The 57,948-nt window shown below is 38.5% G+C and overlaps 1 protein-coding gene across 1 annotated transcript; it reads right to left on the reverse strand.

Moving 5' to 3' along the window:
• Window positions 1–5,679: 5,679 nt before the first annotated feature.
• Window positions 5,680–57,617, reverse strand: C5 (complement C5). Its single transcript, XM_074973689.1, has 41 exons — window positions 57,486–57,617; window positions 53,024–53,216; window positions 51,752–51,914; window positions 51,020–51,090; window positions 49,938–50,029; window positions 47,400–47,482; window positions 47,094–47,184; window positions 46,338–46,443; window positions 43,599–43,725; window positions 43,123–43,238; window positions 42,711–42,911; window positions 41,294–41,497; window positions 39,819–40,028; window positions 38,369–38,518; window positions 37,271–37,400; window positions 36,330–36,395; window positions 35,393–35,593; window positions 35,064–35,154; window positions 33,780–33,856; window positions 29,391–29,530; window positions 27,827–28,048; window positions 26,971–27,031; window positions 26,269–26,358; window positions 25,712–25,924; window positions 25,167–25,242; window positions 22,658–22,817; window positions 21,972–22,067; window positions 21,387–21,558; window positions 18,988–19,193; window positions 17,990–18,142; window positions 17,479–17,541; window positions 12,768–12,849; window positions 12,183–12,234; window positions 11,154–11,256; window positions 10,534–10,608; window positions 10,313–10,418; window positions 10,007–10,093; window positions 9,542–9,631; window positions 7,224–7,307; window positions 6,354–6,492; window positions 5,680–6,065 (listed from the first exon to the last, which is right to left on the reverse strand). The coding sequence occupies exons 3-41, from the start codon at window positions 51,822–51,824 to the stop codon at window positions 5,936–5,938; spliced, it is 4,689 nt and encodes a 1,562-aa protein (XP_074829790.1). The 5' UTR covers window positions 51,825–51,914; window positions 53,024–53,216; window positions 57,486–57,617; the 3' UTR covers window positions 5,680–5,935.
• Between the last annotated feature and the right edge of the window lie 331 nt (window positions 57,618–57,948).

The raw sequence follows: 57,948 nt of genomic DNA on the forward strand, positions 1-57,948 counted from the left end.
GTGTTAAAAAAATTCACTGCCAAGTAATTTAGATCTAAAATCTGACCCATCCACCACGGGATATCCTGCCTTGAGGAATAACACCTACATTCTATACAGCTTTTCATCAGTAGATCACAGAGCTTTACAAAGGAGGTCAGTATCATTATCCCCATTTTACAATGGGAGAAACTGAGGTTCAGAGAGGTGAAATAACATGTTCAAGGTGACCCAGCAAGTCAGTGGCAAAGCCAAGAATAGAATCCAGGTCACCTAAGTCCCAGTTCAGTGCTGTATCCACTAGGCCAATGATGCTCAGACCACAGAGGTTCAGGAGCCAAATTAGCAATCATCATTACCCAAAAGAGTCAGAGTAGTGAGAATTCATTGTTTCATTTACTATTTTATATATGTTTTCTTGGTTATTCTAAGTATTATTATTTTATCAACTACAATTAGTTAATAACATAGTAAAAGCATCCTGATTTAATTATTAACCAATCACACAGTGTTTTAATATCATGTGTTGCAAAGAGCCACAGGAGACACATTGAAGAGCCACTTGTGGCTCCTGGGGCCACAGTCTGAAGTATCACTGCACTTAGCCATTAAATAACATGGAGGTCTTGCAGTAAAAAAAAAAAAAAAAAAAAAAAAAAAAAGATTCCCCATGCAGGAAAGGTGAAATTTGAAGGATCTAGCACTGTACCATTGAAACAAACAAAAAACCCACCACCTTTGCAGTCTGGCAGGCAATGATCCCAGGAGTCTCAATATTTGTATGTTTTAAAAATCCTTCTGTTTTGAGGGATATTTTTGTTAATATTCTCAAAATATTAACTGCTATTTTTACAGGACCTGCACAAAATAATGTCCTTCTGCTCCCTCTGCTGTTTCTGCTACTGCAACATGCAAAGAAGTCGTGATTCAAAAGCTGTACACATTCTTTTGGACACTGCCACAGACACTGGTGAATAAACAAACAAAATTGCATCATGTTTCTTCAGTAGAACAGAGGAACTCAGGAGAAATCAATATTTTTCAAAAGTAAAAAGAGAAAAATGTTTTTTTTAAGAAAAGCCAACCACACATAGCTGAGAAAAAAGCAATTGGCTGCGTCTCTCCAAAGAGTGACCCAGGTATACAGGATCTGCAACATTTCTACAATCAAGGATCCACCCTCAGGAGTACACTGATTCATTCTTTTCTCTGTTCAAGTACATCAGTAAAATTTAATTCAGCAGGAGTTCTAAATTTTGTTATTGTTATTTAATCAATGCTGTTATCGTGCTAGGAAATATATAAACACAATTGTTGAAAAAATGTCCAGTAAGGATTAATAATACCTAACACAAAATCTGCTCTGTTTAAATACAAGCTGTAGGTAATGTTTTTCCTAATTTTAAAATACAGATTGTTCCCCCGACTCTCCCCACAAATTGATAATATAATCAGCACCATCAAAGAAATAGGATATGCAAGAAGAAAAGAATAATGTAAGAAGTGGTTGAAAGATCTCTATATAATAAATAATAATGTTTAAGGACAACTTACCAAACGGGTTAAGAACTTAAAATCCTAAGCCTATCACCAGCAAGAGGAAACACTAAGTTCAATTTCTCTCTAAGTGGGATTCCCCTACATCACATGTTTGTTTTTTCATTACAAGCAGCATGCCTACTTTTTTTGCCTTTGTTTTGCACTGCTTTCTTTTAATCCTTGTACTAGGCACAATACCAAACCATGAAGAGACCTTTCTTGTCTCAAGCATTCTTCTTTGAGTGCATATCAACTCTAAAATCTGATACGGGATTATGGTTAATAACCTAAACAGTATTTTAATGCTCAGAATAAAAAAAGCCACATTTTATTGAGAAGACTACTCAGAAATATAATGGGCAACTCTGATTTTTTGAAAGTACTATTTTTCTCTATATTAGTTTGCTGTTATTTTAAATGTAACACCTATAAATATGGTGACAGGTTTCAGAGTGATAGCCGTGTTAGTCTGTATCAGCAAAAACAATCATGCATCCGATGAACAATCATGCATCTGATGAAGTGGGTTCTAGCCCACGAAAGCTTATGCCCAAATAAATTTGTTAGTCTCTAATGTGCCACAAGGACTCCTTGTTGTTTTTACCTATAAACATGAGCACACTGATTTTCTTACTTAGTATTTCAGAGCCTGATTTGGATTTGTGCATATATAGGGATAACTGAATATCTGAAGATATCCATGATCAATACTCATCTGTTTAAAGTAAGCAAGAAAACCAGGTTGCAGACTGCCTACTTTCGTTTTATACACAAAACAGGCTTGACAAAATATTCTAAAGTTAATTGATTTAGCCCCTTGAGAGCTTTTTATACTGTTAGTATTAGAGTGGAAAAGTAAAATGAGAGTTAATAATGTGTGAGGCTGTTTTAATCAAAAATAGCTCTCATCTTGTAGCACACCCACAGCATGAACAAAAACATATTAGAAAAAAGCCGCATGACACATCACACATGCTGCAGGTGCTTCTGTCATGTCCAAATCCTACTGGCTGCTGCTGTTTTAAAAAATGTGTTATGCTTCTTGGACGGGTCTGTGAATTCTTCAGTGACCTGTACAATGCTGAACACGCTGTCAACACTTTCCAGATAAGAAATAATAACTAGCTGTGCAGATTCAAAAAGCGTCTAACAAAACAAGACACACAAATCTGCTTGCTAATAATGACATTTTACAGAGCCCCCGTCATTTGCAAAGATCCTAAAGTGCTTTACAAACTACAGTATAGTCACTACACATCTTCAGTGGCGTGAGGTGGCCACTGCTGAACCTAATCAGCAAGCATTCATCGACAGTGTGTGTCATTGTCTGTGTCATGCCGCAGCTGCACAAAGGGCTGTCACGAAGGCCCCAGCGATACTGGTTGGCTGCACAGAGACCTTTCCCGATTCAGAACATGTTCAACAGGGATCATTGGCGACAGGACAGGTCAAAACCAGGTGGACAAACTGTGGGGTCGGCGACAAGGGACTGGTTGGGGATTATAACAGATATCCATTCCTCTTGCCAGAGTGTTTCCGCCCTAACATCCTGGCGTGGCGGATGAGACCATAATTGGTGACGTGACGGCAAACGTGCAGCTGGTGGTTTAAAAAGGTCATTGTGCAGCGGCAGGCTCGGGTTGGCGCGTACTTTCTCCAGTAACTCGTCTGATATGAGGAGGAGCGATATTGCTCAGAACTGGGAGCCATGGGAGTGGCGTCAGACGCAGGGTGCCGGAGATGATGTGCATGGTGGCATGTAACTACATATCCACCAGTTTGGTGTGTGACAATCGACTCCAAACTGGTGCACAGTACTCCGCCACCGAATACGAGGTGGCAAGAGCTGACATCCGCAAAGTTGGAGCACAAGTACCCCATGACGAACCTGCCAATTTGCTAAGAAGGTTGTTATGTGTCTTAACGTCAGCTGCTGTCTTCTTCAGGTGGGCATGATAACTCAGTGTGAGGTCTAAGTTCAGACTGGTTCTACTTCACGCCTCACCTTCTGACCATTCAGATAAACATTCAGTTCTTGGGTTGCACTGGCGTGGTGAAGATGGAACAAACTGGAGACTGTTTTTATGACGCTTGGCTGGAGGCGCCAAGTCTTACAGAAGTCAGCTAACTTTATCATGTCCCGGTTTAAGGTGGCATCAAGCTCGCGAAACGTCCATGCCTGGGTACCGCAACAGATGTCGTCTGCGTAAGTGAACTTTCACGACTGTTGCTGGCAGGTCATTGACGTAAAGTTTGAACTGGTTTGGAGAAAGCACAGAGCCCTGGGGTAATCCATTGCTCTGTTGTCTCCAAGCACTTGTCTTCTCCCCCATATGGACTCTGAACTGCCTATCGCGGAGGAACAGTTCAACAACACCTGTGACCCAAGGTAACAGGACCCGTGATACCTTCACGAGCAGGCCAGTGTGCCATACCATATCGTACACTGCTGTTAGATCAATGAAAACAGTGCCCGTTTTCAAGTTTCTCTGGAAGCCATTTTCAATAAATGTGGTCAGCGCGAGTACTTGGTCGCATGTGCTACGGCCTCGGTGAAAGCTTGCTTGGTCAGGGCTCAGAATTCTCTCCATGTATGGGTAATATGTGCTGTAGGACCAAGCGCTTGAAGCACACTGACAATAATGATACGGAACGATAGCATGATGCTTGACTTGGCTTGACTTCACAATTGAAATGCAGCCAGTCACCTTTCAGGTGCACAGTTGCAGTTGGATGACTATTGGTACACGCACACCATACAGCACAACAGTGGTGTGGGGAACATTTTGACCAAGGACAGCATGTTAACTATTACTCCTACAAAAGGTGTAAACAGAATACTGAATGTTCATGTCGACCATTTGTGTGAAAGATTTTCAAACAGTAAATGGCATGGAATTCAGTTTATATTCCTCAAAAGGATAAAGAGTTAAGTTATTCCTTCCCAGATTTGTACCTAAAGTTCTAGAGAGCCTGCACTTCATATTTCAAATCTAATGCTTATTCCACTAACAGTAAGTATTTCAGTTGAATATTGTCTTCTTCACTTCCTGTTATAATATGTTTTGCAGTGCACTGTTAAAAAAACAGCTGTATTCCACGCAAGAGATGTCTGCAATTCAGTGTTTGGTGAAATGATTCCTATATATACACACGCAGATATTGTGCAAAAGCATTTTATGAGCCTTCAGGCTAACAGACATGATATAATTTATTAAATTAACAAATCCTGATAAGAATTGTTTACTTGAAAAATAAAGCCCAATATCAAATACTGTTACATACAATTAAAACATGACAGTCTCTCTCAAATTAAAAGGCCATTATGCCACTTAGCTTTCTGATATGTAAACACATTTTTTATTATTTACAAATTTTGATGCTTCTACATAAATTCATGTCCCTCAAGCATTAATTTTCACAACTTTCTGGTACGTGATTTCAAAATTTTCCAGTTACTCCCTATCTGACCGTCTGGAAAACCTTAACTGTTACTAACCATTCAGCAGAGAACGTGCTACTCATTTGCTGAGCTAGGTCCTAGATACTGCGAGTGAGATTCTCTGTTCCAACTAAGAGGTGCAGTACAGAATTTACAGGACGGGGGAGGGGTAATTAAGGTGGTTGCATCCTGATTCTGGGCTGCTCAGAGGGCTTGGGCAGTCCGCAGCATATTTTGAACAGCCTTATGACATGTCTTCCACTGTTCCTGCACCAGGGGAATCTTCCCTGGCAGGATCCCGGGCTTTTAGAGCCCCTTTACACTTCACCTAGCATAGTGAGGCTGATGCAGGGGTGAGGAACTTACCCTAGGTACTTAGATAGTATGGTGTGGGACCTGCTATAAAATCTCAGCAGACAGAGAGGTTAGATAGAAATATGTTTAATTTAAAACGTAAACCCATTTTAAATAATTTTATCCCATAAAAAGAGATTGTGTGAGATGTAGCACTGTATATTTTAGTATCAATTTGTATGACAGAATATAAATGAAGAGAAATACAGTTATAAGAACAGTATCTGATAAACAAAAATACAAGGAAAATAAAATTGAGGAAGGATATGTTTTAATAAGATATTGCATTTCAGTGGGTCCAACTGTTTTGGCACAAGGCAATATTTCTCTATTTCTTTTTTTAAAAACGGTGTTCCATTTAATTTCATCTGGCTTTAAAATGTCCTTGCAGTATTTCCGGAAATTTTTCCCTGTCCCACCCTAGCGTCAATGCAAAAAGTTACAATTCTAAAATAATTATCTTATAAAAACAGATGCTGTTAAATATAAGTAAATGAAACATTCCAAGTCAACCTAGCTATGAATGTTAAAGTTTGGAAAGAATTACTAAGCAGCTAAGAATACATTTTTTTAGTGAGACTGAATATGCAATTTTTACTCAACAGAATTCTCCCAAGGAAGTTAACAGCCATTGAGAAAGAGCTCTTCAGAAAATTCTTCCATTGTATCTACAAACTTTTTACAAGATGCACAAGCTGTATTTGAAGGCCACCACTCAATCCAAGTCACAGAGTCTAACGGATACTGGTATCTACACAGACAAAAGAGAAAGCTCATTAGTACATAAGGAGTGAAAAAAAGATAAAAACAAGAGAAAATTCTAATATTAAATGGATTCCTTTGTGCTTAATTTCCTCTGTTTTAAATGTGGACAGCTGAAGAAATGTATTAGCATAAAAACAATGGGTAACACAAAATGGATTAAGCAAGTCCTTAAAATATTGACCAAAGGTGTACAAGCACTTTGCCACTTTTGATGAGAATGAAGCATGTCATGCTCTGGAGAGAGCTCAGCACATTCTGTTAATAATTTACTTACTTGAAACTGAAACCAACTGTTATCTGAAAGGCCTCTTTTCCCATGATCAAATACTGATTTCCTGGATTCAGTTTAACATCAGTACAAGTCTTCTTTTTAACAAAGGTGATTTCAGTGTTTTTTTGGGCAAAAGCCTCTCCTGGAATTGAAGGGAATGCAGTTATTACATTGGAAAATTTCACAGAAAAAATTATTAAAAAAACAGCTGGCTTCAATTTTTTCAGGGCCACACATGTTAATTAGGCATAACATACTGATTTGGTTTTACTATTTATCACAAGAGGGCAAAGCCACGCCATCCATTAGCCACTAACTATGTAACAGGGAAATTCGGATAAATCAAAACATGGATTTTCAGCCCTTTGGAATCAGTCTAGAAACATTAAACAGGTGGCAATCTGACTTCCAAAAACAGCCTTATTCAAACCAAATGTGTTTACCAAGATAACTGCAGATGCAAATGGTAAAACATGAGAAGACATGCAACTCCCACTGAATTGCTCAGCTAAATCTATGCCAACTTTGCTGCATCCAAATTCTACTTTATAAAAGCAAATATTATTGTTTCCTTTCCTTGAACCATTGTCTGCTTGTTTTGCCTGCCTAGATTGTGAGATTCTCAGCACAGGTGCCAGCATAAACAGCAGCAATAATAACAGTTTTAATAAAAGCGTAAATACAGTGAAACTGGTGAAAGACACTAGCTTACAAATATCAACCCAAGAATCTTCAGATTCATAGAGTACAATTATTCTCTACCTTTATTAGGAGACCACTTAGCACTGATTTTTGTCTGCTGATTGAGTGGTCACTGAAGGGAGTCTTCATTGTAAACAAAATAATTAAATACATTACAGTTAGAACTCTCACCTGTTTTATAGAGATCCAGAAGAGTTGCAGTATACTTAATAAAACTACCTTCTTCACTGGAGGACAAGATGTTTACCTTATAGACTATAAAGAAAAAACAACAGTTGCTACTGTTTCAGGCAGAATTCTTCCTTTTGCTTTGCACGACATCCATACTACAGATGGATATTAGGGCCATCCGTAAAATGTATTGTTTGTCAAACTGAAACTCTTATAAAGCTAATCAAATCTCATGTTTCAGCATATCAACTGATTGTCCATGGATGGATGCACACCTAACGTACAGCATTTCACAATGAAGTGCAAGGTCTTTCCCGGTTGTCCTCTGAAGCATCTGGCACTAGCTACTGCCAGAGATAGGCTAATGGACTTAATATACCAGAAAGGTAGTTTCAATGTTCCTAGATATTTTCCAGAAATCAACACAAATACACATATAATGCACCCTAATTCATTAATTAGGAGGGTTTCATTTATTTTTTGTATTACAATGTACTGCTATTATTTTACAAGGACACTGCATGTTTTGCACTAAAGAATGCCAAGCACTTCAAACACACACACACACACACACACACACACTTTTTTAGTCACAATTAAGGTTTTTTATGCTGCAATTCTTTAGACTATTCACATGTCATAGTATTATTCATCCAATGTCATTGCTCTAAAACTGGACTTGATTGTAAGTCTCCATTGCATCTAAATTAATTCAGACCTTGGCTACTCAAAACTATGTCTGAATTTTTAACCAATCATTAACAAACAAGCATTACAACAGTGTTTTTATTAGGCTAATAGTTGAAGTAATTTAAAATTTCTGTAGACATATAGACCCAAAGGACCTGATGTAATAATTTATGCATATTCAAATCCAACGACAAAGGATTAGTGTTGGGGAAAAAAACTGATTGTTTTTGCCAGTAACAGAGAATACATGATTTAACATTTCACTAACACTTGCACAGAACTGTGCTAGCTTCAAGCATATTTATTTTAACATCAATCTAGCACGGATTTCCATAACTGAAGTGGCCAAGATTTTTAAATCTGAGAACTGCCTTATAGAACCATGCTATAGACTAGCAAGAGGGTAAATGACAGGATGGTGTGGTTAGCATATTATCAAAAAAAATACCAATTTCACACGGGTCAGAAGCCATGCTAGAATGCCTCTAGCCTAAAACATGGTTAAAGTCAAAATCCTTAACATGGTTCTGATCCCAACACTGACAAGTCTTTAAAAAACAAAAATATGTTTAAATAACTCTGTGGGACATGTTCCCTCTTTTTGCATTTTGGGGATAACATTTAAAAAGCAAACAACAAAAAACCAAAGTCTATGTGAGAAGAATGTTAGGGATTACATTATCTGCTTTTAACCAACAAATTACAGGAAACTCAATTATATCTGATGCTTTGTTCACAACTTGCCTTACGTGTGCCTAAGTATTAGAACACATTATACAGCACATCAAATAATCACTGTTCAGAGACCCTTACAAAACCCAGAGAAACACAGTGTATGTGTGTGGGCGAGTACATTGTCCTCTGGGATTGGTGTAAAACTGTGCTTCTATTTTTGATTACCATTTTTAATAGGGGAAAGGTTTCTTGCACCCTTTCCTGCCTAGTTTGGCAGGCAAAATGAGAAATCTGTGTGTTGTATAGTTTCAGTTCTAGTGTGATGCTGCTTTTTCACAGGAATGAAACAAGACTATCACAGCCTGTAACAAACCCTCAGCGCTGCAGACATATCTGAAATGGGGTAATTTACTTTGCAAAAGTTAGCTGAAAATAACCAAGGGCTTTGATTTTTAATTCTGAAAAAAATGTGTTTGATTTTAAAGAATACTCAGTGAAAGATATATATTGAGGTCTGTCTTTACCCCAGTAGACCTACAGGCACAGTCTGTGATAAAGTACTGGAACCAATCCTGAGAGGTATTCAGCAGCCTCAATTCCTATTGACTTGAGCAGGAGTTGAGAGGCCTCAGATCTTCTTAAGAGACAGGCAGCTCTTCAAAGATTGGGACCATTAACTCTATGTAATTTCCACAGACATTGCCTTTGTCTAGGTTGAATTATTTTAATTTGCAGGCACTAATAGGGGTATGTTCACCTCTATGAGTACATGTTGTTGTTAACAAGAGTCACATGCCTCCAATGTTCTTATAGGTATATTGAAAAATGCTGCATCTCTCAAAGCAACATATATAAAAATATAAAAAGGTGCACCCTGTAGCATCACATCATCACTCGTCACACAGTGTTCATTTGTTTTTCAAAGTAATATGTACTGATCATTCATATCTTACCATATGCAATGACTTGCTGGCATGCAGCTTCTCTCCTCCTATCAGCAGTTATTGTCAGATCTAATTTCTTTTGCATTTGACTGCATTCCGCTATGTTTAGTGAAAGAGATATGACGTTAATGCTAGGAAGCAACATCAGCACAAGCCCTCTTTTAAAGTATAATTAATTTCTATTTGCTCATGGCAATCTGTAACACAGAAGCAACAGAGCTAAGCTACTCAATTCCCATTTAGTCCACAAAATTAAAGTCAATAAGAGTTGTGCAGCTAAATTCCATACATCTTTTTTTAAAGTTTAGAATGTAATGAATGTTTAATTTATTGCAAAGGCAAAATTTGCTGTTCTGAAATAGAATATATAGCTCCTTTCACTGCTATGTAGTGCTCTCATCCACAAGGATCCCAAAGCATTAAGCTGTATTCTCCAACTAACTGCAACAGAATGGCATTTTTCGCTAAGTTTACCTTCCATGCATTTGCACTCAGCTCCTTCACACAGCCTCAGAAGTTTGTCATTTCCAAAAGGGTTATAAAATATGGTGCATTGTTTATCTACAGAATTGAACAGGAAAAAATAAATGCATGTAGAAGTTGAATTCCAAGAGAGTACCATCCAGACCTCTTCAGCCAGAAAGATGGTGACTGTGACATAAGCCTTAATATAATGTAGATTAAAAGTTGTGAAAAAGGGAGAAACTGTTAGTTTCTTAACAGGATTCAAAGAATCTTCTGAGAGCAAAAGATGTGAATTTGAAGAACTGGAACACATACCTGGTGCATGATATTCATACACAGTGAATGTGGCAGGGCTCCGCATTCCAACACGGTAAATCTCCCCTATTCGGAACGCAACACACATGAATTTATTAGCTGGCACCTGTTTGAAGGATGCATGAATTAGAAAGACACCAAAAGGAAGCTCTGTGTTACCAAAGAAATAAAATAGTGCTTCCAATTGTGAATAATCATAGGAAATAAAAAAGACGATCTACCGATTCTATCTGTAGAACAATATGTCCATCTTTTATCTCATAATTGGTTATCAACTGATCAACTCCACTTGCAAGCTAGGGGGGAAAAAAGAGAAAGGTTTTTAATCAGCTAATTTAAAAGATTTTACATGGTCTTCCATAAAAGTTTTATGCTTATTGGTTTTAGCATGGTTTTGAGGAGTAAAACATTTTCTACAAATGGATCTTCAGTTACTTTAGTATTGCCATGTGATCCTAGTCATGAACAATTCCATACTTTAAGGGAACTGTTCTATCATCCCCTTGGGATAAAAACAACAACAACAACAACAATTAGACATCTACTAAAACTATGAAATCTCAACATTCTTGAACTTTGGTGAAGTCTGAGTCCAGATCCAAAGTTCATATTTGTCTCCCATTTTTCTAGGGCATTGACTCCCATTGACTTAACTAGATAAGGCCCATAATGGGCAAAACCCAGACTCTAGACTCAGGTACACGATTCCAATTAGTATGAGAAAAATGCGTTGCAATAAGATAGAGACAATGCTGAAAATCTGTGCTACTACCATAAAAAGATATAAAGCAGAAGGACAATAAATACTGTAGGTAAAGGTAAAATTTTCTTTAATATTTACAGTAGATAAATCTTCTGTATTTGCTTCCAGTCCGCTAACCAAAGTTATATCCATCACTACATGGGAAGACCCTGACTGTGGTTCTCTCTCACTAGGCTTGTACCTAAAATGGACAAAAAAATTAATATAGATAGAACCAAAACTTAGAACTTAGAGCACGGTCCTCAGAAAAACCTCTGGGCAAATTCTACTCATTCTTATGCCATTGTAAATCCATAACAACTTCACTGACTTCAGCTGACTTACTCCAGATTTACACCAATAAAATCAATAGAGAGGAGGGTGAGAAAACCTGGATTTGTGCTGGAAATGGCCCAACTTGATGATCACTTTAGATAAGCTATTACCAGCAGGAGAGTGGGGTGGGAGGAGGTATTGTTTCATGGTCTCTGTGTATATAATGTCTTCTGCAGTTTCCACAGTATGCATCCGATGAAGTGAGCTGTAGCTCACGAAAGCTCATGCTCAAATAAATTGGTTAGTCTCTAAGGTGCCACAAGTACTCCTTTTCTTTTTAAGTATTATTTACATTACAGTAGTGGCCACAGACTCAATCCAAACATAAAATTAAGAGTTCCTAACCCAGAGAGCTTACAATCTTTGACCCTGATCCTGCACATGCTTACACACATGCACATAAAAAGGGGTAGAAAGAGGGAAACAAGGGTCACAGCAGTAGTAACACAAGGTGGCAATTATTAGCAAGTGGATGACGAATATTTTAATCTCTTTTTTCCTTCTAACTTTGTTTTTCAAAAGTGCGGGAAATTAATTATAAATGCATATGCTAAAGTAAGTTAAGGCTACAGTTTTGAACATTCAGAAAACAGTAAATGCACAAGTAACCTCTTCATAGTAACCGTTGGCACTGATCCAATGACTTAAGTGCCAGCTGGGAATGGGAAATCCTGTGTAGGGCAGAGCTAGGAACCCAGGAAGTTTAGAGTTTGGATTAAATTTAAAAGATACCTAGACACGTAAAATATTGAAAAGCTCAGATATGTCACTGAAAAAATCAATTGAACTTACTTTGCGCAAGCTTCTAAACGTTCAGGTTGGTTATCATCTTTTCTTCTTTCACCTTTTGTATGTTAAATAGAACACATAATTTATAGCTCTTCAGAAGCAGCTGTCCAGACCACAGCATACTTATATGAATGGGTTCTCATGAACTATTTTCATATTCAGGAGACAAATACTTTTCAGAAATTTTTTCAGCCAATTTTTAATGGGAACCTATGTTTTATTCATGAACAAACAACATAATTTTTCATTTATACCTTAGCCAAAATTTTAATTTTTATAAACTGAACCAGCAAAGCACTTATCCATCTGCTTAAGTAAATGAAACTCACACGGGTTAACTTAAGTGCACGGTACTTGCAGAATTGAACCCACTGACCTCCACTCCCAGATCCTTCTTCTGCAAGATAACAGCTGTGCACTGTTAAATTAACAGCTATGAATGACATCAAAAATTGATTGGGGTGAAGGTAAAGTTATGTGCACGGGATAATACTGACCACTTTGTTAATCAAGATGCATTTTCCTGTACAGTCCTGATTAATTTAAAAAAGAAAAACATGTTTTTAAAAGTCACCACTAACTCTTTACCTTTATCTGTCAATACATTAACCTTCAACTCAAAGTCACATGTCTCCTCAGAAGTACTGAATTTATGATATACAGTCCTCACCTATAAATGTACAAATAGACAATTAACAGAAAACATGCACAGCAAACAATTCTCAAAATTGATAAACAGGTGTTCACATTTGGACATGATCAAAGGCAGACAGTCATATGCAGAATTAGATGTCAGTGTCTGGGGGCTTATTTGAACCTTGGAAATTAAGTTTGTCAGGGTCACAAACCTTACCACACATAGGTAAGCTTTGGCTGTTATTGCATCCAGAGAAGCCCCTATGAAATCAAACCACTGTAATGTACTGCAATCAAAGTAGACTTTTTGATGTTGAGTTGAAGACCTAACCTGTGGAATAGGTGTTTTGTACTGTGGAAGGAACTTCATCATACAACGGGCCCTTGAGCAGCCAATCATTGAGGTAAAGGAAGATGATCACACCTAGTTGCCATAAATGAACGGCTACTACCTGCCATGACCTTTGAGAACATTCCGGGGCAGGGGAGGACAAAAGGAAGCACTCTCTACTGGTTGTGAATCTGGTCAACTGTAAAATGAAGAAACCTCTTGAGACGGGTGAATTGTGATGTGAAAATATACATCCTGAAGGTCAAGGACTGCGAACCAGTACCCAGAATCCAGTGACAGAATTATAGCTGAGAGAGTCACCATCCTGAAATTCTTTAATTTCACAAAGGTGTTTATGAGTCTGAGATATAATATTGGTCTCCATCCCACATTCTTTCTGGGGACCAGACAATACTTTGAATAGAATCCCTTCCCCTTGTACTGGGCTGGAACTGTTTCTATGGCCCCTATGCATATGAGACAGATGACTTCCTGTCTCAGCAAATGATCCTAAGACAGATCTCTGAGAAGAGGAGGAGGACAAGGAGGGGTGGGACAGGAAGGAATGGAGGTAAAATAGATGGAGCAACCTGAGGTTACAACTTCCAGAATCCATTTGTCCAATGTAATTTGTTCCTATGCAGGTAATATGTGAAAGTCCAGCTCTGAAGAGTGGGAGGTGGGTAGGCTGGGGCAACTGAAGATTCACAAAGCGAAGATGTTCTAGATCTCTGACCAAGCCATCAAAATTGACATTTGGTCTAAGACAATGATTGGGTAGTGATAGCAATCATGGTAGGAGGTCTTTTCTTTTGAAAGCTTGACCTCTTTTTAGGTGGTTCTGTAGATCTGCGATAGGTAGAAAATTGAACCAGTCACTATCTTTGTGTCGTTTGAGAGCTACTAAATTTCCTCTTATTTGGCAGGTGTGTAAATGCCAAGATCTGAGTGTGGCTCTAAAGTCCTTCAAGGTATGAACAGATTCATCTGTGGATTCACAAAAGAGTTTCAGTCCATCGATGGGGAGGTCATCCACAGTGTTTTGGATGTCCCTAGGAAATCTGGACATTTACAGCCAAGACACTCAATGCACGATGATGTCAGTGGAGACATATTGAGCTGCAGTGTTGGCTGCATCTAGAGAAGCTTGAAATGACACCCTTGCTAAAAGCTGACCCTCTGTTATGACGGCCTGGAACTGTTCTCAAAGTTCTTCAAGAAGTTTTTCAATAAAATTGTTGAATGTACTGAAGTTAGCATGGTTGTATTTCACCATCAGACCTTGATAATTTGTGATCCTGAACTGCATGGTCACTGAGGAGTACCTCTTGTGCCCGAAGAGACTGAGACGTTTCTGGTCTTTATTGTAAGGGATTGCTTGCCATGTTCATTGACAGCTTCCACAACTAAAGAATTTGGTGGCGGGTGAGAGAACAAATATTCTGAATTTCTTGCTAGGACATAATATTTCTGCCCATTTATAGTAGGTGGTGCTGTGGCAGGAGTCTGCCATATGGTCTTAGCAGGTTCTGGTAGAGCTTCATTCACAGGTAGTGACACTGTCCAGAGGTGGTGTAAAATATCCAAAAGCATATGTTGTGACTCTTGAGCCTCCTCCAAAGGAATCTGGAGTGAATCAGAAATGCATTTCATCAGCTCCTAGAACTGGTTGAAGTTATCCATTGAAGAAGGTGGTGGAGGCATTACAGCCTAATTAAGCGATGATGGTATGTTTGAGGTGTCACTTTCTTGTCTGCTCTGGCCTCTTGTTCCTCAAAGATTCCTCTTGGGGTTGAGGAGGACTCAATGGAGCAGAAAAATATATATCCTTATGCTCATCATCGGAGTAGCTAGGAGCTCTTGAAAACTGCTGGCAATACAGAACTCAAAGTCCCAATATGAGTATTGCGGGGAACCGTAATGTAAAGGAGGCAGCATCCAGTGTTGGTCATACCAGTGAGAAGAAGCTCAAAATTGTTTCTCCCTTGCAACTTCCCTCTCAGAATGATTAATCAGGGGGATATCTCTTCTATGGTAGGCAGGAAATCCCTGGATGGAGATCTGGGAATCACAGAAATCATCCTCAAAATAGTCCAGTGGGGGCAGACAATGAAGGTGAAGCTAGATGTCTGTCCAATGTGAGAGGTACCAGAGAGCTGGGAGTCACTGGTGAAAGATAATGTCTTGGTGACTCAACAGATCACAGTAACAACAAAGGTTCAGTCCCCATTAGCAATGGAGACGCCAGTTCCTCTGAAACAAAAAGGTTCCTGAAGTTTCTTGTGGTAACAGGTGTATCTGAGCCAAGGTTGAGTGAGGCCCTACAACAACTGGCTTCAATACCAAGGTTGGCGACTGCTTTGATGGTGCCTGTCTAGAAGATGGGTGTTGGCACCGGAGGCGCCGATTGCTTCAGAGATGCATATCTAGTGGACGGCGTCAGTACTGGAGATGTTGATGGCTTTTGGCACACTGGCATAGCAGTCTGGGATACCAGTTTGCGGACCAAGGTGGACGTTTCCAGTTTCCTAGAATCAAAGTGCTTGGGGTTCATAGCCTTCCCAGCTTCCTAGAAGCAGTGTACTTACATTCTCTGCTGGAATTATCATGTCTTATTGGCACCAATATCAATACTGAAGCATGCTTAGTATTGCATCTCTTGAAGAGCTTGAAGAGTTTGATGAGCTCCCAGTAGCAGAGCATAATCTTGGAGCCTCAAAGGTACTCTCTCTGGGACCAAAGGTCTCTGAAACAGTCATTCTCTGAGGTGACTGAGATTTCTCTGGAAAGGGCTCTGGTGGGAGATACAGAACTCCTCTTCTTTGGAGCCTGTTGGTACCTTTGGCGCCTTTATCCTGTGAAGATCCCAGCACATGAGATATGGAGGTCAATGGGGCACTAAGTACACTTGAAGGCCAGTGTACAAGGGGTCCTCTGAACCAAGATCTGATGCTGGTCTTAGGGCTTGCTCCATCATAAGTAATCTAAATTTGATTTCTCTAGATCTGATTTTCTCTATATTTTCTCTAGATCTGCTCTTTAAAAAAAGTGCAGATCTTACACTTTGCCAGTATGTGGGTGTCTCCCAGGGAAGACACTAAGAATGTCCATTGCTAATGGAGACGGACTTCCTGCAGAAAAAAACGCAGTGCATGAGGCCTGGGGATCCTGGCATAACAAATGATGACCACCCCTAAGACAGAGGCATTCAAAAGTGGAGGAGAACAAGGGCGTTCAATTAAAAAAATCCCAGATAAAAAAGGGGCTACCAGATTAATAAAGTAAAACAAACAAACTGGTAAACTAAACTATCTGAAGACTAGGATAAAAAAAGCTAAGCTACTGCTAGGTTGAAAACAGGCATGCTAGATGCTCTTTCTGAGGCCATAGGGCAGCTGAGAAAGAACTGAGGATGGTTCACTCATGCAGTTCTATGTGTACTCTGTATGGTGCATGAAGATGTCTGGTATGCACGCTGGGCCGAACAGGCATTGTTACAGAAAATTACTGATCAAAGGTGCATGGGGCACATGCGTCCTGAAGTGGCACACCCATAGGGACACTACTGAAGAAGTAGTATACATAAATAATAACAAATATCAACCATCTTACTGAAGTGCCTTTGTGAATTACGTATTGTTCTGTTCTGAAAGGTAGTAATCAATTATTTATTTGTAAAATTCCTGGAGGTATAGAAGCCAAAGGATAAATAGTATGTCATAACAGCATTGTAATATATTTATAAACAATAATACAAAGCACAGAAAAATAGAATAAGAGAAGGCACATTCTCTATTACAAAGTTATTGAGGCAAAGTTTTTCAAGAATGTTCACTAATTTGGGGGTTCTCCATTTTTGGATGCCCAACTTGAAACACCTAGAAATTGGCGTCTCCAATTGCACACTCCAAATTAGTGAACCCTGTTAAAAATTTTGGCCTAAATATTTAGAACTATGGAACAGATACGTTGGGGGAGGAGGGAAGAATTTCCAACGCTTGTCTCACTACAAATAAATCACCTGAGGTAATTTAATTATTTTACTGCTGTCAAAATGTTCCAGAATTAGACAATATACTTTAGGAATCACATGACTTAAGACAAATGAGTTGAGTTGGTGTAAAAGCAGGTGTAACTAATGATTTCAAATGGAGCTGCACCTTCTTACACAAGATCTATACGTATCCAAAATGGCTTCTGCCACTTTGGTCCAGGGAACAGGTAACAGAAGTCGGGACATAGAGGAAACTTCTCGGGATCCCTTTCATTGCCCATATTGACAAGACAAAAAAAAGGCTTTGTTTCTTTAAAAATTTTTGCTTAACCACTTACATTTACTGTTGCTAAACCAGTGCTACTCCCAGTGCTTACATATATGTCATCGTACAAAGGTACCTAAAGATGTAAACATAAATATGATTTGACATTAAGTATAAATATTTGCAAAGTACTAGTTAAGATACTACCATTAGCAGTCAAATAGATAGAAGTCACATGGATCTTATGATCTTTTTTACATTTCTGATTACAAGCAAAGGGCCAGTCCCACTGTTTACACATGCAACTTTACACATTTGTGTGGTCTTACTGAATTCAGTGGGACTATTCATGTAAATAAAGTGTTTCGAGGATGTGGTCCTGAATCAGTGAAACCTTTAATCACTTGCTGCATCAATTAAATCTTAGCAGATGAAGACAACAGTTAATCAAATGGTATTTTTCATAGACACGTTTTCTTTTTTTTAAATTTGTCTAGACTTTATTTCTTTCCTTCTCAAAGGAATTTTTGTAAGTTATTAATAAGATTTGTTTTCACTTTTCTAAGGTAAAACTATTCACTCACTTCCAGAGTCCCTCCTATGTAATTTTCTTCTGTCAGTTTATAGTGCTGAAGGTCTCCATAATTCCTGTAAGCCACCTTGACATCCATGTTCAGCAAAAGACGTTGAACGAGAAGGGAATATTCAGTCAAGGCTTCAAGTGCATTAATTGTGTCCTGTCAAAAATCAAATTAGAAAGAATTACTACTGGAATGGAAACTAAACTGTAACAAAACTGATTATTAAACACTTTACTCAGACACTTATTTAGGAAGACAGATAGTGGTAACCTTAACCAGCTAAGCAGTTTAATACTGTGTTATTATACTCTTAATAAAATGATAGGATATTTAACACTACTTTGTGGGCATGTTTGTGTAATTTATTGTTTTATTAAAAGTTTGTAAATAAGTGCACAGCTGCTGGAAACAGATGTTTTAAAAATAAGAAAGCTAGTAAATAAGCACAACTATTGCTGTGAAAAATGGCTATATCATAGTTTTTCACTTCATAGATTTTTTTATTTGCAAAACCGGAAAGTTTGCAAGAATTAGCAAATTTGGTCAAGGGTGACTTTTTGTCAGAAAGCATATGGGAAAACACTGAAATTCCACTAATCATTTTTTAAAAACACAAGTGAATTTGCTGTTTTTAATACAAAAAGTTTTTCATCTGTAAATACGGCTTTTCATTTTTTATGATAAACAGTGACAAATTCAGTGTCAAAATATATTGGTTTTGTAGAAATTTTGGTCAAAATGAGTTTTTTCCTGGTACACAGTTTTTTCATCTGGCTGTATCTAAAGTCAATAGAGTGAGCCTGCAGATATAGGAGTAATGATTTGCATGTACTGCTAAGGAAGTAATATTCCTGCAGCTGGAGGTCATGTTGCTAATTTCCTTTGATTCCCACCCAACATAACAGGACACACAAGTCATCAGTTTGGCTCATGTATTACCCTACTAAGGCTTCTCTGATTTCACTATCTGAAGAACGGGAGAGAAACATTTAAAAACACACCTGAGTGGAATAAAATCCACCACCATATCTTTGCTCTTCAGACAACCATCTGACAACTGGATTAGCATAGACTTTGTCCCCACTCAAGAGAGTGGTTAGCAAGGCATAAGCAGTGGTTTCAACAATCTGCGCAGTGCCAGCATTAGGAACATATTTATCTAGTTTAGTGGAAGTATCCTTCCAAAAACGATAAACAGGAGGGTCACCTGGAAGAGTAATAAAATATTAGCAGGGGTTAAAGTAGATTGTAACAGGAGGGGGAGCTCTCACCATACAAGCCAAGCTGGAGTGGGAGTATTGCTTATCCAAGTCAGGGAGAGAAGGAGGAGCTCTCCCTCTGTTTTTATCAGAGATGGAGTTGTGCTCTCTTTATGCCCAAAGGCTATTTAAACCTCTGAATATAACCTGACCTGTGCAAAACACAATTTAATTCTCTAACAGGAAAAGCAGATGCTATTCCTCTGTTGCTACCTTCGTTGTGAAACAGATGGTGGTAGATTTGTGTTCTGTTGGTCTTGGGAATAGAGGAGTTTGATGTATTATAGGATACTGTATTTACAAACCAGTAACAAGTGATTTTTAACTATATTACCATTAATTTTCATGTTTTATACTTATATGTTGTACATATTAACAGAAACTAAATATTAAAAAAATTGTTAAGCTCAGCAACTTGTAGTGGAACTGAATTGTGCATTTTGAAATCAAAATGCTGGTGAGGACCACAAGGCAAGAGAATTGCTCGTCTAGGTCCTCTCTGCATCCCATTGCTTTGTTAAGGCAGCCCTAATATCATGTACATATAAATTACTATAACAGTCATCAATCTGCTTTTACACTATTCAATAAAACCCCCACTGAATTTCTTGAAAGGAGATGGAAACTATGGTTACATTAATTTTTTTTAACAAACAAACAAAAAAAACGGTTCCCTACCTTTCATAACTGTTGTTCTTAAGACATGTTGCTCATGTCCATTCCATTGTCGGTATGTGCGTGCCCATGTGCACGATCATCGGAGATTCTGCCTTAGCAGTATCTGTAGGGCTGGCTCTTGCGCCCTCTGGAATGCCACGCTCATGCTGCGGTATATCAGGCGCCGCCGGCCCTACGCCCTCTCAGTTCCTTCTTGCTGACTACTCCGACAGAGGGGCAGGAGGGCAGGTAATGGAATGGACATGAGCTACACATCTCGAAGAACAACAGTTATGAAAGGTAGGTAACCGTTTTTTCTTCTTCGAGTGCTTGCTCATGTCAATTCCATTCTAGGTGACTCGAAAGCAGTATCCCCAGAGGTGGGCTTGGAGTTCAGAGTCTTGCAGATTGGAGCACAGCTCTGCCGATACCAGAGTCATCTTGAGCTTGCTGAATCAGAGCATAGAGCAAAGCAAATGTGTGGAAGGACGACTAGGTCACGGCCTGACAAATTTCTTGAATCGGTACCTGAGCGAGGAAGGCTGCCAAGGACGCCTGCACCCTAGTCGAGTGAGCAGTCACAATCACCAGTGGGGACATCTTCGCCAGCTCATAACAGTAGTGGATGCAGGCAGTGATCCACAATGATATTCTCTGGGCAGACACTGGGCAACCCTTCATCCTGTCTGCCACAGCAATGAACAACTGCATTGACTTACAGAACAGCTTCGTTCTATGTAGAAGGTCAGTACCCTTCTGACTCCAATGAACTCTATGCGTTGGACTGGTGTTAACATGGACTTTTCTGTGTTTATTAACAGGCCCAGGTCACTGCAAGTGAAACATACCAAATCGAGACTCCTTTGCACCTGCTCCAGAGACCTGCCCTTGATGAGCCAGTCATCGAGATATGGGAAGATCTGGATTCCCTGACGTCTCAGGTAAGCCACCACCGGTGCCACGCATTTCGTGAATACCCTGGGAGCCGAGGACAGGCCAAAGGGGAGCGCTGTAAACTGGAAGTGGTGGCCAGCCACTATGAAATGATTAACTATTTACAGCTAGAAGCGCAAGGCGAAGTTAGAAGAGAAATCACTGGCCACTTGTGAAGCCAGGGACAGAGGCACGCCAACTGACCACCATGGGTGGTAAGAAGGAACTGAGAGGGCATAGGGACAGCAATGCCTGATATACCGCAGCATGAGTGCAGCACTCCACAGGGTGCCACAGCCGGCCCTGTGGATACCACTAAGGCAAAAGCCTCAGACGACTGCGCACATGAGCGCGAGCAAACCTACAATGGAATCGACATGAGCAAGCACTTGAAGAAGAACATGTATTATAACTTATTAAATATTTCAATTCATCTGAAAGAATCTTTATGGTCAAGTTCATCTGTGTTGCAAACTTTGCTCACTTACCTACAGACCATCTACTTCAGTAACAGGTTCTTTAGGTTGAAGTGATAGTTTACTGAGTCATACCTTTTACAAGAGCTTCCTTCTTCAGTGCAGAAAAGGCTGAGCGTGCACCAGGATGGTTTGAATCCATGAGAGCTAAAGCATAAGAAGCTATTGCCAAGGTAAATGTGCTTTCCGCAGCTTGCACGTTTTTCAGCAAATACCCTTCTCCTGCATTTTTAGCTTCTTGGATTTTCTGAAAAGGTGAACAGGAGGTTATATGTATTGGAAGGATAATCATCTATTGTATTACCAAGACATTATGTATTTATACAGTACCTTCTACAACCAAATCCCCAGGTAAATGATCTGGTTTGTTCTTTTGCTTATTTTGGAAGTTGTATCACCACTGTGGCTCACTAACGGCTAGATCAACATGTATATATTAACACTTGACACTGGAAGTAACTCTTATGATAAAAGAAAAGAGCTTTGGTTTGTGGGTGGTTTGGGTTGAGAGAGAATCATAGATCCTTATGATCAATCCTGACTTGCCTTTGGGTCAGGACTGGGGGGGAAGGAGACGGAGGAAATCTAAGGACAGCAGAACACAGAAGCCGAGAATATGATTGCCTGTGGCCTCATTGGAGAAATGAAAGCATTACATACCTGTGTTGGGCATAAGTGAATGGCCTTTGCAAGTCCAATAACAGAAAAAGCTGTGAGATACAAAGTTTTTTCTTTGGCTTCTTTAGGCAAAGTACCCTAAAAAAATCCAAATATGTAAATAAAGGTAGTTAGAAACAATGCGGTCAATTGATAAAAAGAATATTTTACAACTTAGGCGAGGAACTGAAGAAAAATTTCTGTAAGAAGTATCAGTCCAATAGCAATTTTATTTTTACACTGAAAAGAAGTCTTCTTTTGTGAAGAGGTTAATTTACTTAAAAAAATACAGACAGACTAGATCAAAAATACATGTAAAAGTAATGACAAGCCAATATTTTTTCAGGACTTTTATATCGTGATTAGAAAAAGACAATATACATGTTGCTTTCACAGTATCTAAGAAGTAACATACAAGTATCTGTACCTGAAAAATATAGTGAAGTTTGAAAGACTGCGCTACGGTAAAAGTGATTTTAGAAGAAGAGATGTGTGAACATGTATTAGAACTCAGTGAATTATAGCAAAATTATCTGTAAACCTCTGATTCAGCATAGCATTTAAGTACTCGCTTATATGCTTTGCTGAATCAGGGCCTAAAACAGCTTGTGTATCAAATAATGGAGTACCTTACAGCAACTTGAGCCTTTAATATATGCACAAATAAAACATATGTTCACTTGTCATACCTGTAGTTTTACTGGCTGATAACTTGAAAGTTCCTTGAATGACCCATCTGTCATTTGACAATTTTCAATCAGCCATAACACTGAATTACAAACAGAAATTTGATCCAGAGTAATATACAGACTAACTTGTCCAAAAATCCTTAAGGCAAAAGCTGTCAACCTGTGAAGGAAATTGAGCAAAGTATAGATGTTTTGTTCAGTGTGTGAGATGATTTTTTTGGGGGTAGTTTAAAATACCAAGATAGATAGAGAGCGCCTATTTAGGCACAAACTTGCATTACTAAGATTTGGGTTTACTGTATGTTGCCTTGGGTCAATTAAACCTTGTTGCAGCTCTTTCAGAATGGCTGGACAAAGGTATGACTTTGACAGGGCACTCTTAGTAGCACCCTGGTCGCTGATGTGGCTACAGCATGAAAAAGGCTGCAGGCTAGGAGCAATTAAACGCTTTCTGTCGGGGGATTATGAGCACCTGTAATCACTGGGCTAACGATAGGAGGCTATAAGTGGAAGAAACAGGAAGCAAGGGGGAGCTCAGAAGGAAAGCTCAGGGGGTGACTGCTCCGCACTTAAGTCAGGGGGTGGGGATTGTCTGGTCTGCTGGGGAAAGACGTCCACCTCTTTAAGGGGTGGAGAGGCTACGAGTGACTTTTGCAGCAGCCGCAGAGCAGGTCAGTGCGGGGACACTGACCCATCCCCCACCCTGTCGCTCCCAAGGGATGGATATAAGTACAAACCAGACAGGTGAAACCCTTTTTACCGGGACCTGATGGAGAAGCACCTATTCTCCCATCCAGGGAAGTGGCGAAATACCAGGTTTGGTCAGGATCCGCTGTGGGCACTGCAATAGCTGTTCGTTTCTTGGGGGCCTGAGAAGGAATTTTCCCCTCACCAACAGATTGACCAAGGCATAGTATGGTTTTTTTTTCCACCTTCTCCACAGCGGGTTCAGGGGGGACTTAGCTAGGGTGAACATGGAATGGGAGTTAAGCTACAATGCGGCAACTCATTATGTAAATATGGGGTGGAGGTCCAATGCAGATACTCTGTAGAGAAGGGATACAGTGATCAGATAAAGGGATTTAAAGGAGGTATGCATTAAAGGAGCGGAAACGGGAGTGTTCAGGGCACCTATGACTGGCATGCCAGGGAGCCAACCCCTCCCCTTTATAGTCCACCTTAACCCTCATTTGAGGAGGGGGCACTGTAAGGTCCCAGCAGCAGGTTGGCTGGGGACCAGTATGGTAAGAGGAGGAGACTGATGGAAGCTTCCAGGTGTATATAAAAATGATCACGGAATTACCCACACTGTACACTTTTATCTGCCAGGTAAACCCAGAAAATTAATCATTAAGTTGTGACCTAATTAAACCACATGCACAGTCTCCTGTCCTTTTTACAATATAGATGGACAATGAGACTGGGCTGAAGAGCAAAGGCTGTAGGGAAACCTCCTCTTGCTATAAGATTGCAGTACACGGTTATACTTTGCAAGGAAGGAATAAATACCGTATATACTCGTTCATTAGCCCGTTGGTTTATAAGCTGACCCCCCCAAGGTGGATAGGTGAAAACAGTAAAAACCTTATGACCCTCTCATAAGCCGACCCTATATTTCAGGAGTTGGCAAACTTTGGCTCCCAGCCCATCAGGGTAAGCCACTGGCGGGTCGGGATGTTTTGTTTACCTGGAGCGTCTGCAGGCATGGAGCCCCTCAGTTCCCTGTGGCCGTGGTTCGCCGTTCCCAGCCAATGGGAGCTGCGGGAAGTGGCGCCACTTCCCGCAGCTCCCATTGGCTGGGAACGGCGAACCGCGCCCACAGGGAGCTGAGGGGCTCCATGCCTGCAGACACTTCAGATAAACAAAATGACAATGTATTAGATATTCAATTCAATGATTTCATAGAGTTTAAAATCATCAAATTTTGGTGTAGACCCATTTATAAGCCGACCCCTGCTCTTTGATGCATCACTTTTTTACCAAAAATATTTGGCTTATGAAAGAGTATATATGGTACACATCTGGTGGTCAAAAGGTAACAGCCTGGTGTGTGTGTCTGTGAGGACGCATGAGCTGGCCAGGCAATGAGGTACACTGGGTAGCCACAGAGGCACCCGGTAGCAATGATCAATAGTATTTTTAAATTAGCATTTAAAATAAAGTTAATCAAATCTCATGCTGCAGTGTGCGAGCTGATCTCTACAGAGCACAGGACGGTGATTTTTCCTTAAATACAATACTGTACAATAGTCTTGGCATACTGTGGGAGATTTTCCACCCTTCTCTGAACCATCAGGAATTAGTCACTGAGAGTCACTTCTTCCTGTAAATACTTAGGCAAAAATGTTGCCCATGATCCATAAGTGGAACTAACAGTGGCATTGATGGAGTACTGTGCACACATTAATGGCAATATGAAATAAGGCCCTTAAACATTAGTCACTGTGGAAACACAGGACTGAATCAAACCTTTCAAATCCACTGTAATAAAATGATCATTTTAACTCACCAAGTGCTGGATGTCCCATCTTTCCACATGCTGTAAGAGAAGTCTCTGTTTCTGAATGACAGGATGCTTACAATACCTAAGATATACATAAAGCAGACTTAGTGTTTCTGAAGCACTGATTTCTATTCAAATTACGTTTCTTCACTTAGAAGAAAAATTAACCTCTCTTTGATAACTGGCCTTTAATTGTTTTGTTTCTAAAAAAGCAGCAAATGGTTAACTTCCAACTCAAAAAGATAATATTAAATTACCCTAATTGTGCATGTCCACTAAAACTTTACTGCTTCCAAATAAAATAAGATCATATTTTATAGGGTTTGCAACATAGGTGTCAGTTCAAGCAATTTTGTAGTTCAGCCACTACAGAAACATTATGTGAAACATAGTTAACCCCACAGTTTTAGTTTAAAATATTTTTTTTAAAATACATTAGCTTTATTACATTTTCATCAAATATTTTAAACATTAACTTTCCTATCCAACAGTATCTGCAAGTCCTTAGAACTTTCAAATAAAACCAGAAATTGAAGACCACGTTTTTCTACCTTCTTTCATCTTCCTCCTCATATTAACTCTTGATGTTATGGTTTCAGGGCCAAGTAAATTCCAGTTATCGGACTTTTCCAGGTAGTGAAAGACATAAAATACTGGAGCGATACTCATGAGCTCTGCCTCTGCACTGCCCTTGGGCAAATTAGTAAGAAACTGAACACCTTCACGTTTGAGAGCAGCAGAGATTACTTCACCCATAAGCTGTCCTGTGAAGAAAAACAACATGGTTAATTGCTGCCTCAGAAATACAGGCATAACTCTTATTGACTTAATTGGGAGTTGTGCAAGTATATCTGAGGGTAGAATTTGACCCATAACATTTAGAGATACTCTAATCATTTTCTATTAAAATCTATTAATAAAGATAGGAGCTTAAGACAACATAATCTCTAAAGAAGAGGCTGGTCTAAATAGCCTTTTCTCAAAAGAAAGAGAGAGAACCTGAGAGTATAGTCAGGTGGGTAAAGCAGAAAAAAAGGAAATTAAGAAAGAGAGCAAGTAGTATCTAGAAACTAAACATAAAATACTGCAAACATTTCATTCCATTTACCTTTTATACTCACAGTCCTGTCAATTTTCGTTTTGGGGACCAGATCTAATGGTGTCCTGTATCGAAATTCTTGTCGTCTTCTGATTATACCTGCAATTGGAAATAAATACATATATATCTCAACATATTTATAGCATTACCTATGTAATTGCAGAATTTAGACCCTAGCAGCCCTGCTGGGTCAGATTGGGGCCACAGCTGTTTGCCAATTTATCAAACAAACACAAAAACTCATGAAAACTAGAGTTGGGTCTAAAATCCAGATCCAAACAACTCTAAACTTTGAAAAAGTTCAGATCCAGAACCTAATTCCATAATAAATTAAACTAATACTTGGATCTTTAGAAAAGTTCTAATCTTGATCAGAACTCTGGGGTATAAATTCATCTCTGATTAAACTGGATTATTTTCTATTCTAGGGAAAGCAGCACTTGGTAGTTGGTTTTCCTGCACAACTAAATTTAGAAAAATCTCAAAGTCTGCATGCCATATAAGATATGAGTTCCTAATCATTCCAATTAATCAAAATCTAAAAAAAATGGCTAGCTACTTTGAAAGGGACTCCATTACTGTGTGCTAGGGCATGCAATTTCACAATAGAGATATGTGAGCATTGTGCCATGAAGAAGAATTGATTTTGATGTTTGTCTGAGATTGCAGAGTAAAAGAACAAGTAATAAGATACAAAATCACTTTCCATACCATAAACACCTTGTGGATCCAGAGAAAAGCCTGCATGAAGTTCTCTCTTAATACCTTCTGGCTGCAATCAAGATGAGGCCAAAACTAAGCAGTACATCAAAGTACTTTGTTTAATTTAACACACTGACTAAAGCAATAATTTTAAAATATCAAACAATCAGACCCACATAATCTTTGTCTAATTCTCAGTTTAAAGGTTTGCTGCTGCTGCTCCCAGCCATTTGTTTTCAAAACAAAATCTTCAACCAAAATTAGCAACAGATGTAAATAAAGTTTATGGGAATTATAAAACTATAATAAATATATCTTTACAATAAATGTATTTAAGTATTTAAAATACTGATGCAAAGCACATCATCAATATTCTATACTCTATTTGCTTATTTTAAGTTACAAGCTACATACATCATATTTACACCTATTTGCCTACTAGTTGTCAACCATTGTAATCCATACATTTAAAAAAGTAAATACATAAGGGCCCAATCCTGAAGTTGCATCATGGCATAACTCTCAATGAAGTCAATGAGCGTTTTATATGAGAAAGGACTGCAGGATCAGGCAAATGTTTTATGCCTTTTATATACACATCAGAATGGAGATTAACAACTGCTGCTACTGGTAGATCTGTTAAACAGAATGACAAGACTATTTGCAGGTGTATTGTTTGTTATTTTACAGCACCCAAAAGACTGATAAGCACTTTTTAAACACAAGTAAATTACATATGATTCCTGGATTTCATAAATCAAATGCAGTCATGTTCATATTCTGATTTCATATATTTATAAAATACCATCCATTTATTATGACTGAATCTATTCAAAAAGAGTTCTAAGGAAGGTTTTGGTCTTACCACCACACGCAATGTTTTCACTAAAACTTCACTGTTCTGTTCAGTCATCAATGTAAAGTTGATTGTATGAAGACCTAGTTCCAGAGGGAGTATTCTGAATGTAACTGATGCGACAGAATAACCATCTAGGTTCTGAAATTGACAACTCTGTAACCCTTGCTGAGCACTTGCAGAGCCTTCGAACAAACAGATTCCATCTCCAACTGTTGCTTTAACACAGAACTGAAACATCAGAGAAGATTTTAAAAGATTAAAATAAATTTTACATTGAGCGTTAGATAACGCTAAACAATTTTACTATTGTTAGCAATGTGTAAAAGTGATTAACGTTATTATTATTGTTGTTATTTGCATTATAGTAGCGCACAGAGGCCCTAACCAAGGATCAGGGAGCCATAGCGCTAGGCATCATATATACAGTTGCATATAACTTTTCTTTGCAACATTTTTCTGTAAAATTTCATTGTTCTGTTTCAGGGTGTTTTTCATCCCTAAAATTTTGCTTTTCTATTAAATCTCCAGGCAACATTATTTATTTGCTTTCAAAAATTTGTAACCAAGAAAACCACCCTCCACTTGAAATTTCAAACTCAAATTTTGAGCAGAAGCGTTATATTATTTATTTTTTAATATTTATATTAGGATAGAACACAAAAGTTGCTATGTAATTTCAAAACACAGAGAAAGATGCAGTCCCTATGCCCGAAAGAGCATACAGTTTAAAAAGACAGACAGACAAAGAGAAAGGAAAAGAGATACAACATCCAAGCAAGGAGGTGAGGGTGATAAATGGGACATCCTATTAGTACAGCAGCCATCTTTAAAAAAAATATTTTGTGCACTGTACTTTTACATGAGAGAAGGTGGATGCTACAGAAAGAGAAAACTTCATAATGTTGCTGAATGCTGCTTCTGCTGAACTGACCCCTTCTTCCCTGTCCTGTCCAAGGTTCTTTCTACCAAAGCTAACACTGTGGGCGCTCAAACATGTAGTCTGTGCCTGACCAGTGGGAGGGAAGGACTAGAAAAGGGAGTGAAGCAGAAAGATGCAAAGATTAGTGCATTTCTTGATGTATAAAATTGTTTATTCTTGAGTCCGAAAGTTTTTTCCGGATTTGATCAAGAGCGCTGCCCCCTCAGTTCAGGAAGCTAATACGTAGAAATTCCATCCATGATTCTGTTCACTAGAGTACATTGGGAGCTGGCTTCAGAATTAAGTGAAAGTCATTTCATGTGTCAGTTCCACTTATGCCATTTTGGCTTCCCTTTTTCACCACCTACCATTGAGAACTGGCTAGGCCACACACCAGGATATTCTATAAGCATAGCTATTGGTTCTGCCTGGGCGCAGTTGATTTTTTAATAAAACTTTCAAACTGTGCCCAAATAGAATGTGATGGGCGCTACAGGAAGCAAATAAATTAAATTATGAAGTACAATGCTGCATTTTTTAACAATTGGAGAATCCTGACTCATGCATACTGACTGGATACTTGCAGAAACAAATCCTTTGTCAGTTCATCATAATACTACTTATATAAAATTCAGAAAATCCACAAATTACCATCGTTCTGGAATTTCTGTAGTTGTAAACAGATCCTTTTAACTCAATTTGTTCTCCACGCACAACAGAATAAGGTATATGCATGCTCATGAAAACATCTTTTAAAACCTGCACTTGGAGTGCATCAGCAACACATATGCCTAGGAAGAATTAAAAACATAATAGCACAATATGATATAAGCAGAAGCACACATTTTATGCAGACTAGTCTCTCATTCCAAGAAGCAGGTCCATATCACTCCTCACACCCTTGTCACCTTTCTGGTTTCCTATCAAATTACAAAATCTACTTTGAAATTGTCATCTTGGGTTTTCTGAAATCATCAGGGACTCGCTCCACTTTCTCTTTCTGAGTTGCTATCTGCCTAATTCCTTGTGCTCACTCCAGTCCTCCTACTCTGACTTCTTCTCAGTTCTCTCCTTCCTAGTGCTAAGATTTTCTCTTTCAGCTGTACTACCCCATCTATCACAAACTCTCTGCTCCCCCCTCTCTTCAAGCAATTAAGTCACTTCCTCTCGAGATCTTATTGCAGAATTTTCTTTTTCTCTTTAGCCTCCTATATGACAACTGTAAAACAGAACTGCAGCCAAGGCAGAAGTATTAACATTTTTAAAAAAAATTTAACTTCTGAGAAGTACATAACAAATATTCAAACAACAAGCATATTGAAAAAAAAAAACCAGTAAACTAGATGACATGATTTAAAATCAGATTATTCTGATTACAGTCTTTCTTTCTGGCCACCCAAAAATAATTTCCACAACGCTTTTGCATAAAAGATTCTCACAGATTCATAGCATCAAAGGTTGATGATTTATTCTATTTGACAAATAGGATTAGAAGTTTTCAGATGGTGTATAAAATTGGTTGTGGTGCTTACAGTTTTACAGATAGTGGTCAAATCAAGCCAGAATTAAACAAAGAGTAAACACAAAAGAAGGTAACCAAAATATGATGATTTTAATGTATAATACTTCATGAACCAACAGGGCTAAAGAATAGCACTCTCTTGCAAATAATACATAGTATTAGTTTCTGTTCCTGGCATTCCAAGAGATATCTGGCCAGCAAACATGAAGACTATATATCAGATAGGCCAGGATACTTTCAGCATTCCAAGCCTCTAGGACCAGTTTTCCCATGATACTGATGATCAAGGGGGAATGTTCAGCTAAATTATATATTAGTAGGGAAGGAAAAGAGAATCTTGGATCTCTCGAGACATCTAGATCAGGGGTTCTCAAACTGGGGGTCGGGACCCCTCAGGGGGTCGTGAGGTTATTACATGGGGGGGGTCACGAGCTGTCAGCCTCCACCCCAAGCCCCGCTTTGCATCCAGCATTTATAATGGTGTTAAATATATAAAAAGGTGTTTTTAATTTATAAAATGGGGGTCGCACTCAGAGGCTTGCTATTTGAAAGGGGTCACCAGGACAAAAGTTTGAGAACCACTGATCTATATAGACTTATGTGTAGTGCTGGGGAGGAGCCGGTGGTCGTGGTACATGTAGGTACCAGTGACATAGGGAAGGATAGGAGAGAGGTCCTGGAGGCCAAATTTAGGCTGCTAGGTAAGAGATTGAAGTCCAGGACCTCCATGGTAGCATTCTCTGAAATACTTCCAGTTCCACACACAGGGCCAGTTAGACAGCCAGAACTGCAGGGTCTCAATGCATGGATGAGACGATGGTGTAGGAAGGAGAGATTTAGATTTATTAGGAACTGGAAAAACTTTTGGGAAAGGGGGAGCCTATACAGGACGGATGAGCTTGACCTAAGCCAAAATGGAACCAGATTGCTGGCACTTAATATTAAAAAGGTCATAGAGCAGTTTTTAAACTAAGGACTGGGGGAAAGCCGATAGGTGTGGAGGAGCACATGGTTCGGACAGCGACATCCATTAGTGGAGGATCTATTGATGGAGATTCTCTATGACCTAGTAAGGACGAGAGGATGGAAGATGATAAAATATGGGTAGGATCTGATGAGAAACAGCCAAATGAAAAAAGTCCCATTCAATTACATCATGTAATGGCAGACAGCTAAAAAGTGAAAAGTTTTTAAAGTGCTTATATACCAATGCTAGGAGTCTAAATAATAAGATGGGTGAGGTGCCTTGTATTAAATGAGGATATTGATATAATAGGTATCACAGAAACTTGGTGGAATGAGGATAATCAGTGGGACACAGTAATATCAGGGTACAAAATATATTGGAAGGACAGAACAGGTTGTGCTGGTCGGAGAGTGGCATTATATGTGAAAGAAAGCATAGAATCAAACAAAGTAAAAATCTTAAATGAACCAAACTGTACCATAGAATCTCTATGGATAGTAATTCCATACTCTAATAATAAGAATAAAGCAGTAGGGATATATTACTGACTACCTGACCAGGATAGTGATAGTGACTATGAAATACTCAGAGAGATTAGAGAGGCTATTAAAATAAAAAACTCAATAATAATAGTTGAAATCCCTCATCCCCATATTGACTGGATACATGTCACCTCAGGACGGAATGCAGAGATAAAGTTTTTTGAGACCTTAAATGACTGCTTCTTGGAGCAGCTAGTCCCAGAACCCCCCCAGAGGAGAGGCAATTCTTGATTTAGTCCTAAGTGGAGCACAGGATCTGGTCCAAGAGGTGAATATAGCTGGACCGCTTGGTAAAAGTGACCATAATATAATTAAATTTAACATTCCTGTGGTGGGGAAAACACCACAGCAGCCCAACACTGTAGCAGAAAGCGAAACTACACAAAAATGAGGAGGCTAGTTAAACATAAATTAAAAGGTACAAGGACAAAAGTGAAATCCCTGCAAGCTGCATGGAAACTTTTTAAAGACACCATAACAGAGGCTCAACCTAAATGTATACCCCAAATTAAAAAACATAGTAAGAGAACCAAAAAAGTGCCACCGTGGCTAAACAACAAAGTAAAAGAAGCAGTGAGAAGCAAAAAGGCATCCTTTTAAAAGTGGCAGTTAAATCCTAGCGAGGAAAATAGAAGGGAACATAAACTCTGCCAAATGAAATGTAAAAATATAATTAGGAAGGCCAAAATGGAATTTGAAGAACAGCTAGCCAAAGACTCCCAAAGTAATAGCAAAAAAAAATTTTAAGCACATCAGAAGCAGGAAGCCGGCAAGACAACCTGTGGGGCCACTGGACAAGGGAGGTGCTAAAGGAACACTCAAGCACGATAAGGCCATTGCAGAGAAACTAAATGAATTCTTTGCATCAGTCTTCACGCATGAGGATGTGAGGGAGATTCCCAAACCTGACCCATTCTTTTTAGGTGACAAGTCTGAGAAACTGTCCCAGATTGAAGTGTCATTAGAGGCGATTTTGGAACAAATTGATAAACTAAACAGTAATAAACCACCAGGACCAGATGGTATTCACCCAAGAGTTCTGAAGGAACTCAAATGTGAAATTGCAGAACTACTAACTGTAGTTTGTAACCTATCAGTTAAATCAGCTTCGGTTCCAGATGACTGGAGGAAGCTAATGTGACGCCAATTTTTAAAAAGAGTTCCAGAGGTGATCCCGACAATTACAGGCCAGTAAGACTGAGTTCAGTACCGGTCAAACTGGTTGAAACTATAGTAAAGAACAAAATTGTCGAACACATAGATGAATATAATTTGTTTTGGAAGAGTCAACATGGTTTTTGTAAAGAGAAATCATGCCTCACCAATCTACTAGAATTCTTTGAGGGGGGTCAACAAGCATGTGGACAGGGAGGAACCAGTGGATATAGTGTACTTAGATTTTCAGAAAGCCTTTGACAGGGTCCCTCACCAAAGGCTCTGAAGCCAAGTAAGCTGTCATGGGATGAGCCTCTCAAGGACTGGTAACTGGTTAAAAGATAGGAAACAAAGAGTAGGAATAGGTCAGTTTTCAGAATGGAGAGAGGTAAATAGTGGTGTCCCCCAGGGGTCTGCACTGGGACCAGTCCTGTTCAACATATTCATAAATGATCTGGAAAAAGGGGTAAAGAGTGAGGTGGCAAAATTTGCAGAGGATGTTGTGAAGGCCAAGACTATAACAGGGTTCAAAAAAGAACTAGATAAGTTCATGGGGGATAGGTCCATCAATGGCTTTTAGCCAGGATGGACAGGGATAGTGTCCCTAGCCTCTGTTTGCCAGAAGCTAGGAATGGGCGACAGGGGATGGACCACTTGATGATTCCCTGTTCTGTTAATTCCCTCTGGGTCACCTGGCATTGGCCACTGTTGGAACACAGGATACTGGGCTAGATGGACCTTTGGTCTGACCCAGTATGGCCATTCTTATGAAAGGAAAATGTCTTGGAAAAGAAAACTAAATCCAAAAGCTCACTAATTATTTTGGTTACCCATACTGAGGTCGCAATGCTTACCTTTATCTGAAATGCCAACACCTTGTATTTCCCATGTAGTCAGAGAATCAGGCAGAGTCACTGAAAGGGCCTTTGATCTACATTACAAATGGTTTTTGAGAATTAGTAAATTTTATAAATTATTATTATTATTATTGTTGTTAATTCCAACATTTGGCTCAGCACTATACAACACACAGGTAAAGACAGCCTCTGCCCAGAAGAGTTTGCAGGGTCAAAGGTTCAGATAAGCTGTACAGGAGACCTAGAGCTGTTGACTTAGAACACTGAACACATTTTTGTCTGATTAGGCTTGGTATTGGTTGGCCTTGCAGAAATCAGAGAGTTTTTTGAACTAATATGAACAAAAAGAGAGCTGGGGCCTGACACTCTGGGAATAGGTGGTCAGTTTCCTGCACAGAGACATAATGGAAAAAATGTCAAGGGGAGTCGGGCCCAGCCTCACCAGTGATTGATCATCTACCTTCCAACTGAGACTGATCAAGTGAATATAAGAGCCAGCAAGTGGCTCAGTTGGGGAGAGGAACTCTGGAAAGGAGGGTGATGTCGCTAGCTGACACTGAATGGAGAGACATACAGGGAAAGGACTCTGGGATCCAGCAGCCTACTTTGGTCCAGGGAGTAGCTTTGTGTTCATATTCCTGGAGTGGGTAGACAGGCCACCAGCCTACAGTTCTTATAGTTAAGGGCAGTATCATAATGCATATGCACAAGAGGATAGAATTTAAGTTGCACAGACTATCTTAATTCTGGCATTTCCTAACTTTGGAGTGCTTTAATGTTCTCTTAACAATATTTTTAAAAATGGAATAAATATACAATTCTAAGAAACGATATAAGAATTCAAATCATGGGAGGAGGGCAGGAAAACTTAAAAAAACCTCTTTAAAAAATACGGTCAGTCTAAAAACCCTGCAAATTCATAGCAAAGGTATTTGCCCCCTTGTGAGTCAATATGAACCCTCTCCACCGAGGGTATGTCAACACTGCAAGTGAAAGTGTAATTGTAGCATGGAAAGGCATACCTGTACTAATTTTAATCTAGCTAGCATGGGTATGCCTTACCCATGCTTCAGTTACACCTTCCACAAGGACTAAAGTAGGCAGCATGATCACTTCCCTCAGTCAACAGTAGGGGAGTGAATTAGGGTTTCTTTCTCTGTATTGAGAGAGGCTTTCAATAAGAGACGGATATCCTACTTCAGAAAATGGGGCACCTCAGATTCTATGCAACAACTGAGCTATTGCAAGTCAGATGACATTAAATGGTTCAGATTATAGTACCCTGGAGGAACTTGGTGGACTTCCCATAACCAGCTTTCAGGGAAGTAGCTACGAATCTCTGCCTTGTCCAATTCCAGTAGAGCCTTAAAATCTGAAAAGAACAAACAAAGCAAGCAATTCAGAGATTCCTAAGGCTTTCCACTCTCAACCTCAAAAATCACTGTTTTTGACTTCTGTGATCATACAGCCTAGAATCTTTGCTTCTGTTTTTCTCGTTAAAATAAAAAAATGGATTTTAATGTTCTTACAAGAAGGCTGTCATTATCCTAAAACAACCATATACACCCTCATAAATGTATGTATACATTCACAGACAGTTTGAAACTTACGCATTCTTGCCAATATTAAAACTTTGTAGGTCCCACTCTCCCGTAGTTTTGTTGCAAATTCACAGCAATCCTTGAATGCTTTTATGCACCTAGGATGACTCTTAATACGCTCAACTCTCTGACTGCAAGTCTCTTTGAGAGGAGATTCTTTTACTCCACCCATACAGCACTTCCGAATCTCTGGATGCAAATATCTGGATGCTGAAATAATAATAAAATATCTTACATAATCCCTTCCTTGAGATAAAATACTTTTAAACAAATTGCTGTAACTGGTCATAATGAAGTAAATTTTCAATCATTCAGGCAATCATGTACAACCATGATAAATGTGTAGCTTTCAGGAAGAAATTAAATTTGTCATTTTTAAAAATCCCAGTGTTCAAAGTGACCTCTCCATATTATTGTGAATCAAAATTTTAAAACAAATAAGGAAAAATGATGGAAATGACATTTCAAAAGAAAAAGTCAGCCACAAAAACCATAACTATGTTTTTCTCGCCTATGTTGCATGAATTGGTGGTCTCAGTCCAATCCTTAATGGATCGTATCCATATTAGAAATGCCACCAGTACAACTGGCAGACCTTGTGAGCAGAGAGGCCAAACATTTAAAGGGCAAAAGGACAAAACACTCTTCCACCCCTACGCGTAGGTCAAGATTGGGACAGATTGTCATGTTGTTAATTTGTATTGTGGCCATGATTCAGCAAGGAACTTAAGCAATTGCTTAAATTTTAATAATGCGCTTAAGTCCCACTGACTTCAAGTGAAGCATGTGTTTAAGAGCTTTTCTGATATGGGTCCTCTGACAAATCTGAACAATGACACTGCAATCTAGCTCTTCCTGTGCACACTCAAAATTTAAACCTTCATATTTCTGATTTCTAATGTACAGCCTCTTTTTTTCATATATTCAAGCAAAACTTTTGGAGCACCTCTGTTTTGTATTTCCTCTTCAAAGCTGGATCTTCTTGGTCTTACAATTGCTTTACAACTTTCGTCTGTTAAAAAAACCCCAAGAACATGTTATAATATTTTTTTCCACTAACTCATTCCAGCATTAAAATAAACCAGTGAAAGTATACTATAGGACTGATCTGTGAGTTTGGCAAGTTTTGTTTTGCAGAACTACTAACTGTGGTATTTAACCTATCATTTAAATCAGCTTCTATACCAGATGACTGGAGGATAGCTAATGTGATGCCAATTTTTTAAAAAAGGCTCCAGAGGCAATCCCGGCAATTACAGGCCATTAAGCCTAACTTCGGTACTGGGCAAACTGGTTGAAACTACAGTAAAGAACAAAATTGTCAGACACATAGAAAGCCTTTGACAAGGTCCCTCACCAAAGGCTCTTAAACAAAGTAAGCAGTCATGGTGCAAGAGGGAAGGTCCTCTCATGGATCAGTAACTGGTTAAAAGATAGAAAACAAAGGGTAGGAATAAATGGTCAGTTTTCAGAATGGAGAGAGGTAAATAGTGGTGTCCCTCATGGGTCTGAACTGGGACCAGTCCTGTTCAACATACAGTAACTCCTCACTTAAAGTTGCTCCGGTTAATGCTGTTTTATTGTTAAGTTGCTGATCAATTAGGGAACATGCTTGTTTAAAGTTGCGCAATGCTCCCTTATAACATCGTTTGGCAGCTGCTTGCTTTGTCCACTGCTTTTTCTAATTGCAATGAGGCACTCTAGGCCCTAGAATCTAAAATATGTATTTTTTTACCATAATTACAATCCTTACTGCATTTGTATTTATGAGACAATGATTCCAACATTATTCTTCCTCACTGTATAATTAAGCTCCAACATAATAATTGTGAGCTATGCTACTTGTAGAAAAACAGATTTGAACTTTCATGTGTAAAGGATAAGTACCTGCTACTTTAGAATCATCTGCATTAGCATTGGTTAGAAATGTAAGCCCAGCTAATCGGAATACATCAACATTGTTCTGCCCTCCTCCAGCACCACATCCAAGATCACTCTTTTCCAAATCTAACAGTACCTGTTGAAAAAAGTAAGCGAGGAGCTAATTTCAATGTGAAATATATTATATGACTGAAGGGAGCATTATGGACCTGTGCGGATTAATAAGTCATTTAGCCAGTAAAATGATATAAGACTGACACAGAAATACATTGTATTCAGTGTTGTTATAGCCATGTCAGTCCCAGGATCTGAGAGAGACAAGGTGGGTGAGGTAATATCTTTTATTGGACTGACTTCTGTTGGAGAGAGAGAAAAGCTTTCAAGCTTACACAGAGCTCTTCTTCAAGTCTGGGAATCTTACTCACCTTGTATTTAGCTGTGACGCTCTAAGGAAAATTGCCAGATCTGAAGATGAGCTCTGTGTAAGCTTGTCTCTCTCACCAACAGAATTTGGTCCTGTAAAAGATATTACCTCACCCACCTTGTCTCACAAAAACACATTTGTTATTTTTCTCTTCTTGTACTAAACTGTTGTGTAGTGCTGTTGTAAAATGTTAAACAGCTGCTACCTTTCACCCCTGAGGTGGCATTCTTTCAGCTGCAGGTGAAGTGAATTCTACATAAATCTGTGAAAACAGAAATCCTAGGTTATCTACTGAACAAGAACATTACATGCGACAGCAATATGAGCTTCCACCTTACTACTCTACCAGTGTGGCTTAAAAACCTGACCTGCAGAAATCACTACTAGGACTGAGGAGGGGAGTTCAGTCTCTATGCCTATTCAACCATTGAGCTCTCCAAAAACAGAGCCAATCACTGTGGATTTTTTGATGATGAGAACTGGGCTAAGCCCCACAACTCATTTCCATAGGGCAAACAATAATTGAAAGGCAACTATTTTTGATTACTACTGACCTCAGCTGGATTTGAACTAGTAACCTAGAGGTGAAAGGCTCTAAATCCCATCACCAAGCCTTCTGAATGCATGCAACATAACACAAACTTTTAAACTACCACTATATTTTGTGACTATTACTTAACTCTTTCCATAGACTTCTTTCTTGTTCCTGTGATTCCATATATTGCCTCATCGATAGACGACAAAGCAACAAAAGAACTGAACTGGGTTTTCATGTTAATTGATATAACCTTGCCCGGCTTATGAGAGTGTTCGTTTGATAATAACTGAACCTATAAAAGGAAAACAAATATGGGTTACTGTGACGCATGTCCAGAAAGGGTTAAACATCCCGCAGGATAAATGACACAAATTCAACCTTTAGACAAGCGTTAGAAAAGTAAGTAAAAGGTAGTTAGGGCCATTCCATGTCAGATAGGCTAGAACTTTGAAATGCAAACCTGCATTGTTAGAAATTAGAGGTGAGACTAATTGTGTGTGTGTACTTATATCATGTTAGAGGTTAACAATGTAACCAAACAGTCCCTGTCTATGCTGTATTCTGTTAATTCAGAGATCAAAAGGAAAACTTAACATTTAAATGAACTATATAGTAATATCACTGTATTCATCTTTCTTTGAAAAGTCTAGCAAATCACCTGCAAATGGTGGAAAACGGGCAACTGCCTTATATAAATCCCTGTAGCTAATTACTAGTGACGCTTAGGAAATAGGTCTACTTCAAAGTTTCCATGATTGCCTATTGTTCACTTAAGGACTCCGAGTTGTCAAGAGAAGGCCTGGAACTATATAAAGGTCTCTTGGGTCCTGATCCTTTTTATCTCAGATCTGCTTGATGCTTCATGCAGGGGAAGCTTGAGTCATAACACTGAGATCTCCAGTCCCATCTGGATCACCCTGAATATAAACACTGGACCATAATCTATGGACTAATTCTGAAAGAATTCTTTGCAGCTACAAAGCTCACCCTCTCTACTATGAATCTGATCTAAGAACTGTACTCATGTCTGTATGCATACTGCTCTTTTAACCAATACTCTCTCTCTCTTTTCTTTTTGAATAAATTTTAGTTTAGTTAATAAGGATTGGCTTTAAGCATGTATTTCGGTAAGATCTGGAATATTCATTAACCTCGGAGGTAATGTGTCTGATCCTTTGGGACTGGTAGAATGTATATGATGAATTAGATTTTCATCATATTTGACTTGGGTGTCTGGGTGGAGGTCTAAGACTTTAAGGGATCTGTGCAGTTGGCTTCTGGGTAACCAGTAAGGTATTATAGAAGCTGTTTTGTGCTGGTTTGGTAAATCTAAGAATAGGAATATCAACTAGCTTTGGAGATTGTCTGCCCCATTCTTTGCAGTTTGCCTGAATTGAGTAACTTCAGTGCAGCTCTCCAGTCACAGTTACTTAAAAAATAATTAAGAGATTTGAAGGCTGACACTTTAACATTTTGGGAAAACATTAGAGAAACTGTGCAGCTCTGAGGGTAGAATTTTGATGATAAAACAAATGGACCACTTAATTTGAGAATGTTTATGGAACTTTTAATACACAGACTCATACACTCACCTGGAGGCTATTCCCACACTTCTGTTCTATATTCAGCCAAACTGAATCAGCTACTAATTCTGCAGTTTCCTCTCCAGTGACAATGTAGTAGACAAGGAGACGGGCTGAAGGAACCATTTCTTGCGTTAACTGAAAGCTTAGATTTTCATAATCTGAGCTCATAATCCTCTCCTGAGTTCCAAAACTTACTATTTTCCCTTTGGATAATATCTATAAAATGGGGAGGGGGGGAGAAAACAAAAAAGAAAGAAACTAGTCCCAGCAAGTGTTCCTGACTCCCTAGAAAAGTCACTTTGGCAAAGAGAAAGATTGTAGATAATATATTATTTGTGTATCTTAACTGGTGAAAAATAACAAAAAGGAAATTCAAAAAGTCAAATCTTACTTTTAGAAATACTTTTGCCCTTTTGTATTGATTTTTACATGAACTCAAATCACTTTGTAAACATAAATTAAGCCTCACAACAGCATGTAAAACTGGCAACTTTATCTTGAATTCAGAGCATACGAAGAATCAAGCATTTGAGATGTTTAATGTAGTCTACCTTAAATTAATGTAAAAGAGAGTTGTGTCAATTGAAATAGTATTGTTTGTTTTAATATAAACAGATTGTAATACAACTGAAAGTAGCACTTTTTTATCCTGTACATCGTCCTATAAGCCCTCAGATACAATGTAATAGTGTACCTGAAAAAAATGAGGAGTCTAATATATCAAGTATTTGCTGGCAGTGTGGGGAAGTTTATCTTCCCCTGTTCAATGGACCAAATTTAGACAGTGCAAGGAAAAGGACATAACTCCCCATTCCCAAACAGAAGTGGATATGCACTGCAAATGCTGTCTTGATGAGTGCCCATAATCTTGCTCTAATCAACCATATACAAACACACACAGCGCTACTGAGAAGATTCTTGGTGCTGGGATCATGAACTATTTCCCTACATGAGTGTATGACTTCCAAGAGAAGTAAGCATGTGTCTTAGTGTTTGCTGAATGAGGGTCTTCAATCAGGAAACTGTCAAAAAATCAAGTCTACAAGCCCTTTGCTGCTGCCCACTGCTGCATTTTTGAAATGTTGAAGTTCTGTGGCACACTTACTTCACAAGTTTCAGAGTAGCAGCCGTGTTAGTCTGTATTCACAAAAAGAAAAAGGAGTACTTGTGACACCTTAGAGACTAACAAATTTATTTGAGCATAAGCTTTCGTGAGCTACAGTGTACTTGAGGCTGCTGACAAGCAATTAACACAATGCTGATACAAATGCAGACTGATTTTTCCTCTCATTTTTACAAGTTCTCCCCATGTCAAAATTAAGGTGTAATACAGGAGCAATGGGGGAAATGTGTGTCGCTGTCTGAACAGACCCTGTTCTGCGGTTAAATATAGGACTTTGATCTCTCTAGTGCTGTCGATTTGGCACCTTGTACTAAATTACAAAACAATGTTTTAATGTGAAAATACATCTGTTACTTACCAAATAGCTGTAGCAATGTATTTTATGAATATAGTGGCTATGTGGATACACTTTAATGCTTATATAATCCCCCACACGTAGTAGTTTATGGTTTGAAGCCCAGTCAATGTACAGATAACTTTTGCTGAGCGATGAGTATGCTTTTGCTTCATAGTTTCCAGTAGCCTGATTTTCTTCTGATAGACTTGCATCTGCAGTTTTTAGCTAAAAATTATATAAAGTGCATACGAAGATTTAATACCAACAAACATTCTGATAATGTTTTGTACAATGCCTTTTATTCAGCATCTAAAAGCCCTTCGTCATTAATCAAGTAAACTTCACAATAGCCCTGTGAATCAGGAATTATTAAAGTCATTTTGTAAATAGGTAAACAGAGTCCAAAAGAGGCTCATGGCCTGATTTCAAGGGAACTAAGCACCCACAGCTCTCGAGTCAGTGATAAAGAAAGGACCACAAGTCAGGCATGCTGACTCCCAAATGCATTCTTTAATTATGAAATTATATTTCCTCCTATTAAATAAATATTAAAATTAAAATTTAATATAATACGTATACAGGATGGATTAAGTAGTTCTGATAAAATGACAGCCAACTCAAGCATTTGTCTGAAATTTACCTCTACACATTCTGGTTTCAGATAGATGCCGAAATCCCAAAATACCATCTTGTCCCTCTGTTTGAGATGGTCAATGAACAATTAACAAAGGGAAATTCTATGAGAAAGCCTGCTTTGGATAATTTCTAGGCCGAAATAAATTGGTTCATGTACATTTGGATAACCAGTATCTGAAGATTTTGATGTTTATATGAACTGAACCGTTTGAATTAGGTGATCATCTTTAATATATAGACAAATCAATTTCAACCATTTCACATTTTCTTTTATAAAAAACTGTCAAATCCAAATAAGTAAAAAAACCCAAACCAACAGTAAAGATTTATATATGTATACATATAAGTGGAGAGGAAAAAGGTCAACAACATACTGAAAGCTACTGTCATTTTGATTAGATGCCTCCAGAATGAGAAAAAGCACTTTGAGAATTTTTATTGTTAAGCAATTCATTTGGATTTTTTAATTTTCATTTTAAAAGTCTACTACAACTAATTAGGATACACACCTATATCTGTATTTGGATTTGTTTTGTTTTCATTTTTCTTTTCCTCACTGTTGTCAGCAAGGGATTAGTGTCAAAATAGTTTAATATACAAGTAACTTTCCTCTAAAGCAGTCGTATGTGGTAGTATTGAATATTTGTCACAATCCCCCTGTTAGATTATAAAATTGTCAAATTTTCTAATCTACTGGTTTCGTGTGTAAAAACTTCCCATCTGTATTTCAAACTGGCCAAAGTAAACAGTCAGAGAGTACATACTATGCAAGAAACAGAGCAGTCAGAAAAATTTAACTCACTTGAAATTCTAGTGCTTTGCTAGAAGATGGAATATTAACCACAAATAAAGCAGTTCCATCATTCATGCTTGTTTGTCTTGTCCCAGCATCTGAGCCTTCTGGTACCAACTCAGTTGAATCCATTTGCTCATCAAATACATTTGCACTGAGAATTACAGGGAGGTTCCCCACAGGCTGGTCCAATGTATCTTTTACCTGAACCTGATCATTAGAACAGAGAAACTTTGCTATAAAAATGCTATTAAATTATTCTTTAAATGTGAGCATGAGCAGGAGTACCTAGGCAGAAACAGTCTGTCCACTTGTCACAGTACTTCAAGAGAGTAAATGGGCAGGCAGATCTCAAGTAACATCCATTAAAAAAAAACATTATATATTATAGCATACAACCATATTGCTTATGTTAACTAACCTTGATGAAGAATGGAAGACCAGGCTTCACAAATAGAGGCGTAGCTACTAAGTTCAATTTGTAGGGAGATAGCGCATATCTGACTCCAGCAAATTCACTTTCTTCACTAAGTCCACCTAACAAAAAAATATTTTTCTTTTGAGAAGTGTCTTCCAGGGATCCCATTTTCTCCCTCAAAAGTCCTGTTTCATGGCAACCCAAGCCATTTGTTATACTCAGGCCTGAGGAGTCTTTGCACTCAAGGATCAAACTTTTATCAATATGAAATTAAATGAATAAAAATCTTAAACGCTTTTTAAAAAACATGTAAAATTGTGCTGGTGATGTTAAGTCATCCTTCTCATATCCTTTTGGTAAAGGAGATTTCTGAACACAAAAGAAGATCTTGGGCCAGGAACCATGCCTAAACTTTGTATTTTATTCAGATTTTCACATAAGTATGTTCAAATGAGGGACTAAAAAACCAAAAACCCTACCTGTAGTTTCTAGCACTGTTACAGCAATATACAGGTATGACCCATCTAGCTCTTCTAGGCTTTGGTAGCCTATTTCCTTAACTGCACTTTTACTATTAAAATCGACCTCTGCAACTCCATCAACTATCTGGTAATAAAACAAAAATAAAGATAAACAAATTATGCTACCGTACATAGTTTAAAAATAATCTCCAAAGACATGGTGTACAGTGTCTGTCTCAGATGTGGACATGCACAAAATCTGTTTACAGCAGAGACCAAGGATAAGAAATTCTATCAAAGGAGAAGAGAGTTACTCCCCTGAAAATTAACCAAGCGATAGTAGATGTTCCAAGTTGTGTCCCTGAAGCCAGCAAGAACTAAGAGCACTACATATCCAAGCAATCTTCTCTGAGAGCCTTCCTGTTCCATGAGCAAAGGAAGAAAGAACGCAAATGATTCTGGAAGTGCACCAAGAGCTAAGTAAGTGGAGGGCTTTGGTTTTGTGGAACACTGGTCCACCTTCTCTGAGGAGAGGAGGCTGTATACTTTGGATGGCCTCCACCTCAATAGAAGGAAGACCAATCTTCTCAGTGATAGGCTGGCTGGAGTAGTCAGGAGGAGGTTAAATTAATAACAAAAGGGAAAGATAAGATATGAGCACTCAGCACAAAAATCAAAATATTGAGAACAAAATTAATCAAGGAACCAAAGCACATCAAGAGAAGAAATTTTTGAATCACCTATACACCAACGACAGGAGCCTGGGAACAAACAAGAGGAATTGGAATTGTTTATTTATAAGCATAAATTTAATCTAGTTGGTATTACTGAAACCTGGTGAGATGATTTGGATGACTGGAATGTTAAAATCAACAGCTATAACCTATTTAGGATCAAGTGGGCAAAAGGGGAGGGAAAGTGGCACTCTAGGCCCAGGCCGCTGTGGGAAACTGCAAACCCTCCACCCGCCCTGGGCCGAGGCTCGGGGTGCCCAAGAGCAGCCCCCAGCCCATGTACACAGCCCCAGGTCACGCCATCCAGGGCAGGTGGAGGGTCTGGGGTCCCCACAGCAGCCCAGGCTCCCTAGGCAGCTTTTACTATGGCCTGTCTCTGGCTTCTGGACTGGACAAGGGGTGGGGCCTTAGGGGAAAGAGCAGCAGCAGAGGGTGGGGTCCAGCGGTGGGCCCACCTCAGCCCCCTCTTCGGAAAGGCTGGTGCCACTACCAAGGACTGCACTTCATGGCAGGGGAGCTGATCATCTTATCCCCTTTGCCCCTCCCTCCCCCCTTCCGGAGCTCCTGTCTCGAGAAGGAATAGAGAGGTTATTCTACCTCTGTATTTGGCAGTGGTGAGACAATTATGGAATACTGTGTCCAGTTCTGTTGCCCACAATTTTTAGAAAGATGTTGATAAATTGGAGATGGTTCAGAAAAGAGTGACGAGAATGATTAAAGGATTAGAAAACATGCCTCAAAGAGCTCAGTGTATTTAGCTTAACAAAGAGAAGGTTAAGAGGTGACTTGGATTACAGTAGGGCTCTTCAATCTAGCCGAGAAAGGTAGAACATAATCCAATGGCTGGAAGTCAAACCTAGACAAATCTAGAGAGGATGTAAGATGTAATTTTTTAACAGTGAGAGTAATTAATCACTGGAAAAAACTTACCAAAGGTCATGGTGGATTCTCCATCACCAATAATTTATTAAATCATGACTGGATGTTTTTCTAAAATATCTGTTCTAGAAATTATTTTGGGAAGTTCTATGGTCTGTGTTTCACAGTAGGCCAGACTAGATGATCCTGGCCTTGGAATCAATGAATCTATGCAGAGGGAGAATCATCATTCACTCAAGGGAGACACCGATTTGTGTCACGACTGAATGACTGAGCCAAAAAGCTAGACTAACCTGAGAAGAGAAGGGCGATTCCAAAGGACACCCGGTAAATTTGGAGTTGTCTAGGTCTTGTTAAAAGATTAATATTATTACAATTAATTCTGTATTGAACTTCCTTCGTTTGCTTTTTAAATCTTCAGTGTAAAAATTATTTCATGGAAAGTTATAGACACACATTATTTACTTAAATGGCCAACTGAGCCAAAGTGAAACTGCTTTCTGTCTGTCTGAGACATCGTCCGCTAAGTTTCAGTCCAAGGTGAAGTTTTATGCCTCTGATAACAGGAGTTTTAATGGATGTTAGGGATGTAAATAGGGTTTAAAAATAGTAACCGTTTAACCTATTAAAATTCTATTGGTTAAATGGTTAACCATTAAGGAGTTCACATAGGTGGGGAACTAGGGGAAAGGGGGTGCTGCAGCATCCTGTTTTACGCGGGGCTCCGCTGCCGCCTGCACCCGGCATCCCGGCCCAGGTCTCTGCTGCCTCCCCATGCCTGGGATCCTGGCCCCGCCAGCCACCTCCCAGAGTCACAACCGCCAGCCTAGCCCAGGTCTCTGCTGCCTCCCCGCGCCCGGGGTCCCGGCCACCGAACCGCACCCAGGGTCCTGGCTGCTGGTACCCCGGATGTGGGGGGCAGCGGAGTTTAATCATTAACCAAAACCGATAAGACTGTGCTTATTGGTTAACCAGTTAAACTTTTATATCCCTAATGGATGTGTTGACTTTGAATAACTGAGAATGCAAACCATTGCATTGGCCTGCAGAGGCCTGCTCAAACTCCCATTCAATTCCATGGAAAGACTTCAATGGAAGCTGTATCAGGCCTGAACTCAATAAAAATGGCTTAGCTTTTTCTTACCTCAGTTACGTGCATTGCTCTTTTCATCATCCTTTTTTCAGTTCCTTCAATTATTCCAAAACGCATATAAACATCTGCCCTGGTGACCTTCTTGTTATAAAAATACCTTGCAAACAATAAAAATACTCCTTTAAAGTTGTTACTGCAATGGACGCAGAAAAGCTGAACATAATATATCATATGCACTTATTTTTAATAAGCAGTCAAGCTCTGAACAACAGGTGGCATGGAAAAGAGATGGTCTTGTATGTACTCTGTCAAACCCTCTGACCAACATACAAACCACTGCTGATAAGTATTGAAGGAAAGTGCAGCTATTCCTCTTCCACTGCAGAAAGGACTTCAGTGATATGACTTTTTGAGGAGAAGGTAGGAAAAAGATGGGAGGACCTCTCAGGTACATCTAGCCTGCAGCTGGGGCCATACCTCTCAGCCTGGGTAGATAGACATGCTCTACCTCTGCTCAAGCTAGTGAACTAAAAATAGCAGTGTGGACACTGCAGCATGCGCTTGCCACATAAATATCGATCCAGCAGGTCAGGCAGGCTTGTACTCCGGTGGCTAGCCCCTGCTGCAACATTCATGCTGCTATTTTTCGTGCACTAGATTGAACAGAGGTAGCACATTATTTACCCAGGCTGGGTGGCATGCTCCCTGCTTAAGTGTAGACATACCCTTAGAGACTGGGGGATTCCTTCCACTGAAGCAAAGAAAAGGCAAAAAAAAAAAATTAAAATCAAGACCAAATCTCCTTACCTAGCTTTAATAGTAATCCTGAATGTCTCAAATTTCTCAGAACTAATTATGTTCTTTTCTGGTTCTATGGAGATGAAAAAGTTTGGCATTGCTGAAAATTAAGCAGAAAGTTAAACATAACAACTTAAATGTAATTTTAAATATTAAGCAATATCAACATGAAAAGACGTCATTGAAAATGGTCCAAAGATTCAAAAGTATGTTTAAAAAGATTTTAATTGCATACTTAAAGGGATTATAAAATAAGGCTATTACTTTCTTACTTAATATTCAGAATTGAAAAACCCAGGAACAATCATATATTACCATATTCTTTGACTTCAAATTTTGCAACAGCAGAAGTTGTGAAACTCTTTTTGTACTTGGCTTCAATCTTCCAGACACCATACCTATAAAAAAAAAAAAAAAAGACATTTTCAAGATGAGAATTAATTTTATATCCAATAATATAGTTTTTAATAATATAGTTAATAACTCTAATTTAGAGACTGCTTCAATAAATAATCTACAGTTTTGTGTGGTTTTTGTGAGAGAAAAGCCTGCACAAAGCTGCACATATGTTCCTATCCTAGTCATGCAGGCAAACCTTGACTAGGTTCCTTTTTAACCCATGTACTACAACTGCATTGTCTTCAGTAAAGTTGTAACAAGGGTTAGTTACCATACATTAGTTTAAGATGGGTTAAAAGTACTTCTTTCCACAGCCTTAAGATTTATCTACACTAGATTTTTTATTTAGAGTTGGCTGATTGCTAATTAACTTGAGGTAGTTTTAATATTTGTAATAGCTAGTGTGGACACTCCCCAAATGCTTGCACTTTATCCTGGAACAAACATTTGGGGTTAGGGCTGGACCAAAGGGTATGTGTTAAACTGTATCCATGTCTACACCAGGAAAATGTGTATTGTTAACGCATGTTAAAATCCTAATGTAGATAAGGCAAGTTGTAGTTATAACATGGTAGCTGGCTGAGATGTTAAAAATACACCTTTTTTCCTCATGATGACAAGGTCTGTGTGTTGATCTACTAATAAACAGCTCTTGTAGAGAGACTGCGTCTTAAACTGCAAGCTGTCAGTTTTTGGTTAAAAGTGTTAGGAAAGATGTATTTTTAACACATCAAGGATATCCTCCAAAGGGGACTTGTAGAACTCCAGTGGGTCTGGTACATGTCTGGGGCTCGCAGACACTAACACAATATAAACAAATAATTAATAATAATAATAATAATAAGTACTGTAGAACCTCAGTTATGAACACCTCTGAATTGGAGATTGTTCGTAGCTCAGAAGCGTTTGTAACGCTGAACAAAACGTTATGGTTGTTCTTTCAAAAGTTTACAATTGCACATTGACTTAATACAGCTTTAACCCTCAATTTAAACAAAACAAGCACAGAAACAGTTTCCTTACCTTGCCAAATCTTTTAAACTTTCCCTTTATTTTTTTGTAGTTTACATTTAACACAGCACTGTACAATATTTGCTCTTTTTTTTAAGTCTCTGCTGCTGCCTTATTGCGTACTTCCAGTTCCAAATGAGGTGAGTGGTTGACTGGTCAGTTTGTAACTCTGGTGTTTGTAACTCTGAGGTTCTATTGTACATAAAATCAGTGCCTGAAATCATTGGGGTTTAGGTTCCCCAGTCCAAACGATGTAAGGCTACTGTTATGAGAAACCCAAGAACTGACAGGGATGTGAAATCAGTTTTTTTAAAATAACTAAAAATACTGTTCACTTTTTCTAGGGGAAAAAAAAATCAGTTAAAACACTCTGCTCTAAATCTCCACTAATACCACTTTGCCCACCCAGTATACTTGCAGCACCCCCTACAGGATTCAAGGAAAACACGGAGGCATTTATTTTGGATTTTATTACTGCAAAAATATATCTATTCTTGCCATATATCATCTTTCTATCCTTACTACACACACACAGATTATATAGAGAAAAAACAACAACAAATTGCCTGTTTAAATGTCCATACAGTTACTTTCAAACTATAACTAGCACTAGTGTTTGAGTGTATCTAAAAGTTCTCACTCCTGGAAATAGTTGGGTCTTTGACCTCATGCCTGAGTCGGAGTGGAGAGAAGTCTATAGTTTTTTAAAATTTTCTCAGGTATTGGAACATGATAGGCCTATCATTGTGCTATAACTGCAGCTTTATACATCAATATCTTCACCTGCCACTTCTCCCTACTCCCTTTTCCACTGTGGCATTTTCCATATATATCAGAAAGACAAGGAAGTGCGCCTCCTATACGGCTACTGTTAATGCTGCTTTCTGATTTGACTGATAGGAAGAGAGAGCATGGCTATTATTACCCTTATAGCATGGCTGATATACACAGTACCAAGAACTCCACACATGCCTCTCTTCCTCCTCCCCTTCCCATTTAGCAGATCCCCCTCCTAAGTACATCTACACACATGCCCCCCCAAAAATGTAGAACTAACATGACATTTGCTGCCATCATATAGTTCACTCTGCTTATGCTATAGCCATTCTCCCACACAGTCTGTCTTGTCTATTTAAACAATATTGGCTCATTATTTCCTTGTACTTCTGTCTGTAGCCATCTGTGGTCTCTTGTCTTATACACAGACTGTAAACACTTGGGGACAAAGACTGTCTTTTTGTTCTGTGTTTGTACAGAGCCTAGCACAGAGGGGATCCATGTTTTGGGCTCCTGGGAACTACAGTAATACAAATAATGAATAACAACAGTAATAATAAAAATGACTAGAAATTTCAAGTTCCATGTAACTCAAGTCCCCTCCATATCAGCAAAATGCAGTTGCAACGTTTTTGAGAAATGGCATTAAAACAAACATAAGTCTACTTAGGATTCGAAGGAATCTTGAAGTCAGGAAAAGATAAAATTCCAGTAAAGTCTTCCTCTTCTGTAATATCCACTTTTACTCCTTCTGGATCCTTTAGATCAAAACAGAAAAACAAAAAACAAAGAAGTTACAGACAGGTGAACATCACATGCTCATATGGCACATTTAGAGGAGAGTTAGTCTTTAGTGACTTCAGTGGGAGCATGATCAGGCTCATTTTTTCTTCGGATTTTGTCCATTTCACAGAACAGAAAACAAACCTTTTTCTGAAACAATTCATATGCTGAAACTGCACCTTAATTTTATAGACTCTTCACCAACATGTAGAACTCCTCAGCCTGATGCATTGAGATTTTAACGACACAAAATTAAGACCTAATTCCGAAAAACAAATGCATATGAATAATTTTACACACAAGGGTAATCTCAATGATATTAATTGGACTGCTCCCAGGCATGAAGCTAATCATGTGCTTAAATGTTTTCAGGATCATGCCCTAACTTTGAAATTGAATCCTCTGATGAAATGTGTGATACAGGAGTTAAAACAGCAGTAAACTGTGAACTTGGGAGTGACTAACTGACCAGAATTTGAAACTCTGGCAAAACATCTGACTGGGGCTCCAATAATTAAATGAATTTAAAAGATAGTTATCACATGATGCTCAATATTATCACTATTATATTACTGTGGTAATGACACTAAAGCTAATATTGAGACTATTGATTCCTTTGCATTTGAAATGAAAGAAATGGCAACACCAAAAACAACTTATATGCAATGAAAGCTCTCCCACAAATCCTTTCTTTAGAGATAAGTGGTAAATCAATTTTTTCCACTGAGGCTACTCTTGAGATAAGACTTACAAAGCTCTGTCCAACTGTGCCAAGTCACTTTTAGGACTTCTAAAAGGTTATTAAATTGCAATAGCAGTTTCCTGACAAGCACTGTTAATTTTTTAAATATGTGGAGATCAATCATTTTTTATACTATAGCAGAGTGGTTTACTATTGAACTATAGTCTCTTTACCGTCTCCAAAATGCCAGTATTAAAATTAAATTAAATTGCAACAGACTCACCACAAAAGTTAAGACAGTTTCTCTTCGGGCTGGCTTCAGTTCTTCATTCAAAGAATAAACCCTGATTTTCACTGTAAGAATTATTTATAATAAATTTTAAAAGGTTCAAGTAACCTTAAGCTTCTATACATATTTATTCCTAAAAATCTTCAGTATTAAAGGATATTCTTAATTTGTTGCATATCTGTAACCCCCACTACAGAAATACATTGAGCCATTTATTCATGCTATCAACATAGACAAATTTTGTACTGACAACTGCTTCAGATTAAATCATTAAAATCCATCATAAATTCTTTAACTTCCATGATCCCAGCATTCCATTTTTCTGTGGGAGGAAACTACTATAAACTCAGTCTTGACAAAGACAGTAATCCAATTAATTTTTTTCAATGAAGTATTTCTTCAATAATATTTTTGAACATATTTTCAGCAAAGATCTTTCTCTTGTCCTATGTGCCTCAATTTACACGTGTTAAACACTTCATGGTGTAAGGTGGAGAGCGGAAATGAAGGAAGGAATTTTGCAAGAAATAATTAGTTCATAAAGTGCTAACACACTGCAAATTATTATTTTGATGTTCAAATAGACTGTCTGCTTAGATAGCAAGCAACTGGTGAAAATCCAGCAATGTGGTTGATCGTTTAAAGTAAATTTAAATCCTAATTCCTTGGAGACATAGACTCACTTTAAAGCTTTAAGCCAAACAGAAGAAACAGACATTACTGTACCTGACTGATCAGGAGTATAAATGGGTTTGTCCGTCTGAATAAAGAGAAATCCATTTTTATAGGTAACTGGCATTTTTTTCTCTCTTGTAAAATGTGAAGAACTAGCTTCCAGATACACATACAGGACTGAACTCGCTGATCCTAGCAAATCTTTTGGTTGAATCTGCCAGGGATTGTGGGGAGAGACAAATAAATATTGGTAAATATTAAAATAATCAAACTATGACTTTCCCCTGCATTTTTGTTGAATAGAATATCTGAATGATAATTAGCATTCTGTTGTTAATTATTTACTAAATACGTTCATCAACACCAGCATCATGAAGGAATTTCTTCTCCATGTTCACAATGTATAAATGGTCATGAGCTCTACGTTGGGGTTCACTTTTTTCTGAGGCACCATTTACTGGCCATTTCCAGAGGTAAAATACGTGACTAGAGGGACCTACATAGTTACTGTATAACTCATTCAAATTCCATTTCACTCCAAGGGTGAAATCATGGCCCCATCAAAGTTAATGGGAGCTTTGCCATTGACTTCAACAGGGCCTTAATTTCACCCCTAAACTAGTCAGCATGTTTCCTTAGATTGAGCACACAACTAATCAATCTTGTCCATACCCATTGTTTGTCCCTTATTTAACTTTTCCTTTTTTTCCTTGTTAAAGGTTTAATTAGTTGGATGCTTTAGTATCTCTAATACCATTAGTTCAATAAAAAAATAAAAAATATAGAACACGTCTGTCTGGTCCATGGAAACAAAGAACATGTTTGGATAACTGATGTGATCATCAGCATGATAAACAGACAACCGAGAGATATGACCATAGGCATTAAAGATAATTAAAGCAATAAAGCAATATTCTTTTGGAGCAATGATTCCTATACTAAAACTAATTGTTTTTTATATTAAAACTTGAACAAACCTTTTTTCTTGCTGATTTTATCTCCTTGTGCATAACTGCACCAGTGAAAGAAAGGGTGTGACTACACTACAGAAAAATGTCACTTTGAAAGAACAAAATTATATTCATACTTTTTTTATTATTTTTGGCACCTTATTCTCCACTCTATTATACCAGTTTTACACTTTCATAGTGGAGGATTTCAAAAGAATTACACTTACACAAAATGGGTGTAGCAGACTGGAGAATCAGGCCCTTTCTCTTCACAATTAAAGAAACTGGATACTCGTCATAGTGGAGTCAATCCAACCTATTTTTACAGTCAAATGCAAGATAAGAGAGGACAAGAACTGTTTTGAATACATACTGTTAAGGTTACAGAGCCTTGGAATTTGTTGGCTGGAGATAACTGGGTGTGGCCAGAAGCATAAGTAGTACGCTTATCTGGAAAACTTTTAATAGAGATGCTGACAGGAAACGCAGTCTCATATCCAAAAGCTTGAATTACCACTTTCTCCGATGCTAAAATACGAAAGATCTTTGGTGCTGTAATAACATATCTATAAAATTTAAAAAAATCATACAGACAATGGAACTGTCAGTTTCTTTTGTACTTATTTTCATTTTAAATTAACTTAAAGGTATACAGTCAAAGCTGACAGGTTACAGATCTGATCTACTTCTATTTATACTAACATTTTCTATTAAAAATGTTTCCTGGATAGTAAAAAAAAATTACAAAATGGGGATTCAACAAGAGAACCATATTTATGAAGAGTTATCATTTCCTTCAATAGGTGCCTGGTTGTGGGAAGTTCAGTATGCTTATAACCCAGCACACAGTTAGTTCTTTCTAAAGAGAAACCCCTGACACAATTCTAAAGTTCACCCCTGCTATCAAACAAAGCCTAATCCTTGTAATCAGAAGATCTCAAAATTGCAGTAGATTCTATTAATTATAGACAGGAACAATGTTTGAAAGGCTGATCTCCTGATAAACATTTTTTTAAAATGCAAATTATTTTTTGTGATAGAGAATCCTTCAGCGCTTTTGAAAAAGTAGATTGTATATGTGTCAGACAAAACTCTTCTGATTAGAACTCTCTTTGTTTCAAGTGAATATGTATTGAGGTATTTAAAATAATCTGGTAAAATAATAGGGGCAAAACAAACAAACCCCAGTCCTATCCTGTGAAAACTTACACATGATTACCTTTACTATTTTGAGTACTCCTGTCGAAATCAACGAAACTATACTTGAACGTGTACATAAATGTTGGCAGAATTGGTACCTAAATTCATATAGTTCTTTTTAAATTGGAACGGCTATCATTGCAGAGCAGCACATACAGCATTCAGTGTATATAATCACAGTAAGTCTGTTTATTGAGAATACTTCTGAAGTTTGTTGAACAAATATTCTATGCATGTGCAGTAGTCATCTCCTTTGTTTTAAATATCAAAAGCAGCTGGATTCACTGCTTTCTAAATTTTTTTTGTAGTTATAAGAAGTCAGATAAACACTACAGTGTATTATTTTTAAAACATATTTAAATAACAGCTTACAAATAAGAGTGCAGTGAAATATGTTTCCATGTACTTTAGACAGTCAGGCAAACATTACTTTTAAATTATTTAAAATTTGCAGCACCCTGGGATCATTCTCCTGTCAACACAGGCAGAACCACCAATGCGCATGAAGAGATGAATATATCCCTTTGGGTTTGTGACAGCAAATAGAGCCCAATTCCGCAGTCCTTTCTTAGGCAAAAATCCAACTCAAATTAGTGCTCTGGCTGAGCAAGAACTGCAGAATCAGGCCCACATAATGCCTTTTGTATTGTTTGATTGATGGCTATCATCATCAAGCAATATTTCCAGTAAACACACCGTGTTTTACTTACGTTTGCTCCTGACTCAAACTTCTTCCACAAAAAGCCAAAATACAAATGAAGCTTAAAATATTCATGATTGGCACAAGCATGAAACCAAAGACCCTAGTGAAACTTTGGTGAAAGGGTATTTGGCTTCTGCTTCACTCAAGTACGTTTGTGTTATCTGTATTTATCTAAAGATTAATTATTAATATCAGATCTCTGAAAATACTGCTTTACTAAACACTATTTCCTCCCTCCCTATCCTATGGCTTTGAAGAACGTCAGCACAACTAAACCCCCTAATTTAGGACTTCATTCTGCTTTTGATCTGTGCACAGTTACATGGATATCAACGTTTTCAGAAAGGAATGTTTTGATTGTTTAATTTAAAAATGACATTTGGTTTAGAAATTTATATTATAAAAAAAGTCAAAATCAGAAAAAAAATGTTTCAGTTAACCTGAAACACATTTTTTAAAATTTCATTTCTTTGGAAATTTTGAAATTTGACATTCTGTTCCAATTTGGAATGAACACAAATTTGGAAATCACAGAGTATCCCACAGAACAGAACATCTGGTTCCCACACAGCTCTCGTAATTTATTACCAATAGCTACTTTTGATTGCCACAGAATATGAACACTGTCAATTGTCTTATTCTGCTGACCTTTCCAAAAATATAACCACCAAACGAATGGTGTACCACACAATGAAGAAGATTTACAGAAAGAGTTCCTTACACTGAGCAATGAACTTGATTAGGATAAAGGAAACAGTACTATCAATCAAGCTACTCTGTATCAATTTCACCGTAGAGCTTCTGCCTAAACCAGTGGTGGGCAACCTGTGGCCCGCGGGCCACATGCAGTCCATCAGGGTAATCTGATTGTGAACCGCAAGACATTTTGCTGACACTGACCGTCCACAGACATGGCTCCCTGCAGCTCCCAGTGGCCGCGTTTTGCAGTTTCTGGCCAATGGGAGCTGCGAGGGGATTGTGACTGCGGACAGTCAACGTCAGCAAAATGTCTTGGAGACTGCAATCAGATTATCCTGATGGACCACATGTGGCCTGCAGGCCGCAGGTTACACACCACTAGTCTAGACCCTTCCCAAGCCACCTCCTCCTCCAAATGTAAATGACAGTGCACGTATCCTCATATCACCCTTTTTTTTAAATTAACAGTCAATCTTAAAACAAAAAATAAATATATATTAACAAATTAATGATTCAGCTGAGTCAGCAGCTTAAAAACTTATCTGTATTTGGTCATCTCCTCGTCTTGTGGCAGGTTTTGTTCGGTTTATTCAATGGTAGTATTAAATCCTAAAGGTGTAGATTGTGACAGATATGGCAGTTCCTGCAATATCTTTGGGAGATTTTCCTGTATTAAGCTTTGTATCATTGCAAGCCAGGGACTGTATGTAATTCCGTGGAGGAGCAGTACCACAACCCTCCAAGAAATAGGAACAGTGATGGGTGATTAGGCAAATTCACTCAGGTTGTAACACCTCCCAAGAGGCACCACCACCTGGAGAGACTTGCATATACTGACAAGTATCAGAGGGGTAGCCGTGTTAGTATCTATCCACAAAAACGAGAAGTCTGGTGGCACCTTAAAGACTAACAGATTTATTTGGGCATAAGCTTTCGTGGGTAACAAACCCACTTCTTCAGTTGCATAGAGTGAAAATTACAGATGCAGGCATAAATATACTGACACATGAAGATAGGGGAGTTACCTTACAAGTGGAGAACCACTGTTGACAGGGCCAATTCGATCAGGGTGGATGTGTCAATACCAAGAGAGGTGGTCAATACCAAGAGAGGGAAAATTGCTTTTGTAGTTAGCCAGCCACTCCCAGTCTCCATTCAAGCCCAACTTAATGGTGTTAAATTTGCAAATGAATTGTAGCTCTGCAGTTTCTCTTTGAAATCTGTTTTTGAAGTTTTTTTGTTGATGTATGGCTACTTTTAAATCTGTTAGAGAGTGTCCCGGGAGATTGAAGTGTAATTTTCCCCCCCTCACTGCACAGAAGTCTCAGGGTTAGGGTGACCAGATGTTCTGATTTTAAAGGGGCAGTCCCGATATTTGGGGCTTTTTCTTATATAGGCGCCGATTAGCCCCCACCCTGTCCCGCTTTTTGACGCTTTCTATCTGGTCACCCTAAACAGGGTAGATAAAAGACCCTCAAAAACTAAGTATTCCAACAATCTATATATATAAGAAAAACAGTAAGGCATGTATCTATGCCAACAATCCCAGACCATTGTGATATTAGAGGTAACTCAACCAATCATCACCCTACCCTACAGCTAATTTGCATTCAACAATTTCATTGGTTGTAATGAGTTCATGATCTAAGGAGACTGTATAGATGATGGTTTACTTGCCCAACTGCATGGTTCTTCAAAGGTTAATTTGCCACCCATACAACTGAACATAAAATCTCACAGCACAACCCCGCAGACACAAGTCAACACAACTACCCACACAATACCACTACTATCACACAGAATAAACCCAAAACACACAGCCACTCACCAGAGCACATATCCCTCCTTCATCAGCTTCACAAAACAATACAAATCTCCCATCACAATCCCCTGCCAGAACAACACAAATCTCTCAGAACAACTCCACACATATAAATCAACACAACCACCCACAGCAGGATCAGCACACACAATAATCCCTCACCACAGTACACACATCTCATTCGCCACTTACACAAATCAAAACATGTCTCCCAGCGCTACACATGTGCTCCCCCACCCTTGCTCATACTTACTATAAAATCATACATTTGACCCGTGCCTTTGCTGCTCATCATTAAAATCCTATAAACATGGATACAGCTTGCAGCTGTGTATCCATGCTGGTGGCTATTTTAACCAGTTATGATTTCTGTAGCGACACTGGCAGGTCACTCAAAAATCATACACCTACCCCTCACTCCCTTTCAAGATTGGGTCATCAATACGGAAATCTAGGAAAACAGAGACATATTGTTATGAAACAGATGGTATCTGCAGAAGCGAATGTAGACTTCTAGATGACATAAAATGCTAGTACAAGGGATGTGGTCAACATACAGTTTAATTCAGTAATAACTCATTTTATGAATAAGCAATATCATTCAGTTTTAATTTCTAATAATTGCTCTGTCTTGATTTCATCCTAGACATTTTACCAAATTTTCAAGTACAAAAGGCAAAATACAGTTATTTGCAAAGTTAGAAATATCCTCACCGGCCAGTGACGGGACTCTGGATGGGAGAGTTGTGAGTTATTACCAAGAATTCTTTCCCAGGTATCTGGCTGTTGGGTCTTGCCAAAATGCTCAGGTCTGACTGCCATATTTGGGGTTAGGAAGGAGTTTTTCCCCAGATCAGATTGGCAGAGATCCTGG

Source organism: Natator depressus, chromosome 16 (genome assembly GCF_965152275.1).
Source record: "Natator depressus isolate rNatDep1 chromosome 16, rNatDep2.hap1, whole genome shotgun sequence".
NCBI lineage: Eukaryota > Metazoa > Chordata > Testudines > Cheloniidae > Natator > Natator depressus.

What these genes read in the sequence shown, in the direction of transcription:
- C5 (XM_074973689.1), bottom strand. Translation starts at nt 51,824, where the DNA reads ATGCCAGTTACCTATAAAAATGGATTTCTCTTTATTCAGACGGACAAA. An exon ending in ACATAGGAGGGACTCTGGAA is followed by an intron (nt 17,542 to 17,989) that starts GTGAGTGAATAG and finishes TTACATCTTTAG; the next exon opens with GTACCTTTGTACGATGACAT. An exon ending in TGAGTGCAAATGCATGGAAG is followed by an intron (nt 9,632 to 10,006) that starts GTAAACTTAGCG and finishes CACTAAACATAG; the next exon opens with CGGAATGCAGTCAAATGCAA.